A 72,089-nucleotide genomic window follows, 5' to 3' on the forward strand; every position below is an offset into this window, starting at 1 on the left:
CCTGGGTGTTCATTGGAAGGACTGATGCTGAAGCTGAAACTCCAGTACTTTGGCCACCTCATGAGAAGAGTTGACTCATTGGAAAAGACCCTGATGCTGGGAGGGACTGGGGGCAGGAGGAGAAGGGGATGACAGAGGATGAGATGGCTGGATGGCATCACTGACTCGATGGGCATGAGTTTGAGTAAGCTCCGGGAGTTGGTGATGGACAGGGAGGCCTGGCGTGCTGCGATTCATGGGGTCGCAAAGAGTCGGACATGACTGAGCCACTGAACTGAGGAAAGTAATGTGATAGATACACCTATTAAGATAGACAAGAAAAAAAGTTCATCACTAACTTAAAAATTTATATATGTGAAACACATATCACAGAACCTGAACCATGTAACCTAAATAATTGAACATACAACATTAATTTAACAAAGTGATGAATTGAAATTTGGTGAAATGAGACAAAGCCAGCCCATTTAGGGTCTAAATTAGCATGATGTTTCAACCTTAACCTATGGTTACTGTGACCTTCCTTTCATTAGGATTGTGTGACTCTAAAAAAAAAAAAAAAAAAAGCTTGTGTGACTCTGATCTGAAGAAGGATAACAACCTAGGTTGAAGATGGTGTTTGCCGTCTCTGACCTGTGATTTTTTCCAGCTCATCCATCTACTCAGTCAGACTTTGAAAGCTTTTTAAAAAAATTACAATTATTTTAATTTTTTTGTTACAGGATAATTGCTTCACAATGTTGTGTTAGTTCTGCTGTACAATAAAGTAAATCAGCTATCAGTTCATTTCAGTTCAGTTGCTCAGTTGTGTCTGACTCTTTGCAACCCCATGGACTGCAGCACTCCAGGCTTCCCTGTCCATCACCAACTCCCAGAGCTTGCTCAAACTCATGTCCATTGAGTCAGTGATGCCATCCAACCATCTCATCCTCTGTCGTCCCCTTCTCCTCCTGCCTTCAATCTTTTCCAGCATCAGGGTCTTTTCCAATGAGTCAGTTCTTCACATCAGGTGGCCAAAGTATTGGAGTTTCAGCTTCAGCATCAGTCCTTCCAATGAATATTCAAGACTGATTTCCTTTCGAATTGACTGGTTGGCTCTCCTTGCAGTCCAAGGGACTCTCAAGTGTCTTCTCCAACACCACAGTTCAAAAGGATCAATTCTTTGGCTATATGCACACACATATGCCCTCCCTCTTGGATTTCCCTCCCACTGCACCCCCCATCCTCCACTTTTCTTGGGCAGTCACTTAATTATTACTAAATTGTTCTAGAAGGTCAGGAATTCTGCAAGTCTTGACTGGGAAGCCTGATGTTCACCAAAGTTTTTCCTGTTACCTTATGCTGGTTTTTGTTGTGGCTAGGTACTTAACTGATTTATTAATAGTTTAATAAGAAAGACCCCAAAGACCTAAAGATATTTCTTTAGTATCGGGAGATTAGATACTGAATCCTGGGCCAGTGGCTGAGCATGGGGAAAAGACTGGTAACAGGGCTTCCCTGTTGGTCTATTAGTTAAGAATCCATCTGTCAATTCAGGGGACATGGGTTCGATCCCTTGTCTGGGATGACCCCACATACATGGGAGAAACTAAGCCCATTGGCCACAACTACTGAGCCTGCACTCTAGAGCCCACGAGCCACAGCTAGTAAAGCCTGGTTGCCCTAGAGCCTGTGCTCAGCAACGAGATGCCACCGCAATAAGAGGCCTGGGCACCACAAACAAGAGTAGCCCCCACTCACCACAACTAGAGAAAGCCTGTGTGCAGCAACAAAGATCCACTGCAGCCTAAAATAAAGAAGTAAATAAAATTTTAAAAAAAGAACTAATAGCCTAAAAAAGGCTTGTCTCACTTCAGAGAGATAAGCATACAGGAAGGATTTTTTTATGTAATTTACCCTAGCCATTTTGTAGCTTTCTGGTTAAATTTAGCTTTGTAAACAGGCATGCACATATTACATGTGTGTTGATTATTTAATCATTACTTGCTGTATATGGCACTTGACCGCATACTATCTACCCATCTTCATTGAGCCAAAACATAACTTTTGGGGTATATTGTCAATTTTGTCATAAGCAGAGGAGTTTGGGGAATTTTGGCATGCTTCCATGACGTGCCTTATTTCCTAGTGTTTTTCTTTCCCCGTGTTCTGTCCATTAAGGAACACGGTGGTGGTGGTGGAATAGTCCCTAGGTCGTGTCCGACTCTATGTGAGCCCGTGGGCTATAGCCTGCCAGGCTCCTCTGTCCATGGGATTCTTCAGGCAAGAATCCTAGAGCATATATTGACTTAAAAAATAGCTCACTCTCCCTTTGTTTAGTTTAGGATTTTGTGATACTTTTTGATATAATAAACTTCATTTTATTATCATAGTGTCATTGAGAGCGCCAATATTGTGATTACCTTGAGATTTATTTAAAGATCATTTTCTCCCCTAACTTACACATTGTTCCTACCTTTTAAAATTTCTCTGTATGTGTGAATGTGTGAAGAGAAATCTCTGATAGGAAAGATGTCAGTACAAAGTCGTCTATGTAGCCTGAATGAAGAAATTGCAAGGAATTTCTTTATCCACTATAGATGAATTTTATGTCTACTATGGTTTCATAAACATAAAATTACCTAGAGGTAAAATTATCAAAATATATGGTATTTCTCAGGACTTCAGTCCAGTGGAATGACTGATACACAAACATCAATTATAATGCAGTGTAGTAGATAATATAGAGGAGCAATGTTTTCTTTTCAGTTCACAAAAACTATTATTTAGTATGGCTGAGAATAAAGTGCATGTAATATTTTCTTGTAACTTTGGCTTAAGTTACAAGAAATAAGATTGTCTCACCCATATTGTGGGTGCTAAGGACAAATGCAGAAAAAAAAGAATAAAGCTTCCTGTTGGTTATTATGAAACTTTGCACAACAAGTAGTTTTTCTACGGAGGCACAGTTTCTGATTCTGTGCCAACTTACCAGGTCCTGCTTCCTCAGACTTACACAAACTAATTCATAGCACAAGGAATTCCCTCCTCATTTCAGGTATGTTTTACTGTTTCTGGCTCTTTTGTAATCCCTCCTCCACTAATTCCTGAAAGATGTCACCACTAGACAGTTCTTCTTTGTGCAGTTTCTAGTTTTAAACATTTTAAATAAATTTAAACTTTAAGTATAATATTTTTTTTGCTTCAACATATTGCATTTTGCTTTATTTGATTATGTTCTTTTCAAGTCTTTGATGTATGTCCAGTAATCTTTTTTAAATAAAGTTTCTCTGAGAAGTTTAAACTGAAGGTATTTAGAACCCTGATAAATAAGGGACTTCATCCTGTTTAGTGTTTTGCCCACACTGAATCTGATAGCCCATGTTTACAACAAAATTCTTCACACTTTTGAAGTTTAGCTTTTTGGATACTTAACCTATTTTGTTTATTTTTTAACAATAAAGAGAATTTATATAAAACATAGAAACAAGCTATTAAGTCCACTTATGGGGTGTCTTATTTCAGTTACAAAATAATACAGAAGATATTGTTCATAAGTCATGTTGTTAATCATAGAGTCACTTAGGAAAAGTGAAATGGTTAACTCTGTGCTTTAATCGTAAACTGTGCACTGCCTCCGAGAATCACAGATAATAAACATATTTCAATTTCTAATAATAGCAGAACACCAACTCTGTCTTTTACTATTCAGTTTCATGAGGTAAACTGCAACTATATTAGAAATAGGCTTGGAATTTTTGGGTGACTTCATTGCAGACCTAGAATTTTTAAATTCTGTACTAAAAGCAATGATTGCTTTCTATGTAAGAATTGGTTAAAGAGAGCTTAACTTTTGTAGGGTTCTATTTCCTTTACTTCTCTGTTCTTGGTGACATTTTTTTCCTGTACTCAGGGCTTCAAACTGTTGAGAACATGCTTATGGGAAGTGTAATAGATGTATCTATTTATCAACTCAGATTTTATTTCATTTTATTTTATTTTGGCCATGTCATGTGGCTTGCAGGATCTTAGTTCCCTCACCAGGGATTGAACCCGTGAACTCAGCAGTGCAAGTAAAGAGTCCTAACCACTGGACTGTTGGGGAATTCCCCACAACTCAGAGTTTATATTATTGTTTCATTTTTCTATATTATAATATGCCTTCCCAAATTATAGAAGGATATACTGATATTTGAGCACTTTATCCCTTACAGTTTTTTCCTATATAAAGATGGATGAAGAACCCATAATTTATAGTATTACTACTCTAAACCAGGATTTTCAGCAGAGGCATACACCAAAAAATATTAAGCATAAATTGGATCCAAATGAATTGCCATTAACCAAGAAGAAGCTGAAACACCAGAAGCCTTGTAAAAGACAGCTCAAAAATATAGCAGAAGATGTCAATGATGAAGGTAAGCTACATTAAAACAGTATTCATAAACATGTAGAGAATGCCTAAAGTTATATACTGACATGCTCTGCACTAGGGGGATTCAAAAATACAATAGTTTCTATAGTTAAAAAATGAAAATGTACAAGCAAAAATGTAAATGTTACTTTAGCGCAGATAATGCTAAAGGCCAAATGTTAAATACTGCAAATAATTTAAAAGATACCTTGGATAGTTTAGAAATCTCACTGCTAAAGTGGGAGTTTATTTAGACTTTAGAGGAAGAATATAATTTGAATAGAAAAGCGTTGGAAAGTAATTCCCTTGAGACAACAATGGTAAACAAAGGACAATGACTAGCTGTGGGTGTTTGAGAGGATTGAGTTAGATACCTTGATTGGAAGCCAGAAGTTGTATAGTGTGAGAAATAAATATTTTCGACATTGATTTATGGACTAGAGTGTGGTATACTTTGCCCCATAATCTTTGATGTAACTATTTACATAAGCAGAACATAAAGGTTATTTCTTTTAAATTTGGAGCACGAAATAGATGGGGTAAATCATTGTCAAGTGTCACTGAGAATCCAGGTGAAGTTTGGGATCCTGATGTGAATTAGTAGCAAGCTGTTTGACTTCCTTCATCAGATATCTGTAACAGTACACAAGGTGTATAAAATGGAAAATGAGCAGTTGGCATCAGTGCAATCACTCAGTTGACCCATCACTAGGTCTAAGTTGGGTGATTAACGCATGGTGGTGATAACGAATGAAGAGACTGTAAGAGATGTGTGACAATAATATTGGGGAAGAAATTCAGTGGGGGCAAAGAAGTTGATAGGAAAGATAAAGGTGATACTCAGAAATTATTTTCTTGCTTATTAAATGTCCCCCAGTTGAACGACAAAAATAAGTCTGCATTTTATTGCTTCTGATCCTCCAACTGGTGAAGTACAGGTCCGTTGCGGATGCTGGCAGCTTTTTTTTTTTTTTTTTAAAGATTTTTTTTTTTTTGATGTGGACCATTTTTAAGTCTTTATTGAATTTGTTATAATATTATGTCTGTTTTATGTTTTGGCTTTTTGGACCTGAGGTATGTGGGATCTCAACTCCCCAACCAGGGCTCAAACCCACAGCCCCTGTATTAGGAGGCAAAGTCTTAACCACTGGGACATCAGAGAAGTCCCTAGCTTCTTATTCTCTCCATAACACCATCACTGGTTCTATACTTGCATGAAACACTACAAACCTTAATATGTGAGAGAAGAATAAACAAATGGTATTTGTTGACTTCCTGCTCTAGTAGCCTGTTTTATCTTTTCATGTTGGAAAACTGCTCAGTACCTAAATGAATCAGTTGGCATTCTGCAGTTTTCTTGCTCAGCTTATCTTTCTTTTCTTTTTTGGGGGGGAGAAGAATTATGGTAAGCTTTGGAGGCAGCATTAGTGAATTAGGGGCTCTGTTTTGCTGTGAATTGATTGTGTTATCTTAGACAAAAAGCTTATGTAAAAAATGAGATTGTTTTCAAACTTCTATTTCAGTATTATCTAAAATTGTTTGAAAATATTTTGCAGGCCTATTGTGAGAATCAAGAATTGACATGTATTTGATGTGTTCTTTTTTTTTTTTTTGTGGTAAGAGATGATTTCACTTTATTTATTTTTTAAATTTATTTATTTTTTTTCACTTATTTTTATTAGTTGGAGGCTTAATTACTTTACAATATTGTAGTGGGTTTTGTCATACATTGACATGAATCAGCCATGGATTTACATGTATTCCCCATCCCGATCCCCCCTCCCACCTCCCTCTCTACCCAATCCCTCTGGGTCTTCCCAGTGCAGCAGGCCTGAAAACTTGTAAACTACTCCTTAAACATTGTGTTTATTTGTCCAGTCATCTTGCTTCATCTCATTTTGATTCTGCTTGTGTTTTCAATCCTCTCAGGAGATGTCTTGCCTCTTCCATGGAGACTCATTTCTAGCATGCTGGGTGTCTTGTGCCTTCTCCTAATGGCCACGGCCATTGTGGTAGCTGTTGTTACTGCAAACTGTAAGTGAATACAGAAACTTCCAAATTGTCTTCCCCTCAGGAACACTGTCTAATTTCATAGAATATGATAAGCCAAAACAGGCTGAGAATAATTAGCTTACCAAAATTCTTCCTTTTTTATTTTCTTGAAAATTGCTGTTTATTTTTCTGAAATATAGTCTTTGAGTATCTCATTTTTGATGTTTCAATTTAAAATAAGATCTACTCATGATATTTGACTGTTTTTGCAGCCTCTTCCAAAAAACCTCCTCTCAAAATCCAGCAGAAAGGTAGGTTTTACAGACTGATTTCTTAAACTGATTTAAAAGCATTATTGTGCTGGTCAGAGACCCAGGTTCTATCACTGGGTAGGGAAGATCCTCTGGAGAAGTCAATGCTACCCACTCCAGTATTCTTGCCTTGAAGAATTCCATGGACAAAGGAGTCTGGGGGGCTTCATGGGGTCATGGGGTTCATGGGGTCGCAAAGAGTCAGACATAATTAAGTAACTAACATTATCACTATCTATCCACACACATGGAGATTTCTCTGGGCAAGTTACTCTAGTGTGTAGAATAGAAAATATAAGGCATAATTCCAGCCATCAAATAACTTACAGTCTTGTGAAACTGAGGTTTATGTATAATTAACTGAAATATAGGAAGGCAGGGGTAAGGTTTTCAGAGGGTTTCCTGGGGATTTTTAAGAAATTGTTGTAAAACTTCATATGTTTGTAGGGGAATAGAAATACCTGTAACGAGAACAAATTTTGGAGAAGTAGAGTTTATATTACAGGGGCAAAATATTAACAAACATTAATCTAATGGAGATGTAATGTGAAGACATTCTAGCCCTGAAATGCTGTAGTATCAAAGTATGGAGATAAGAACATGAATAGACTGTAGGTCACCAGTGTCATATGATATATGAAGTGTCCAACATGTCTCAGAAGTGAGAGAAAAAGAAAATTTTTCATTCTAATTAATAATTTTATTATGAGTAATTTTTGTGTTTATGAAATGTTACTTTAATGACAAAAGTGTACTTCTGTTTACAAGGTGTATTTAAAAAATAATAAAGTCAGACTTTGTGATTATTTTTTCACAATGCAATCATAGAGAACCTGTGTCTTGGACCTCAGTGTCATTCTTGTCCAGAGAATTGGATTTGGTTCAGGTGTAGCTGTTACTACTTTTCCAAGGAAGAGCTAACTTGGAGAGAGAGTCAAAGTGCCTGTTCATCTCTAAATTCCAGTCTCATCAAGATAAACAAGGAGGAGATGGTACGTTGTGAAACAGAGCCTCAAAATGGTATGTGAAATATGTGAAGTTGATTGAGTGGATTAAGCTGAGAGTCATTGCATTTACCTGACCTCAGCACTAGACAAATGGCTTCAGCCATTTCAGACATACTCTTCAGGGTATGACTAGTTTATCTTTTGTTTACATTTTCATGTGCAAAATGTGCCACCGAATCTAGCTTTTATGTAAAGGGGAGAGATGTTTTGAAATAATAGGTATAAAGACCTTCATGTACAGACAGGTATTGTTAGATTCCCCTTATACAAGGTACCTAGAATAGTCAAATTCACAGTCAGAAAGCACACTGGTAGATGCTAGTGGCAGGGGAGTGCATTGCTGGGGAGGGGCGATGGGGAGTTAGTGTGTGGTGGGGACAAAGTTTTGGTTTAGGAAGGTGAAAAAGTCTGGAGACAGGTGATGGTTGAGAGTTTCATAACAATGTGAATGTACTTACTGCCATCATGGACTGTACAGTTAAATATAGTTCAAATAGTATATTTTATAGATGTACAGAACAGAATTTTGGACTCTGTGGGAGAAGGCGAGGGTGGGATGTTTCGAGAGAACAGCATCAAAACATGTATATTATCTAGGGTGAAACAGATCACCAGCCCAGGCTGGATGCATGAGACAAGTGCTCGGGCCTGGTGCACTGGGAAGACCCAGAGGGATCAGGTAGAGAGGGAGGTGGGAGGGGGATCGGGATGGGGAATACTTGTAAATCCATGGCTGATTCATGTCAACGTATGACAAAAACCACTACAATGTTGTAAAGTAATTAGCCTCCAGCTAATAAAAATAAATGAAAAAAATAAAAAGAAGTATATTTTATATTATGTGAACATGGTAGTTGCTCAGTCGTGTCCGACTCTTTGTGACTCCATGGACTGTAACCCACCAGGCTCCTCTGTCCATGGGATTCTCCAGGCAAGAATATTGGAGTGGGTTGCCATGCCCTTCTCCAGGGGATCTTCCTAGCCCAGGTGAATTCTGCTGCTGCTAAGTCACTTCATTTGTGTCTGACTCTGCGCGACTCCATAGACGGCAGCCCACCAGGCTCCCCCGTCCCTGGGATTCTCCAGGCAGGAACACAGGAGTAGGTTGCCATTTCCTTCTCCAGTGCATGAAAGTGAAAAGTGAAAGTGAAGTCTCTCAGTTGTGTCCGACTCTTAGCGACCTCATGGACTGCAGCCTACCAGGCTCCTCCGTCCATGGGATTTTCCAGGCAAGAGTACTGGAGTGGGGTGCCATTGCCTTCTCCGCAGGTGAATTCTACCCCCCTCAAAAAAAGACGTTTAGAAAATATGCATATTGAATGAATTTTGAAGGAGACAGTTATTACAACAACTATCCCAATTAGAGAAAAGAGAACCTGGTATGTAGTCCAACAACCAGAAAGTATAGCCTTTGTGGTCCAAAAGTTAATGGCATTGTGTGAGCAATGCCTCATAATCTAGAACAGGATGCGAGGAGATTGGAAGAGCTTTCCCTCACTCTGCCAATGGACATCAGCATCGAGTTAAAGCATCCACTGTAAGAATTCTTCTGATAGAGGATGTTCTCTCCATTCTTCACCTGAAGAGACAGGAATTAGACATTGGGGGTAAAATTAATCTTCAAGACATCTATAAAGGTCTTGCTTATAGACCTTGATGCCTTTTTAAAAAATCTTACTCCCTTATTCACCAAACCCACACTATATTTTTGCTCATATTTATTTATTTTCCGTGTCTCCCATGAGAACTGGGAATTTGTGTTGTTTCTTGCTGTATCATTAGCTAAATCTCAAACTGGTCTTTGAATATAGCATATAATAATGAGGTTGTGGATGGGATGAAATGAATAAAGGTAAACACGGTGTTGAATTTTTTTTGAGGACTCTCATGCAGTTGATGAAAAGATAATAATGAGAACTTTGTATTTGCATGTATTTGTTTATCACCAGCATTTCTTCTCCTTAAAATCTTTCTTTTGGATTGGAGTCTACTATAATGAAACTGGCAGGCACTGGATGTGGGAAAATGATTCACTTCTGCCTTCTGATATGTAAGTTTCTGTCTGACATAGTACAGCCTTCTTTGCCCTTGGTTTAATTGCTGCATTTGCCCAAAATAATAGAAATAAAGGGTGCCCGAGACACAATTTCAAGGACATTTAGGGAATTGGGAAAAGAGACAGTAATTTAAATCCAATCCCATGTCCAGAATTATAGCCTCCAGAAGCAGATAATATAGCTCAGTTCCTTAATAAGTTCTCTCCTGAGAATTTTTCTTACACATCATCTCAGTTTGCTGGGGCTCTCATAACAAGGCACTACAGATGGAGTAGCCTAAATAGTGGAAATTTATTTTCTTGACTGCAGTGGATAGAAGTCCCAGGCCAAGGTGCTGGCACTTTGGTTTCTTCGGAGGCCTCTCTCCTTGACTGTCGACTCTTTGGGTCTATAGGTGGTCTTCCCCCTATGCCTGTTGATGAGCAAATTTCCTCTTGTAAGGACAGCAGCAATATTGGGTTAGGGCCCACCCTAATGACCTCTTTTAACTGAATTAATTCTTGAAAGAATTAATTACACTTGAAAGAATTAATTAACTACACTCATATTCTAGGGTAACGGAGGGTAGGATCCCAATGTATGCATTTTAATGGGACACAATTCAGCTCATAACACAAACCATGGATTAAAATCTTCTTACTTCCTCACTAACCACAGTGCTCTATAAGACCCAACTTCCAGGTCATTAATATATCTTTAAAATCTCCCTGGATTTTTACATTCTACCCACCATCTGCCTAAACGCTATGGACACTAAAAATATTTATTGTCCTCACCAGAAAAATGTGATGGTACCTGTTATTCATAGGCTTTTCACGCTTTTGTTTTTAAATTGTCTGTCTACTTCTATAAGCAATGATAATCAGCCTGCTCTCCATCCTCTCAGACGCTTACATCCTTATGTGAGTTTTTATGAAATATTTAAAGTTCTGTAATCTATCAATAAATTTTCAATTTGTAAAAATCTTAGTTATCTGTGCTACTGATAGAAATTCAATTTGATTCAATTATATGTACATTGTGTTTTAAGTATTTATACATAAAATGAAAGTTTTATATTTCTTCTCTCTGGTATTTACTTGTTATAGAATTTCACAAAAACTATGCCATTTCTTCTGTTTTAGGTTTTCTCTTTCTACACCTACATTAAGACAAAACTGTCTATCTTACAAATCGAGAGAAGTTTATTTAAGTGAAAGCTGTGGAATTAAACAGACTTACATTTGTAAGAATCACATTATTTTTTGATACATATATGTGGAATCTAGAAAAATGGTCCAGATGAACCTACTTGCAAAACCTATTATCAAACCTAGAGACACAGATGTAGAGAACAAACCTGTGGACCCCAAGATGGGTGTAAAGGGGGAGTGGGATGGACTGGGAGATTGGGATTGACCTATATACACTACCATGTATAATATAGATAACTAATGAGAACCTACTATCTAGCACAGGGAACTCAATGCTCTCTGGTGACCTATAGTTGTAAAGCAGTTATACTCCAATAAGAATTAAAAAATAGAATCACCTTATTTATTCTGTAAATTCACAGAAAAGATGAGCATTACTCTTATCTAACTCTACACCTTGATAGAATCGCCAATGGTCACTTTCTTGGTCTATAGAGAAAATATGTAAATAAACACCTCTAGTAAAAATGGAATGGTCTCAAAATATACTGCAATGCTATTTTATAAATGTACTATAATTTTGTTGAGTGGGTATACTTTGATTTAGATGACTTTCCATGAAATAACACTGTGATAATACTTAGAATATATATGCCAATGCACTTTAGGAGACATTGCCTTAAATATTTTCTGAATTACACCATGAGATAAGTTAACGAGACAAGGTTAGACTGTGTTGGACATTAAACAGTTGTCTTATGTAAACTTACACTATTGTCACTGATATATGTATTGCTTTTTTTGTCTATAAAATTGTCAAAGTATATTGTTAAGTGATAGAACACAGAACCAGATGTAGAGATTAGTATAACTACACAAGAAATAGAATTGTTCCATAATTTTTTCAAAATTAGTTTTCAGCTTGATTACTACCCAAAAGTCCAATTTATTTTGTAACATGGTGACTCTGAGATAGCTAATTAGACCCATAGGTGACAATGTGGTTTAAAAGGATTTTGCTTTAAAGTCTCAATTGTGAAATGTTCATTCCTTTAAGTTGTTCTGTTGCATAGTATTTTTAAAAAATCAAAAATAAACAATTAGTATTTATTTCCTTTTAATTGTATCAAAGCCTTTAGAATTATTAAAACAATAGTGATGACAAGCTTTGGTTCATCTTCTCTAGGTCTTAAAACCTTCTATACCTTTTACACATACAGATACAATAAGCTCCTTTTTATGTTTATTTAATAAGATTTGGTCTAAAATTATATGCAAAGAGCAAAAGTTATGCTTTACCAAAGTTCTTATTTCACTAGAGCAGAAGCTACATGATAATGACAGAAGAATTAGATATAATCGTCCCTTGATATTTACAGGAGATTACTTCCAGGATCCTTGGTGGGTGCCAAACTGTGTAGATGTGTCAAAGTCCTTATATAAAATATTTGCATATATTTTACAATATTTGTATAAATGTATGGCTTATGTACAAAAAATAACCTTGGTGTATTATTTACATATAACAGATGTACATATAAGTCATCTCTAGGTTATTTATACCAAATACAATGTAAATACTATGTAAGTTGTTGTCAGAACAATGTAAGTGCTATGTAGATAGTCGCCTGGGTGTGGCAAATTCAAGATTTGCTTTTCAGAAATTTCTAGATTTTTAAAAATATTTTCAATTCATGATTAGTTGAATTGGAAGATGCAAAACCCACGGGTGCAGAGGTCCAACTGTGCTGTATTTGTTCTTAGTTCAAGCATTTCCATTGATGAAAATAATCAATAAACAATCTCTAGTAGGAGCAGAAAAAGAGCTTTATTTGAGGCAAACTGAGGACTATAATCTGGAAGACAGACTCTCCAATAACTTCTCTGGAGAAGCAGGATTTTCAGCATTGTTTCATATCTTGTTAGAACAAAGAACAACAAGCAAGTCAGGTATACATTCCTTCAAAGTGAAGTGAAGTTGCTTAGTCGTGTCCGACTCTTTGCGACCCCATGGACTGTAGCCTACCAGGCTTCTCCGTCCATGGGATTTTCCAGGCAAGAGTACCAGAGTGGGTTGCCATTTCCTTCTCCAGGGGATCTTCCCAACCCAGGGATCAAACCTGGGTCTCCCGCATTGCAGGCAGATGCTTTACCCTCTGAGCCACCAGGGAAGCCCAACATTCTTTCAAGGATTCACAAAAAAAGAAAAAAGATCAGCATGTATGCAGAGGGTCAGTGTGGCTGTGGCACCTAGGAAGAGAGTCTTACCATCAAAGGAGGATCAGCATTGGCATCCCCAGAAGGGAGCATTTAATCTTTATTTTTAACATGGACATTCTTCAGTTCTGATCAATGTGTCCTTTTCTTTAATAATTAAAGCAGATGTACAGTGTATATTTTAGAGGCCACAAATAAGGTGTTAGTTTCCCTGATGGCTCAGATGGCAAAGAATCTGCCTGCAATGTGGGAGACTTGGGTTCAATCCCTGGGTCTGGAAGATCTCCTGGATGAGGGAATGGCAACCCATTTCAGTATTCTTGCTTGGAAAATTCCATGGACAGAGGAGCCTGGAAGGCTGCAGTTCATGGGGTCACAAAGAGTCAGACATGTCTGAACAACTAACACTTTCACTTTAGTATAAAATTCAAGTTAACTTATGCATAAGCCACAATGACTTCCGCATACCTCAATAAGTCAAAACTCCTTTTGTCGGTTTCTTCCACTCCTCCATACTTACTTTACTATGCTTTTATTCTTTAAATATTTCCCTTCCTAGATGGTCATTCTAAGCCAAAAAGCAGATCAGAGCAGCTTTTCACAGTTTAGTTTCTTACTCTGGTATGTAGTTTCATGAAGATTTTTAAAAAGAGTTTCCTTTTTGAATCATGGTTTTCTCTGATATATGGCAAAGAGTGAGGTTGTAGGAGCAGATGGTAGTTCTATATTTAGTTTTTAAAGGAACCTCCAGACTATTCTCTGTAGTGGCTGTACCAATTTACCTTCCCACCAACAGTGTAGGAGGGTTCCCTTTCCTCCACACTCTCTCCAAGATTTATTGTTTGTAAAATTTTTAGTGATGGTTATTCTGATTGGTGTGAAGTAATGTCTCATTGGTGTTTTGATTTGCATTTCTCTAATAATTAGTGCTGGGAAAGATTGAGGGCAGGAGGAGAAGGGGCTACAGAGGATGAGATGGTTGGATGGCATCATGACTCAATGGACATAAGTTTGAGCAAATTCCAGGAGATAGTGAAGGACAGAGAAGCCTGATGCACTACAGTCCATGGGTTTACTCAATGGACATAAGTTTGAGCAAACTCCAGGAGATAGTGAAGGACAGAGAAGCCTGATGCACTACAGTCCATGGGTTTACTCAATGGACATGAGTTTGAGCAAACTCCAGGAGATAGTGAAAGACAGAGAAGCCTGATGCACTACAGTCCATGGGTTTGAAAAGAGTTGGACACAATTGAATGGCTGAATAACAGTGATAATTAATCATATTAAGCATCTTTTCATGTGTTTTTGGCTATTTGGAAGTCTTCTTTGGAGAAAGATCTGTTTAAATCTTCCACTGATTTTTTTGATTGGGTTGATTGTTCTTTTGATATTGAGCTGCATGAGTTGTTTGTATATTTTGGAGACAAATCCCTTGTGGGTCACTTCATTGCAAATATTTTCACCCATTCTGTGGATTGCCTTTCATCTTCTTTTTGGCTTCTTTGCTTTGTAAAAGCTTTTAAGTTTAATTAGGTCCCATTTGTTTATTTTTGCTTTTATTTTTATTATTCTAGGAGGTAGATCAAAAATATCTTGCTGTGATTTATGTCAGAGTGTGTTCTGCCTATGTTTTCAACTTGATTCCCTTAAAGTTATATAATTGCTTACAACAACACAGCCCATGTGCTACAATACATGGTTTTATTACCTACTGTTGAAGGGCAACATCTGAAGCATTGACATGCCATGTTACAACTCACCTTGTTTAGAAGACAGTGAATAATATAACTGAATTATTAGTATAAACATGCAAATATCATACATAACTTATAGACATTTCCCCCAAATATCCCTGAAGTATATATCAGCATTATCCTTTGAAGAAGAAGAACCTGAAAAGCTGTTGAACCCCAGAATAAAGTTAAGCACTGCCATCCATATCATTGTTATAATGTGAAAACTTAAAAACAGAACTGGTGATAGAATTTTATAGCAAGCATAGGTATGTTTGTCACCCAGATTGTACCATTAACATTTGAGTATATTTTCTCCATTACATATCTGTCTTTTATGCTTTTATCCACCCTTGATACACCTTATTTTTTATACATTTCAAAATAATTTCCAGATATCAGTACACTTCCCTCCTGAGTACTATAGCATGTATGTCACTAACTAGAGTTCAATATTTGTTTACAATTCTCTTGTTCTTTTGAAGTACAATTTGCATACAATAAATACACAAATTTTAGTATTACTATTCAGTGAGTTTATCATACAGTCTGCTGCAAACTGTGATCAAGATGAAGAGTATTGGTCTTCACTGGTGGTTCAGGGGTTAAGAATCCTACCAATGTAGGCGACACAGGTTTGATCGCTGGTCGGGGAAGATTCCACATGCCATAGAGCAACTAAGCCCATGTACCACAACTACTGAGCCCGCTTGCCCTAGAGCCTGTGCTCCACAACAAGAGAAGCCACCACAATGAGAAGCCCGCGCACCACAACTAGAGAGTAACCCCTGCTTGCTGCAACTAGAGAAAGTCTGCTCACAGCAACAAAGACCCAGTGTAGCCAAAAATAAACAAATAAATAGATACAATTATTTTCTAAAAAGATGAAAAATATTACTCTTTCCCAGAAGGTTCCCTCAAGTTCATTCCAATAGATCCCTACCCACTCTTTAAAGTCAACCACTACTCTGACATTTCTCTAGTATATTTTGTATATTCTTTTTCAAGAATTATTTCAAATTCTGTTTTGTTATATTTTATATAAAACAGTTTTTCTTCCAGTGTAATGTTTTTGTGATTCATATATGTTATTATATGTGATGTTCAGATTTTACACAAAAATTGATACTAATTTCCACGATTTTTTTTTTCCTAAGGTGGGCAAGGTTTTATATTTGGCATCTGAGAGTTCCTTTGGCAGCCTTACTTTGACAGTCATATTTCCAGAAATGATGACTTCATTTTCACCATCTTCATGAATTTCAGTTGGGTTTTGGTGCAGTGTTATCACAGATTAGCACAAAGTATAGGCCTCTGCATCTGATCGCATAGGCTTCTACTACACACGACATTTGATTCTTAAAGTTGACCCCATTGTTTCCTAGTGGAGGAGACCACAGAACACTGGGCATTTCTCCCTACCTACTCCTGGTAGATTAATTACATCAGATGCTTGACCCCTTCTTCGAGTTACCCATGATGCATCACTGCTCTCAGCACTTTTCCAAACAATAGTGTTACTATTTCACTTTGCTCAACCAATTCCAGCAACAAGACTTTAATCTGTACCAGGCCCTCAGTTTTTGAGATTATTTATAACCTGACAGTTGTGTTTGTTTTCGTATAAAGCCACTCAAAATGGCTAAGAGTTAAGGTGTTTAATGGAGCACCATGACCCATATCATTCTTGGGAATCTAGTTGTTTTTGAATTTTAGTATGGCTTCCTCAAAAATTTATGAAAGAAACGAAAGAAAGACTCTACTTTCCTTTTTCTTAGTAAGTCAATTTGGTCACTGAATGAGGCTGTCCCCAGAAAGATGCATGCGTGTGGGTGTGTGTGTGTGTATTTTCAACCAAAAATAAAACATATATATAGTAGGGATTTGGCATCTATATATAGTTCTATTACTGGAAAAAAAAATGTAGTTAGAATCAACTAGGTCCAAGATAGTGGAAGATTTAACTTTCAGTAGACCTTGAGCCTCTTATATATGCTCATTATAATTCATTAGCATAAGCTAAAGGGCATACCTATAGGCATCATGACAGTTCTGAAGCTAACCATAAAAGGAAACAAAGTGGGCACTGGACCAATTCCTGGAAATCCCTGCCCCTTCCCCAAAATGTTGGAAAAATTCCCCTATTCATTGTGTGTGTTGTGTCTGACTCTTTATGACCATTTGGACTGTAGCCCACCAGGCTCCCCTGTCCATGGGATTTTTTTGAGGCAAGAAAACTGGAATGGGTTGCTATTTCCTCCTCCAGGGGGTCTTCCTGACATAGGGATCAAACCCAGGTCTCTTCTTTGCAGGCAGATTCTTTGCAGCAGATTCTTTATCTGCTGAGCCATCAGGAAGCCCTGAAATTACCCAGTCCATAAAAATGAATCACCCCATATTTGGGGGCCTCTTGCCTTCTGAGATGGCTGCACACTCTGTGGAATGTGTTTCTCTCTAAATAAATCTACTTCTTACCTTAAAAAAGAGAGAGAGAGAGAGAAAACAAGTAGTGTGACTGTATCTTGTACTTATAATCCCTGAACTGGTGCTATCTTTAACCCTTTTTATTGTCTGTTGGTTTTCTTACTCATCTCTTAAGGCTTTGTCTCATGACAAACATGGATTTTAAAATCTTATTGCTTTAAATTCTTAGCTTTCTATAATCTTCCTAAAACTTCCATTTGAATACAGAGGTTTTATAGCTGGTTGCTAGGAATGGATTGCTTCCTTCCACATGTTCTGTAAATCATGCCTGTTTCATTCACTTATTATTTTAGGAATTATTTGTATCATGTTGGCATAATCTAGTTTTTTGTTTTGTTTAGCATGAGTATCTATATGTGTGTTCTTATAACTTTCTTGTCCAATTGCAATTTAGTTCCCTAAGGGGGAATAATTCAAGTTTTCAAAAAATTTTATTTTATTTTTTATGGAAGTGGAAAGTATGCCAGGTATTTGAGAGCTTTTCCTGATAATGCATTTTCTTTCCCATTATTTTCTTCTAAAAAATATGCTACCCAATGCACTCACTTGAAAAGAAATCTCTGGGGAATAAATATATCATTTAGAATATGATTGTAATATTTGCATCATCACATGTATGACTTGTGTTAATGATTTCTCCATCCTCATGTAATTCTAACTTTCATTAAAGTCTTTTCCAGCCTCATATTATTTCACATTTTTTTTCTGTCTCTTCTTCCTCCTTCTTTCCTCTTCCAAATAAAAGAGCAATCATGATTTTGAAGCTAATTCTGTTACTTGTGATAATGTATGCCCAACTGATAACACTAATGTCCATGTTCCCACACGTCTAAGCTTGCAAATTAAGAATCCTGAGATAGGAGGATTATTTTCAATTATCCAGGTGTGTCCTAAACGTAATCACAAGTGTCCTTTCAGCATAGAAGCAGAGTGTGCCTTGACAGGTGATCAGTGAGAGGGGGTAAAGTGATATGGCTGCAGAAACAGAGACTAGAGTGATGTGGCCACAGTTCAAGAAATGCTGGCAGCCACAAAAGCTGGGTGAGACAAGGATGAGACTTGAAGCTTGCAGATGAAACCAGTCCTGATGAAATCTTAACACTGGCCCTCATTTAGGTTTCTAGCCTCCAAAACTATAGGAGAATAAATTTCTGTTGTTTTCATTTACTTACTAAGATTGTAGTGATTCATTGCTGTAGCAATAGCAAACAAATATAGATACTATATAAGAATGTGCTCAGTCGCTCAGCTGTGTCAGACTCTTCGTGATCCCATGGACTGTAGCCTGTTAGGGCTCCTCTGTCCATGGGATTTTCCAGGCAAGAATACAGGACTGGGTTGCCATTCTCTTCTCCAACTATATGAGGATATTGTCTTATCAAATATAGAGCTCAACCAGACTTCCCTGAGGGTCTTGCAATGCAGGCGGCTGGGATCAGTCTCTGGTCAGGGAGCAAAGGGCCTACATACCATGGCGTTCCTGAGTCTGCACACTCTGGAGTGTGTGTGCCACAGCTAGAGAGCTGGTGCACCATGATCAAAGACCCTGCATGATATAACAAAGATGACTTATGCTGCAAATAAGACCTGATACAGGCAAATAAACACATAAATATATATATATTTAAATATAGAGCTCAAACAGAAGGTGTGGGATGCAGGATGTCTGATCTGAAAGGATGATCATGATTGGAAAATAAATCAGTGCAAGTTCACTGCCCAAGTAAGGACAACTATAGGTACAGGGCTCCATGAGGATTTTCTAGGAATAAAACCTGCACTAAATATAAATGAAATGAAGGAGCAAGCCTCCAAAACACTTTGGGGAGGAGCCACGCAAACAGTGCAAAGGCTTTCAGATACAAGATGGCATGGTTTATTTGAGGAACAGCAAGAAGGTGTTGTGACCAGAGGTGAGTGAATGAAGAGAAGAGGGTTAGGAAATGAGACTGGAGGACTAGTCAGGCAAGCAAGAATGTGTCAATTAGTTTGGATCTTATTTGAAGAAGAGAACAGCACTAGTGAGGGTCCAGTCAGGTACACTAAGCCCAGGCCAGATCATTAAATGCAGGGAATTTAATACAGGAAAATATTTCCAAAGCAGTTATAGATCTGAAAAGACAAACAGGGAGAAAGAAGACAGCCCAGAGATGAGCAAACCAGAAAGTGGGGACCATTCCCAGGGTTGGAGGAGATGAAGGAGCAGGTGGGTCTCCAAAGCCACTTAGAGGGAACCGGGACCACAGTTCCAGTCGGTGGGAAGGTGTCTGGTGGAGGCTGGGAAGCGGAGGCAGTTGCTGTATGGTAGGAATTAAGTCCATTTGGTGTAACCATGGTGGGAGATGTAGCCTGAAGCAGAGACAGAGATGCGAGAAGACCAGGCTTCTCCCCACTTCCTACCTTTCAAATGTCAAGCCAGTTGCTCCCATTGACTGAATCGGACTGGAAGCTGGTGGGCATGAAAACTGTGACATATATTTTGTGGGAACCAGCACCTGAATTAGGAGCAGAGCAGGGGAAAGTGGAGGCGGACAAAAAGGGTAGTGACTGATACAGGCTGGAAGAAAGCAGGTCTCCCAAGGACAAAGGACCACAGTGTTTTGGGGGAGATATTTCTTGTACCAAATCAGAAGTATGACTTGTTAACACAGTTATTTTGTGGAGATTCATTGAACCTATCTTATCTAATCTGTATGTCAGCTTCTTTATTGTGACACATGGCTAAGATCACTAAGATAAATTATCAATATGGAACCATGTGTAGAAGGGTTCAGGAATGGTGGGGTGGGGGTGGTGGTAATGGAAACATGTTTTGCAAAGAAAGAATTGAGAATACTTTATTTGATATACTGACACGAGAGATACAAATGTCTTATCCCTTATCCACAATACCAAAATCCATATCTCTGAAAAGTAAAACATTTTCACCTGTTTGGCTCCAGGGCCTGAACTATGCTAATTATAGATTTCCCATTTTACATTTTGCTGAACAAATATTATTATGCTTGATTTTTAAATGACCTCACTGGGAACTAATTCATATATATATATATTCATATATAATGCTTGTTAATAAAAAGTTTTAATCTTAAAATTCCTTGCTCTTCACAGGCTTTACATATGATCATGGACTTTACACATTATACTTTCTTTAGAGAAATGATGAGAAAGCACTGTCTATAAAAGAACAATCACTATTTGTCATTTGATTTGTCTTTATTTTCTAACTCTGTTGGATGTTATATGTGGTTCATGTTGGCTATGTCTCATGTCACTCTGGATTAAAATAACATATTTTTAATTTAGAAATTTGACTTCTATTTGTAAAATAAGCTTTAAATTTTAGGTTGTATTCTTGCTAAAATTGACATTTAACTACACAGTCTTACTTCTAAGAATAGGTTGATTCTTTTAATATATCCTGTAAAACCATGGTTGTGTGATTCACTTTTTTTCTCAGGAATAATTTTTGTCATATGATAGCTTTCTTTTCTCCCAGTGTGAGTTGCCTGTTCTGAAAACTTTCCATTGAGTTCAATCACTTTTCAGTGGTGCTGAGGAAATTGAGATAGACAATAAAGTTTTTCACTAAGGTAAATATTTATAAAAATCTTATTTAATAGCAACCAGAATAACTTTTGTTTGGTATTATTGAGACCCTTCCCCATGGCAATTTAGGTGTTCCTGATGTGTCTTTATTTTCCAGTATTTCCATCTACAGAATATGCTACCTCTATGCATTCTATTATATTAAAATGAATTTTCAGGTTAAAATAGATCTCATGTAAAATGTGGCTAGAGTATCCACAGGCCAGTCAATGCTTTATGATCACAATCTTTACTTATTTATTTTTTTCCTTTGTTTGGATATTTATTCTTCCATCCTCCTCTTTTAGTGGGTAAAGGCTGTCATGATTCTGAAGCTAGTGTGATTTCCTGTGATCACACTTGCCTGACTGAGAACAACACAAACAATAATGTTAAAGTGACAGTGATCACGCACATCCAGGGTTGTATACCTCACTTTTGGTCTCTTTCTTTCCTTAAACTTCATCTTCTATTCCTTGGCCAGGTACACTGCTTTGACTCTTAATATATTTTGCAGCAGCTGCTTGTTCTTTTAATTAACCATGCTGCTTTCACATTTTCCACGCCCTTCCAACTCTTCCCCAGAACTGTATGGTCACATCAAGACTAGTGTAAGTGTTAACTGCTGTTTCGAGCAGCAACAAGTCTGTGGTTGGAAATATTCTGTACTGTACAGTGTGATGTTTCAGCCACACATGTATGAACTATTGAACTGATAGAGCATGTTCAACTGATGCATAAAGGTGTGAACAAAGAAGACAGGTTGATTGATACGTGATGACCATGTTTGTAGCATTTATGAAAATTTCGGCACTGTGCCACATCAGGGTCCAGATTCTTTAGTTAAAATTTAATTTCCAAACTTATTCTAAATATCACCCTCTGTCCTGTGAGCCCCAACATACATTTTTTTTTCTAATTATTATTATTATTAATAGTTGCTAGGTATATGTTAATACTTTTATATGTTTATACATTGAACTCTTCTCAGGACATATTTCTATTCAGTTTAGTTTTGCATTTTTTCAGATGATGAGAATGAATCTTTTAGGGATTGTGAATCTTATTCAAGTTTATAGATCTAACACTTAACAGAATCAGGTACTCGAAACAACTGACATTTGACATCTCTTGTTCAGCAGGTTGAAGAAAGAAAGGAAGAGAATGTCCACCCAATTTGGATCAATTAAAATTAGATTTGTCCATCTCAAACTCCAGCAGATAACCAACAGGGACCTACTGTATAGCACAGGAAATTCTGCTTAATGTTTTGTGGTAGCCTGGATGGGAGGGAATTTGGGGGGAGAACGTGTATGTGTATGACTGAGTCCCTTCACTGTTTACCTGAAACTATCACAACATTGTTAATTGGTTATACTCCAATACAAAATAAAAAGTTAAAAAAATTAGATTTGAATGCTAAATAGCTTGCCATTCTGTTGTCATATCATTTAGCTTTGTGGTGCTACTTTTCTAGATACTCTGTACTTTTTCTCATTAGATTACCCCACTCAGTGGATAAGTTGGAAAGGTTATAATCATCTTTAAATAAATCTATTCAACTCAGTTTTCCTTCCCTACATAGTAGTCAATCCTATGAGAAATCAATCCTGACTATTCATTGGAAGGACTGATGCTGAAGCCGAAGCTCCAGCACTTTGGCCACCTGATGGCGAAGAGCCAACTCATTGGAAAAGATACTGGGAAAGATTGAAGGCAAGAGGAGAACAGGGCGACAGAGGATGAAATGATTGGATGGCATCACCAACTCAATGGACGTGAGTGTGAGCAAATTCTGGGAGATGGTGAAGGATAGGGAAGCCTGGCGTGCTGCATTTCACGAGTTTGTAAAGAGTTGGACATGACAGCGATTTAACAGTAACAATAACTCATATTGGTGTTGAACCTGTTCATAGTTGATTCTTTTCTTCCTCTTTTATAAAAATACATTTTATGCATTTATTTTTTCATTGAGGTATAGTTGATTTAAAATGTTATATAGGTTTCAGGGTGGTTGCTGACCTCCAACAGGCATAGTGAGTCACAATTTTAAAGGTTATATTTCATTTATAGTTATTATAAAATATCAGCTATATTCCCTGTGCTGTACAATATATCCTTGTAGCCTATTTATTTTATATATAGTAATTTGTATCATTTAATCCCCTCTCCCTCTCTTCTTCCCACTCCCCAAGATCTTAGTTGGGTCTTAAAAGTTATTCAATTTTAGAGTGCTATTCCTCTTCAGGTTCCATTTGTACATTCATGCATGCATTCATTCATTGAAGAGATAATACAAAAAAAAAAAATCTGCAATGGTTTAGATATGGTTAAGGGTGTGTCACTTAACAGAAGTAAAAAGAACGGATAAAATCTGTTTTCTGAAGTCACTTTTTCTGAAGGGGTGACAGAAATAGATAGTGACAAAGTGGACACTATTTTGGAGTCAGAATTTCGGTAGTATGCATGTGATTTTTCCTCTCTTCTCCATACATTCTAAGCATACAGAACTATAGTAATAGAAATTCAGTTCATCACAATATAGGGTGTAGTAACTTTTCTTTTTTTAACCACTCTGAACATTTTTATTTTATTTGTTTTTACTGTGATAAGAACACAACATGATATCTACCCTCTTAAAAAATTTTAAAGTATAGTGACAATGCTCTACAATAGATTTCTAGAACATATTTGTATCGCAAAACTAAAATTTTATACTGATTGAACAGCAGCTCCCCATTTCCTCCACTCTCAGTCCCTGGTAATCATTATTCTGTTCTCTGTTTCTATGAATCTGACTCTTTTCATTACCTCATATAAGTGGAATCATGTGTATTTGTTCTTCTGTCTGGCTTCTTTCTCTTATCATGTCTTCCAAGCTTATCTGTGTTGTTGCATATGCCAGTATCATATTATTTTGACTACTATAGCCTTGTAATATGTTTTGAAATCAGAGTGTGATACCCTCAGCTTGGTTCTTGCTCAAAATTGCTTAGATTATTCGGGATCTCTTGCAGTTCTATGCATATTTTAGTATTGGTTTTATTTATTTTCTTGTTAAAAAAAAGGCCATTTGGGTTTTGATAGAAATTGCATTGTATCTGCAGATCACTTTGGATAATATGAACATCTGTGTGTGCATGCTAAGTTGCTTCAGTAGTGTCCGACTCTTTCGTGACCCTATATGGCCTAAAGCCTGCCAGGCTCCTCTGTCCATGTAGATTCTTCAGGTAAGAATTCCAGAGTGGGTTGCCATTCCCTTCTCTCCAGGGCATCTTCCCGACCCAGATATTGAACCCATGTCTACCTTGACAGGTGGGTTTTTTACCATTAGTGCCACCTGGGGAGCCCAATATTTGGACATTTCCATAATATTAAATCTTCCAATCCATAAACATAGATTGTCTTTCCATTCATTTGTGTCTTCTTTAATTTCTTCCATCAGTGATTTGTTGTCAGTGTACAAGGTTTTCACCTCCTTGGTTAAATTTATCACTAAGTGTTTTATTATTTTTTGATGCTGTTATAAATGGGATTGTTTAATTTTTTCATAATTCACTAGCTAATTTTTAGTGTATAGAAATGCAGTTGATTTTTGGGTGTTGATTTGTATCCTATAACTTTGCTGATTTAGTTTATTAGTTTCAACAGGTCTTGTTTACACTGAGATACAATTGGCATATGATATACTAGTTTTAAGTGTATAACACAAAGATTTGACAAACAGTCCATGCTGAGTGAGCGTGAATGCTGGGCCTGCCTTGGTTTAATATAGAGGAAGGAATTCAATGACTTTAGGGGATAAGGACATTAAATTGGATTTGTCATTCAAGACCCTCTCACCCACATACGGGAAGTGATCTAGAAGACATACCTTTCACCAATGCTGTGAAAAATAAATTTCTAAGGCGATGCCAGGTATCCTTAAAGAGCTGTATGTTGCAGCTTAAGTCCAGGATCTGTAGAGGAGAGCAGCCATCTTTTAAAGATCACTGATTTCTGAACAAGTTCCTAACATGCTTTTCTCAAACAGGGTTCTTAGGCCTTGTTGAACTTGCATCTCACCTGAGTCTCTGTGCAGATTTTTATTCCCTTTTCTATATGGCTGCTTTTAAATGTCCTAACTTCCCAGCTTGTCCTCAGAGCCTTTAGATGATCTGTTGTATGTCTCTCCCTCTAACCTCTTGCTCCAGGTGTATATAGGTCTGTAGAGTCCTGCAGCTTTTACCTGCAGTGTCTGCCATATTTATTACTATTATCAACATGCAACATAAACTACTGTTTCCCATGATAATGGCCTTTTGGAAGTGGAGCATACTCTTTTCAACAAACAGGGTGAGATACACACATTTTCTCTTGAGAGAACAATGATGAGGCATTCTATCTAGAGTAGTCAGTAATAAGACAATCATGGGAATTATATCTGGGGACTGTAAAATCCTAGTGAAGAAAACTCACTGAAAGTAGAAATTAAGATAATAAGTATATTTGGTGCCTCAGCTATTAAATTGATTTGAAGAATCAGTTACCATCAGTTCCTCATGAAGATAATAAACTAGTTCTTACAGAAACACATGTTAAGGGGGAGAGATAGAGCAAAAGGACTTTGCAAATTTATTTTAGGCCATTACTTGAAACTGAAATAAATGGGGAGTTAGATTACACAAAGATGAAGTTCTTAGTGTGGCTTCCTCACACAAAACCACATGGTTCTTTTTCGAGAAAAAGAGGCTGAGAAAATTACATTATGGGCTACTAAACTATATATATTCATCTGAGATACATGAATCTGTTAAGAACTGTGAAGAAGTCAAGGGAGCTGAAGTAGTTTTTAAATAAAGAAACAACTGACAGAAGTAAATAAAATTAGTTTGCAAGTGAAAGTAGTTGATAGGAAAAGGAGAATACAAGAAAACTCTGACTTGGAGGCATTTGAGCTTGCTTCCGTTCCTGAGATTAGAATTATTCATTCTCATACTCCAATATCCACCCTCAATACTTTATGGGCCCCTGGATACCCAGAAAGGATAAGGCTGAAATTCTTGCTTTAACTCCTGCAACCGTCAGATTGATTGTCTAAGAATGATTCTGATATGAAATCTTCTGCTTCATTGATTTCGTGGAGTATTATCTGTTAATTAAGAATTAGCTGTTTGGACTTCCCTGGCAGTCCAATGGTTAAGAATCTGCCTGCCAATGTGGGGGACGCTGATTTAGTCACTGGCCTGGGAAGATTCCACATGCAGGACAGCTCGACCTGTGTGCCATTAACTAATGAGCCTCTGCTTCAGAGCCTGCACTCAGCAAGGAAGACCTAGCACAGCCAAACATGAATAAACAAATAAATAAATTAAGGGAAAAGAATTATCCAGTAAACTATTATCATTCCAATAATTAATTCCTTCATTAGCTTCATAACTGCATAATATTTTATTATTTTAGCAGTTACTCTAAGTAACTAAAAATTCAACATGCATTCTTGACCTAGTAATGCCCAAGATAAATACTTCCTTTACTCCTTCTTAGACATTTTAATAACCTTGTTGTTGTTTTTGCTAAGTCACGTCCAGCTCTTTTGTGATCACGTGGACTGTAGTTCCCCAGTCTCCTCTGTCCATAGGATTACCTGAGCAATATTTCCAGGGGATCTTCCTGACCTAGAGATTTAACCTGCATGTCGCAGGCAGATTCTCTACTCTCTGGGCCATAGTCTTAGGTCCTTTTAACTCCATATCCTCCTTTTAATTTAAATGCAACATTTACAGTGTAGTTCAAGCTTATGCCATTTTAAACTATAGACACTAATATTATGGTTTTGTATAATCACTATTCATTTAGATTTACACCTACATTTACCTATTTCATTGCCCTTTATCCTGAATCTTAGAAGTTCCATTTGGGATTATTTTCTAACATCTAAAGGACATTATAGTGTATCCTTAGCATAGACCTAAGGTAATGACAATTTTTCTCTATCTATCTTAAATTATCTTTGTTTCACCTATGTAATATAAGTATATCTTCATATGATTCTCATATAATTATCTTTTCTCTGGGGATAGAGTTTTGTATAACAATTGTCTTTTAATACTTCCATGCATTCTTTTTCCTTTTTATAGATTAGCTACTAATTACTTCTTTAAAAGTAAATTCTGGACTTCCCTGGTTGTCCTGTGGTTAAGACTTGACTTTACAATGCAGAGGATGTGGGTTTAATCCCTGGTCAGGAGCTAAGATCCTGTGTGCCTCGTGGGCAATAAAACCACAACAGAAAACAGAAGCAATGTTGTGACAAACTCAATAAAGACAAAAAAAAGCATTAACAAATAAATATACAAATATATAAATTCTGTATTTTACTACCTGGCTTTCAGCTTCCATTTATCTTTGGTTTTCAGCAATTAAACATGATATACATAACATTGTTTTTATTTTGTTCACCCGACAGGAATTCAGAATGCTTTGGCATTATGTAGTTTGATGTCTTCTATCAATTTTGGAATATTCACAGACATTAGCTATTCCACTGTAAGTTATGGGTAGCCTGTATTTACAAAATCACATTTTGAGGTAAGAGATCATTAGGAGACATTCTGCTTTAACAAACGTGTTACTTTGTATATACAGTTTAAAAATTGTTTTCCTGAAAGAGGAACGAGTTCACTATTGATATGTATGCATGTTCAGTCACTCAGTGGTGTCTGACTCTTTGCAACTCTTTAGACTGTAGCCCATCAGACTCTGTCCATAGAATTTTTCAGGCAAGCGTACTGGAGTGGGTTGTCTTTTCTTCTGCAGGGCATCTTCCCAACCCAGGGATCAAACTTATGTCTCCTTATGTCTCCTGCATTGGCAGGTAGATTCTTTATCATTGAGCCTCGGGAAGCCCAATGATCTGTATATACAAGTTTAATTTAGACCATTTTATGTGATTGAGATGGAAGCAATGCAACTGGGAAAGATTGTCAGGAACTATTTAGAGCAGAGGCCAGCCTTGGCAGGGAGGAATGCTGTAATTATGAAGTGTGTCTCCCAAGGGCATCATATGGAAATTGTCAGCATATATGCCATCAACTTATCATCATGCTATAGACTGAAGTCTTTATTAAAGGCAATAACAGAACTTGAATGCAATAAAAAAAGAAATAATATACAGTCACATAGTAGATGAGAACTAAAATTAAAGCAGATCTATATTCTTTAAGCTCGTTGGAGTCTACTAAGGTAAAAAATATCACTTCTATTAGTCTCTTTTTTCCATATTCCAGAGAATGATTAGTATAAAACATTCATAAAATACTCTTTATAAAGAGCCAGTATAATATTTCATTCTTGAAAGTTATTTTTCTCATTTGTTTCTCTCTGAAAGATATAGGTGGGTGGGGAAAATGTCAATCTGCAGCCCTCACTATTTCTGAAGAAGCAATATTTTTACAACTTGATCTGACATGACTTCTTGTTCTGAGGTCAGCATAGCATAATGGTTCCATGTGTAATCTCTAGAGTAAACCTATTTTGGCTTAAATTATGTTTCTATTTTTTACTATCTATACAACTTTGGAAAATTCCTCATTCTTTCTTGGTCTCAGTTTCTTTGTTAATATGACAGCCATAAAAATAGTACAGTTTAAAAAAATAGTACAGTTTCGTAGGAATTATTGGGGCAGTACATGATCTAATATGTGATACATTGAAGTAGTATTGGGAACATTAGAAGTAATCAATACATATAAGGTATTTTTTAAGTGCTGATTGTGACTAAATGCTCTTTAGTGTATATGTGCTATGTGGCTTCCTCTCATTTATTTAGCAGGGTCTGAAATTTTAGTATATTAGCTTCTATGTACAAATATATTTAAAATATATTTGCTTCTATGTACAAATATATTTAAAATTTAAAAATCACATAACCATTTAAGCCCATATTTTGATATTTGGGTTTGATTAAGAGATCTCCAATTATTACAATATGTTGAGTTTAGCATACTTGAATGAACACAAAATGTTAAAATGTCTCTATAATTATCTTCTGCGTAAGAAAATGTAAAAAACAAAAAACAAAAAAAAAAAAAAGAAAATGTAAGAAGGATTATTGTGCCATACATTTCCAATTCTTCTTTGTTATATGTCTTGAGAAGACTGGAGCTCATTGCTTCAGGACAATTTCCTTGCTGCCAAGATCTTATTTTCAGCAGAAATAAGATATCAATTTTCTTCAGAGAAGAACCAGTTACCTTGACAACAAAAAATGCATCCATGAGGATAACTTTGTCACCCATACTAACTCTGTGTATCATAATTTTTGTATTATTGTTTTTAATTATCCTCCCTAACTTCAAGAGAAGCCCATGATACTTAAGAATTTTTCTGAAAAGTGAGCCATAGTTACTAACTTTGATTTTGTATTTATTAATTGCATATATGCATCTAAATTTAAACAACTTACATTGTTAACAAGATTCTCATTGCAATTCAATACTTACCTCTGTTTTGCTATATTGTGTTGCAATATCCAGTCACAATTGATGTATTGTTTTGCTGTGTATTCAGAATGTCTTCTAGGCAATTAACTGGAATTTGTAAAATTTACAAATGAAAATACATTTTAAGATTTATCACTTTTAAACTTTTGAGAATGCAAATAAAATAGAAATTCAGAAAAGTTTGAATACAATTTATTCATTGATTTTTTAAATGATTAGCTACAGAATAAATTGGAATTATCACTTGCAAATAATTGACATTAAATATAAAACATTTTTCTTAGCAGACATTCATGAGGTAATGACCGATGCTTTAATCATTGCAGATTTCGACATCTGATTGATGCTATTCTAAGCAGTTAGTAAACCCAATTATGACTTAATGACCAAAGTTGCCTCTGAAGCAAATGCCTTTGGCATAGCACACATCAAGTCAGTCACAAAGTACTGTTTATTCTATTACTACAGTGCTTCACATATCTATTTACTTTTTCACAGCACCATAACCTTTTCCCCATTCAAATTTTCGTTATGTGGAACTTTTATAATATTCTACAAACTCTCTATCACTATCCACTATTTTTCTCAAGATGCTTCTAGAATTAACACCCCCATTACACAGCTTTACTAATGCTACCCTTTCAAAGATCTTCAAGCTATCAATTATTTATATTTTAAATTTCAAGCTCATTAAAATAAACAATTTCTAATTGTGCCATTTTTCTTAACATCTATATTTCTATTTTCAAATATGAAACCTTTAACCCACATCATTTCACATGATGTATTTTGTTTTGTTTTGGAGAATCTGTCCCTCTCGTTGGCTAAACTTGATTTCAAAAAAATAGAGTGACTGGAACGCTCCTAGCTTGAATTTATTTTATTTAGTCTGAATGGCCTATGGTTACTTCTAAGATATTTTGGAGACTTCACACTAATTGTAAAGAAAATCTTTCTGCTTGACTACTTTTTAAAGATCTGATCCTAGTCCAACTACAAGATCGTGTAACTTGTTGGACAAAAAGTTTCAATCAGCCAAGTTCAGGCTGATATGAGGAAGACGTTGAATTCTCTTGACCATATTACTGCAGCTTGAATCTCAAATGCATTGCTGGACTCATAAGAATAAATGTACTAGAAGAGGCTCAGAAAGGCAGAGTAAGAAGACATGGAATTCACCACCTCCTACACACACACCAAAAATGCAACTACCTGTGGAGTAATTGTCATGGAAAATGAACTGGAAACTGGCAGAAGTGCTCCTATACAACCAAGATTGTAAGAATGATACACATGTAATTGGGTAAGACTGGAAACAAAGCAGAACCTGTATCCTTGGGAGGAGACTAGGAGCAAATGGGAGGTTGTATACGTGAACACTCGCCCTGGGACGTGAGAGGGTTGTGCCACAGTCCAGCGTCCCAGTCCAGGGGTCCTACATGGAGGATGTAAGCCCCTAGGCTTGTTGGAGAAGATTTGGGATGGAGAGAGGGGCTGAAGAAGCTTCAACTCCACTCGTAAGGCAGATGCTGGTTTGCCTGCCAAGTGCCTTCAAACAAAGCAGAAAGAGGTCTCATGTAGCAGCTGCTGCCTCACTGTACTCCTAGATTCCTCACTCACTGCATGCTACAGCTTGACGCTAGATCGAGTAGCCAGGACCTAGGAAAAGGCTTGATCAGGGGACACAGAGGCAACACAGGGTCCAGGGTGTGGTCCAGGTGGGGCAGTGGTGGTCACTGTTGGTGACTCAAACAGCACCCCTAAAGCAGCCCAGACTTCTGATAGCAACACAACTGCTTGATTTCCCACAATCACCACACCACACTCCACAGTGCCAGGTAAGCAAACACTCCAACCCCTGCTATCCCATGCCATAAACTAGCACTAGATCTGGGATGACCACGGCAAGGGAAAAGGTATGACCTTAGGCTATGTTTGAGTGAAGCCATAGATGCCTACACCGTCAGCACATCAGACATCTGTAAGTACGCCAGCCTCATTTCCTTCAGTACTCCCTGCCTTTGGGGCAAAGTCCCCAGTGTGGGGAAAAGGAAAAACACCCAAAGGAAACAGAACCAGCTGGAGCGCGACCCTCAAGACTTGCTCTAGCAACTTGGAAGCAAACTCTGTTCCAACATGGCGACTATGAACACTGAGCAGAGAGGAAGTCCCATCTCTCACCCTAATCAGCCTCTAGCTACTCCATCACCACCACACCTCCTACCAAGGTGATGGCGGCCAGCACACCTTGAGGAAAGATGTGACTTGAGGAAAGATGCATCCACATCAAATCCACTTCTCCCACCAAATGGGAGGGCACTCGGTCTGCATGAGGATGCTCCCACACAGCTCACTGCCTAAGAACACAATAGGTAACAGTTTCGCCTAAACTCATATGGAGACAGAGAAAGTTAAGTAAAATGAAAAGGCAAAGGAACTACTGCCAATTGAAAGAGCAGAGAAAATCCCTGAAAATTGAATAATGAAACAGAAGTAATCAGCCTACTAGATAATGAATTTAAAATATTACTAATAAAAATTCTAACTGAATTAGGGAAGAGAATTGATCATAGGTCATTTTAACAAGAAACTAGAAAGTATAAAGAAGACCCAATCAAAGATAGATAATTCAATTTCTGAGATTAAAAAGCACTCTAGAAGCAATGACTAGCAGACTAAATGACTCAGAAGAATGCCTAAGTGATCTGAAATTTAAAATTCCAGTCAGAATAGCAGACAGAAAGACAAACAAACAATAAATAAAAACAACATGCAAGATCTATGGGATAATATAAAACATGCCAACTATACATAATAGGGGTTCCAGAAGGAGAAGAGAGAGAAGGAGATCAAAAATGTATTTAAAGAGAAGGGAACCCTCCTCAACTGTTGGTAGGAATGTAAATTTGTATAGCCACTATGGAGAACAGTATGGAGTTTCCTTAAAAAAATTAAGAATACAGCTTCCATATGACCCCTCAATCCCACTCTTGGGCATATATCTGGAGAGAACCATAATTTGAAAGGATGTATGCACCCCTATGGGGCTTCCCTGGTGGCTCAGTTGGTAAAGAATCTACCTGCAATGCCAGAGACCTGGATTCAATCCCTGGGTCAGGAAGATCCCCTAGAGAAGGGAATGGCTACTCGCTCCAGTATTATTGCCTGGAAAATTCCATGGGCAGAGGAAACTGGTGGGCTACAACCCATGGTGTGGCAAAGAGTTGGACACAACTAAGCAACGTTCACTCATGCACCCCTACGTTCATTGAGGCACTATTTCAATAAGCAAGACATAGAAGCAACATAAATGTCCATCTGCAGAGGAATGAATAAAGAAAATATCACACATATATGCGATGGAATAATACTCTGCCATAAAAAGGCACAAAATAGTTCCTTTTGCAGAAATGTGGATGGACTATCATACAAAGTGAAATCAGTTGGAAAGAGAGAAACAAATACTGTAAATTAATGCATATGTGTGATATATAGAAAAATGGTACAGAGGAACTTATTGGCAAAGCAGAAACAGAGTCACAGATGCAGACACTAAACTTACGGTTACCCAGGGGAAAGGGGTGGAGGAGTAGAACGAAGGTGGGAGTTAGGATTGACATATATACACTACTATGTATAAAATAGATAACAAATGGGAACCTACTGTTTAGCACAATGTTCTGTGGTGACCTAAATGGGAAGGAAATCTAAAAATGAGTGGATATGTGTGTACATATAACCAATTTACTGTAGAACAGAAACTGACATCACAATGTAAAGCAACTATGCTCCAATAAAAAAAGATTTTTTAATGTATTTGGAGAAAATATGACTGAACATTTCCTGAACTTGAAGGAAACAGATATCCAGGTACACAAAGCACAGAGGGTCTCAAATAAGATGAAACCAAACAGACCTATACTAAGACATGTCACAATTAAAACGGTGAAATTTAAAGATAGAGGAGTCTAAAGGCAGGAAAAAACAAAGAGTCACTCACAAGGGGACAGCCATGAGGCTATGAGCTTATTTCTTTGCATAATTATCCAGAAGGGAATGGGGTGATATAGTCAAAGTTCTGAATGGGAAAACCCTGCAACCTAGAATACCATATTCAGCAGGATTATCATTGAGTGAAGCAGGAGAGATAAAGACATTTTAGGCAAACAAAAACTAAAAGAATTCAGCAGCACTAAACTTACCCTAAAAGAATGTTAAAGGGTTTTCTGTAAATGGAAAAAAAAGTGTCTACAGAGAAGAGAAAATTGCAACAGAAAAGGCAAACGTATAGTAAGGATTGAATATCACTTAAGCCAGGATGTAGATTAAAAAACAAGCAACTAAAATGCTAAATATATCTATACCATAGGTACACATATTCATATGATTTTATGATTAGGCTGTTTCTTTTTTCTTATTTTGAATATATTTATTTTATACCAATACTATAATGTTAAATTATCTTTAGCTTTATAGACTGGTACTTGGAAAGACTAGATTGCTATTGTTCTTATTAATATATTTCAGTATGTATTTTGCTAATCATTTTTTTACTTCTTTGGGACTTAAACCAGTCAATCCTAAAGGAAATCAACCTTGAATATTCATTGGAAGGACTGATGCTAAAGCTGAAGCTCCAATACTTGGCCATCTGATGTGAAGAGCAGACTCATTGGAAACTACCTTGCCTCTGGGAAAGATCGAAGGCAAAAGGAGAAGAGGGCTGCAGAAGGTGAGATGGTTAGATAGCATCACCAACTCAATGGACATGCTGCTGCTGCTAAGTCGCTTCAGTCGTGTCCAACTCTGTGCAACCCCATAGATGGCAGCTCACCAGGCTCCCCCGTCCCTGAGATTCTCCATGCAAGAATACTGGAGTGGGTTGCCATTTCCTTCTCCAATGCATGAAAGTGAAAAGTGAAAGTGAAGTCGCTCAGTCCTATCCGACTCTTGGCGGCCACATAGACCGCAGCCTACCAGGCTCCTCCTGCCTTGGGATTTTCCAGGCAAGAGTACTAGAGTGGGGAAGTGGACATGAATTTGAGCAAATTCCAGGAGACAGTGAAAGACAGGGAAGCCTAGTGTGCTCCAGGTCACAAAGAGTCGGACACGACTTAGTGATTGAACAACAACAACATAATTTATAATTAACATACTTGTCATGAAGATACAAGTATATTGGGATCACATAAATCTTAAATAAATCTAGATTGTATCATTATCTACACAATATTAGTCTTCCCACCAAGGTACCCTTAATATATACTGAGCTCGTTAGATGTCTTTATGTCTTTTAATATTAAAAGTATTACAATCTCTTTCACATAAGCCATATGCATTATTAGGTGTATTAATTTATTTAATAAAAAATTCACCAAGTACCTCTGGTGTGACAACATAGTTTTCAAAAGCAAAGGTTAAAATGTAGAGCAAATGTATATGTGGGTTCTTTCTAAAGAAGCAAACCAACTAGTGGGAGAAAGAGATCTTAAGGAAATAATCACACAAATAATCACACAGGTGAGGCTGTGAAAGGTGCAACAAATGAATCACTATTAAGATATTGTAACAGAGAAATCTGGCCTAATTATAAGTGGATAGTGTTAATTGATTACTAAAGGATTAGCTACTTCGAAGAAAAGTAGAACAAAGGCTGTTTCAGGTAAAAAGCAAAACAGTCTATGCATACCCTTTGTAGCAAGAAGGATTACAGATAAAGTTATAGTTAACATCAGTCTACCCAGAGAAGTCCTGATTTATGCTTGTTGTCACAGAGTAATTATTAGCATCACCTACTTTCATTATTAAAATGATCCTTGTTTTTATAATGCTACATGGTAATACTAACTATGAGTCATTTAGGGAACTAAAAGATACCGGTGACTGGAACCCATACAGTGAGAAAGTATGTGATACTAGCAGGGATAGAAACCATGGACCAAGTAAGGAAGGCCCTCATATGCCATGTTAAAGATTTTAAAATTTATGTTGAATTTAGAGTATTAATAGGCTAAGTCTGGTGAGTTTATAAAATTTATATTTTGAAGAGGTTACTCTGGAAATTTAATGGAGGAGAACAAGGGTGAATTATAGTTAGACCTTTAGGAGGTTTATAGCCTAGACTAAGGGAGAGAGAGAGAGAGACAGAATTGCTTAGATTAGATGGGTAATAACGCAACTGTAGAGAAGTGTACTTATTCACTGAATTGGGATAATCAGTGGCAGTTAAACAACGCAGATGATTCTTAGGCTTGTCTCATTAGACAACTGCCAAGAGAGACAACAGTATTAAAGTATTTGATTCTTTCCCCCTGATGCCAGTAAGGATAACAGCTGGGAAGAAAGTCTATTTAAATATATTGTAGGCTAACTATTTTTCAAGATATCAAAGAAGAAATATCAAGTGAGAGGCTTAATATGTGGACCTGAATATTGGATGTTAGCTCTAGATGGTATATAATGAAACTCTGTTATCTTTGTTTCAAGCCTTGTTATTGAAGTGTCTTTATTATGAATTTTTTTTCAGTAGGTTTTCTTGGTATTCTAGGTAAGAAAACACATCATCTACATATACTGTCAGTGTGTGTGTTTGTTCAGACGTGTCCAACTCTGCAACCCCTTGGACTGTAGCCCACCAGGCTCCTCTGTCCATGGAATTTTCCAGGCAAGTATACTGGAGTGGGTTGCCATTTCCCTTCTCCGATAGTTTCAGTATTTAATTTCAAGTATTTGTATCTAAAAAGGTTTTCCCACATCACTGATTTCTTTGCCCATCACATCCAAAAGAATAATAGCAATTAGAAACCTGCATGCATGTCAAGAAACAACAGTTATAACTGAACATAGAACAATAGACTGGTCCAAAATTGGGAAAGGAGTATGTCAAGGTTGTATATTGTCATCCTGCTTATTTAACTCCTATGCAGAGTACATCTTGTGAAATGCAGGACTCAATAAATTACAAGCTGGAATCAAGATTGCTGAGAGAAATATCAGAAACCTCAGATACGCAGATAACACCATCCTTATGGCAGAAAAAGAGGAAAGTGAAAAATCTGGCTTAAAACAACATTAAAAAACTAAGATCATGGCATCTGTTCTCATCACTTCATGGCATATAGACGGGGAAACAATTGCTTGGGCTCCAAGGTCACTGTGGAAGGTGACTACAGCCATAAAATTAAAAGACGCTTGCTCCTTGGAAGCATATTAAAAAGCAGAGGCATTGCTTTGCCAACAAAGGTTTGTCTAGTCAAAGCTATGGTTTTTCCAGTAGTCATGTATGGATGTGAGAGTTGGACCATAAAGAAGGCTGAGCACCAAAGAATTGATGCTTTCAAACTGTGGTGCTGGAGAAGACTCTTGAGAGTCCCTTGGACTGCAAGGAGATCCAACCAGTCCATCCTAAAGGAAATCAACCCTGAACATTCATTGGAAGGACTGATGCTGAAGCTGAAACTCCAATACTTTGGCTGCCTGATGTGAAGAGCTGACTCATTGGAAAAGACCCTGATGCTGGGAAAGACTGAAGGCAGGAGGAGAAGGGGATGACAGAGGACAAGATGGTTGGATGGCATCATTGACCAATGGATATGAATTTGAGCAGACCCTGGAAGATAGTGAAGGACAGGAAAGCCTGGTGTGCTTGTAGTCCACGGGGTTGCAAAGAGTCAGACATGCCTGGGCAACTAAGCATAGCATAGCACATGCTTGCCTTATGAATTTGAATGGGACTCTTTGATCTTTTGCTAGCTACTAAACAGTTTGTCTAGGAGTCATGTTTTGTTATTAAGATCTTTTCAAGTTCATTTTTAAAAATTACCATCTTTGTGCATGCAAATAGATATTTATTTATCTATAGAATATAGCTATATTTATTCAATTTCTCTACATTGTCATTTATCATGTGTCTTTGTTAGAAACTATACACAAAATGTTTATGTTTATTTCTGAAAATTATATATTATACTATATGCTACTGATTTAGATTTACTTATAACTTTTGAATAAATTTATCCTTCATATGTTTTGTGCTGTTGTTTTCTCTGCTTTGTAAGCATAAATTACCTTACTTTCTATATTTGAAGGAATTTTCATATTTCTGGTTTGCCGCTAGTACCATTTATGAATCTATTTTTTAAAAGCTAATATATTTTCTAATATTAAGACACTGAGTTCAAGCAATATATAGACTTGGTCCAATATCCTGATAAGATTTTTTTTTCATTTTTTGATGAATCTCTTCCCATTATCATTTTATTTCTTCTATTAGTTTCTTTCTTTCAAATTCCTGACTTGATGTCTTTACAGTTACTTTTTAACTGCCCAAATAATAAATTCTATAAATATCTTCAAGTTTTCTTGTATCTCACAGTTGCTAAGTCTAATGTCAATAAAAATACAATAACATAAAGAACATTGCTATTATTTTTCACTTTTTCCAAAATACACAGCTATCCACTAACACTTTTGATAAGCTCACCTGGGACAAAGCAATTGTTGATAATTCAAAAACTGAACTGATAAAATTACTTTTATGTAACTAAAATAACAAATGAGAAAAATAACTTTAGGAAATCCTTAGAATTAATTTCAAATGCTTCAGAATTCTATTCTAGTAACTTTTAACAAGTTAATGAAAAACTGAAAAATACTTACCCTTAGCTGTCATAAATGCAGCTAGCGCAAGAGCGATTAAATAAAGCAAGGCAAATGTCACTGTAGCAATGCACCATGGAGATTCTGCCCAAAGAGAAAGAAGTGGGTCACCATGATGATCAATGGAAACAGGATTGAGGAGTTGGGATTAGAAGGCATTTTGGCTAGGAATGTTCATCCTATTAGAATTTGAATGAAATCTAAGGCCAGGGGAGTGCTGCATCATTGGTATTCCCACTCTGCGAGGAAAACTTTAAAAATTATTTTGAAGATTTGGATATAGCCAGGGAAATATGAATATTTTTACATAGGAATGTTGAACTAACAAGTTGTTCTACAAGGACATTTTATGATCAGAAAGAGAACTTCAGAAATCCTGCAAGGGATTTAGTTCATCACCTTCCTTTAATTAAACAATTTTTTCCCCATCTTTGTAGCAGAACTAAGAATAAAACTTCTGCATTAGCTGTTGACCTTGACAGATACTCTGTGATAGTTTTGATAAAATCTAGTTACTGGGATATACCTCCATTTTGTTTTTAGAAATATTGTAGCAAGGAGCACTTACTTTTGCAAAGCTAAAATATCAAGCCACAAAATATCTAGAAGCATTCTTTATTCTATGGCTTTGGTACATCATTTTAAGCCATGGTTGACTATTTAGAGAAAAAGGATCAGCAGTTCATTGCTCATTTCCATTTGCTCTTAACACTAGACTTTGCGTCCTTATGACCAGCTTAAAAGTGTATGAGGGGTGATTTCCATTTGAAAGATTAGTCAGTATTTATTCTCTCGACTTCTCATTAAAATATGAAGGCAAAAAAAAAAGTCTAGAGTTTTACATTTTTTACCTTTTGTTTTCCAAATCCTAGTTAGTTTTCTCTTCTGAATATTTGAAGAATCACGAATTTTGACTTCTGTGTATGTTACACTTTCGTCACAAAACTCTAGAAAGTATGTTAGAAAAATGCATGCAATAAATAATTATAATTTTATATATACACATATGTATATATACATATATTTATAATGACAGAATTAAAAACATGTTAGAAACATAAATTGTCCCTATTTTAGACTTATAACAAAGTTTTAAAAATTGTCTCAGTTAGGCAGTTGCTTTGTGAATTGTGGCAAGCTTTTTTTATCCTTAGTTTCTTATATAAAATAAGAATAACTAATATTTTTCCATATATATATTGTGGAGATTAAGCTAATGTATATAAAGTCAATAGCATGGTGCTTGAACTAATAAACATGCAATAAGTTTTATTATTATAAAAATAGTCATAGTAGTAGTTAGAATAGTAATTATAAGAATGTAATGGACAATAGCATCTGAAGTAATACCAGTTGCAGAAAGAACAGAAATTTAAGAATTAGTTTAACTACCTATAATTTAAATGTCTACAAATGCTCCTTCTTACAGTTGAATTTAATGTTAATGAAAGGAGTGTGAGAAACAAATTTTCTTAGCAACATGTACTCTTTCAGTGCAAGCAAAGCAGAGAATTCACAGCCACCAAGTCAATAACACTTTTCCAAATAATATTAAACCTAACTCCATTGTAAATATTTACTTACCAAAGAGTGATTGTATTTTAAATTCCCTTCCATTGGAAAATCTAAAATTCATTCACAAGGACAAAAGGTTTTTAACTCTTCTTCTAGAAGTAGTTAGCTATGGATTTAGTTATTTATAATATTATTTTCTCAGTAAATAAAGGGATTACTTAGCCATAGCAGCATTACCTGTATTTAGTTCATGCAATTCCTCTGGCAAACGTTGACCAGGACCGGGGCTGGATAGCGCTGATGCCTTGGGTTCCATCGTTGAATTCAGATTGCTTGGATCAGATGATTAGCAGGTGGTCAAAATGAAACAGGATCAAGGAAACAGTACTCTTCATATGCAACATCAGACAGGATGTTTACTCTAAATTTAATATGTAAAGTACTTTTTACACTTAAGAAAATAAAAGGCAATGTAATTCAGCCCCAATAGATTAATTTTGTCATTCTTCCATGTATAATGAAGCTCTTCTTTATTTCCAAAGATAAACTTTAAAATTATATTAACCATAATGATCTTTTCTCTGCCTTGTTATTTTTCAAAAATAATAAATGAGCAATGAATGTGGAAACATTGTTATGTAAACAAGTGATATATTGTGTTTAAATCAAGTGTAACAAATGCTCATTTTTAAAAATATCTTTTTTGAGATTATAAATATTCATAATCATTGTTAAAAGTTACCTTAGAGGAAATGAAAATGACATAACAACTCTGTTCCCGCAACATAACTTATTTCAACTTCTGTTGAAATAATTATTCTAACTTTTCTTAGTTATTCAAGTGACCAATAGATGTTTTGTTTAAAGAAGTAAAAGGAACAATGTAACTATCAAATTAAATAATGAGATAAATTATAAGGTATTCCTACAATAAAACTTTCACAGTCACTAGTATAAATGAGACAGTTCTACAAACATTGATATGAATGTTCTGTTAAGTAGAAAAAAGGTTCAAATTATTGCAAACTATATTATATTTGGTACAAAAATATCTGTTGCTATCCATGTGCTCACAGTTTAATAATATGTGTCTAACCTGGTAATTTAAAATTGTAATATAATAATACTTAAGTGGCTAACTTGGTAAGTCTTTTTGAATTTTTCCATATGTAGTTTTCCATTTTTGTGTTGCTATTTTTAATGAACATATTTTTTATCATTGAAAAGATTAAAGTATGTACATGTGAAATTTCATTCTCAGCCCAATGTGTGCTCTGAGATATACACACCACAGTGACCACAGAGGCCCCTGTCCTCACCTTTGATCAATAGAAATGAACTTCATAGCACAATTTGACAGGGAGATTATGAATGTTCTTGGATCTTGTATTGTTTTGGAAGTGAGTAAAGGTAATGATCATTTATAGACATTAATGATTTAAGTACACATACTTTAAATCTGAGTAAAGACTAAAAAGAAGAAAAGAATAATTTCAAAAATTATAGAAAGAAACACAAATTGAGAAAAATAAATCCAAAAGAAAGGAGAGGGGGAAAATAAAACAAGAATAGACAGGACAAACAGAAAGCATAAAATTATGATATTGATTCAAAAGATAAAATGCATGAAAAGTAAAAGTGGATGCTCTAAATGTCCTGATTAAAAGATAAAAACTATTGTGTAAATAAAAAAAATTTAAGTGTTATGTGTTATTAGTAGATAAGGATGCAAGATGGTTGAAAATAAAAATAAATAATGCAAACACCAATCAAATTAAAGCTCTTGATACCTGACAAAATACACTTTAATGCAAAATATAGTATTTGAAGTGGGTTTTTATTATTAAACAATTAAAATTTTCAATTCAACAGTAATCATAATTTTAATATAATTTTTATGTAGCTTCAAAATGTAGCCAGGGAAAATGACAGGCACATTCACAAGGGACCATGAACAACACATTCAAAGACTTTTTCCTAGTGCTGCTTTTGGAAATGTATCATTGCTCTTAATTCTCTTCAATTTTTATTATAATGTGATTTTTGTGAACTATTTTTCTCTCTTTTGTTTGATTAAAGTTAATTAGACTTCATAAATCTGTGGGTTGGTCTCTCATTATTATTGTGCTGAAAAACTCTTTGTTATTAATTTTACAGAAGGCACACCTGCCTCTTTCTTCACTCTAAAATGTTGTTTTCTAAATATAATTAAGTTGTTACATGTTTAATTTATTTTTAATAATTTCTATCTTTTTGTCTTATGTACTGTATTTTAAACAGTGGCTTCAGAAACATTTTCCAGTTCATTAATTTTCCCCTCATCTGTGTCAAATTAGAGGTAAATTTATCCAATATTCTATTTTACTAGTAATTCTATTTAGTGTTTTTTCAAATCTACTTGATCATTTTAAAAGTTTCTTGTTCTCTAGACACATTTCCCAATTTGTCTTATATTCCTTTGAACACAGTAGATACAATTAATTTACATGTTCCTGATTATTACAGTAATAATTCTGTAAATATTTTATGCTCTTATTTTTATTCCTGCTGCTTCCTTCTAAGGTCTTTTGCTTACTTGTGTGCATAGTTTTTAGTTTGTTTGCTTTTGACTCTGAGATTTTCATCTTTTTCATGAATTTATTTATGAGAGCTTATTAAACCTGATATGAAAGAGTTGTGCTAGAGAATCTTTGCATTTTCTTTTGCTAGGTGACATATTAATAGAAACATCATTAATTTTGAACATCTTTAAAAGAAAAATCTTGGAGAAGTGATACCACCAAAATGGAAACATAGATCTTTTCTGCTTCCAGTCACCCTCAAAGAAGACAACTAGCAACTATCCATAGATAAGACATGTTGTGAAAATCCTAGAATATGCACGTGAGGGTGAAATTCTCCCTTGGACTACAGAGACCAAGAAGGACTACATTTGAAGGGTTAAAGGAATGGCTACATTCTGACCACAGTAGACATGATAAACCCCATTAATACAATGAACAAAAAATTATGATAACCTCAAAAAACACAAGAAAAGATTTGACAAAATTCAGTATCAATTTATGATAAAACCTTAAACAATTTATATATAGAAAGAACATGTGTATGTGTGCTTAGTCACTCAGTCGTGTCCAACTTTTTGGGACCCCATGGGCTGTAGCCCATGAGGCTCCTCTGTTCATGGGATTTTCCAGGCTAGAATACTGAAGCAGGTAGCCATTCCCTTCTGCAGGGTATCTTCCAGACCCAGGGATCAAACATGGGTCTCCTGCGTTGCAGGCAAATTCTTTACCATCTGATCCACCAGGGAAGCCCTACCTCAGTATAATAAAGGCTTTATATGACAAGCTCACATCATACTCAATGGTGAAAGGCTGAAAATTTTTCTTCTAACCCGAGTAACAAAACGACGATACTCACTCTTACTACTTCTTTCAACATAGTACTGAAAGTCCTAGTTAGGGTGATAAGGCCAGAAAAGGATATAAAAGGCATTGAACAGCTCAAGCAGCTCAACACTAAAAAAATAAACGACAATAAAAAAATGGGCCGAAGAACTAAACAGACATTTCTCCAGAGAAGACATACTGATGGCTAACAAACACATGACAAAATGCTCAACATCTCTTATTATCAGAGAAATGCAAATCAAAACCACAATGAAGTACCATCTCACGCCAGTCAGAATGGCTGCCATCAAAAAGTCTACAAACAATAAGTGTTGGAGAGGGTGTGGAGAAAAGGGAACCCTCTTATGCTGTTGGTGGGAATGCAAACTAGTACAGCCACTGTGGAGAACAGTGTGGAGATTCCTTAAAAAACTGGAAATAGAACTGCCACATGACCCAGCAATCCCACTGCTGGGCATACACAGTGAGGAAACCAGAAGTGAAAGAGACACATGTACCCCAATCTTAATTGCAGCACTATTTACAACAGCCAGGACATGGAAGCAAACTAGATGTCCATCGGCAGATGAATGGATAAGGAAAGAGTGGTACATATACACAATGGAATGGTACATATACACTCAGCTATAAAGAAAGAACATATTTGAGTCAGTTCTAGTGAGGTGGATGAAACTGGAGCCTATTATACAGAGTGAAGTAAGCCAGAAAGAGAAACACCAATACAGCATATTAATGCATATATATGGAATTTAGAAAGATGGTAACGATGACCCTATATGCAAGACAGCAAAAGAGACACAGATGTAAAAACAGACTTTTGGACTATGTGGGAGAAGGAGAGGGTGGGATGATATGAGAGAATAGCACTGAAACATGTATATTACCATATGTAAAATAGATGACCAGTGCAAGTTTGATGCATGAAGCAGGGCACTCAAAGCTGGTGCTCTGGGACAACCCAGAGGGATGGGGTGGGGAGGGAGGTGGGAGGGGGTTCAGGATGGTGGGACACATGTACACCCATGGCTGATTCATGTTGATGTATGGCAAAACCCACCACAATATTGTAAAGTAATTAGCCTCCAATTAAAATAAATAAATGAAATTTAAATAAAAAAGACATCAGAATTGGAAAGCAGAAGTAAAATGACATAATTTTACAAAAAGAAAATTCTTAAGACTCAACCAAAAACTTATTAGGCCTAATTAATGGATTTAGTAAATCTGCAGAATACAAATTAGTATATAAAAATCAGTAGCATATAATAGTCCTATTTTTATTTTGAGGAATCTCCATAATGTTTTCCAAAGTGATTGCATGAATTTATTTTCCCACTTTTGATGGCCATTCTGACAGATGTGAGGTGATATCTCATTGTTGTTTTAATTTGCATTTCTCTAATAATTAGTGATATTGAGCATCTTTTCATGTACCTGTTAGCCATCTGTATGTCTTCTTTGGGAAAATGTCCATTTAGGTCTTCTGCTTATTTATTGATTGGATTTTTGAGGATATTGAGTTGTATAAAATAATGAAATTCTGCCATTTGCAGCAACATGGATGGATGTAGAGAGTATTATGCTTACTAAAGTAAGTCAGAGCACTGTACCGTATTATATTAATTATATGTAGAATCTAAAAAATAATACAACTGAAAGTATATGCAATACACAAACACTCACAGGTATAAAAAAGAAACTGTGGTTACCAAAGGGGAGAGGGAAGGGGGAAGGGTCAAATTCAGTGTATGGGATTTAGAGATACAAGCTACTCTGTATAAAATAGATAAGCAGTAAGGATATAGTGTATAAAATAGTGAATTGTAGCCATTATCTTGTAATAACTTTCAATGGAATATAATCTGCAAAAATACTGAGTCACTATACTGTACACCTGAAACTAATATTACATTGTAAATCAAGTATAATTTAAAAATACAAAGAATAAGTAATATAAATTTATTAAAGGCCACTAAGAATTGAAGTGAGATTAGAGATCCTGATGCAAATTAGCACCAGATAGTTTGACTCCCTACCTGAGATATATGCAACTCAATGCAGAAAGGAAGAAAATGAAATTTAATCAGTTGAATAGAATTGTTAATTAAGTATATGCTCTGGAAAAATAAGCAGTTAGTGGCAATGAAATCATTCACCATAAGGTGTGATTAAGTCATGGCAGAAGTGATGACTAAGGAAAAAATAAAAGCCCAGAGAAAAGTGCCTTAATGATATTCAAGAAGAAATTCAGTGGGATGAATAAAGTTAATAGAACAGATAATGTTATCCTCATAGATTTTGTTTTTGATATTTAATGTTCCAAAAATGGAGTTGCTTCTGATTTTCTGTCTCAAGTTTGTAGACTCCTTGAGACTGAGATCATGAAAATTCTGGACTGGATGAAGCACAAGCTGGAACCAAGATTGCTGGGAGAAATGTCGATAACCTCAGATATGCAGATGATACCACCCTTATGGCAGAAAGTGAAGAAGAAGTAAAGAGCCTCTTGATGAAAGTGAAAGAGGAGAGTGAAAAGGTTGGCTTAAAGCTCAACATTCAGAAAACTAAGATCATGGCATCTGGTCCCATCACTTCATGGCAAATAGATGGGGGAAACAATGGAAACAGTGACAGAGACTTTATTTTCTTGGGCTCCAAAATCACTGCAGATGGTGACTGCAGCCATGAAATTAAAAGATGCTTGCTCCTTGGAAAAAAGTTATGACCAACCTAGACAGCATATTAAAAAGCAGAGACATTACTTTGCCATTTTCTTGGGCTCCAAAATCACTGCAGATGGTGACTGCAGCCATGAAATTAAAAGATGCTTGCTCTTTGGAAAAAAGTTATGATGAACCTAGACAGCATGTTAAAAAGCAGAAACATTACTTTGCCAAAAAAAGATCTGTCTAGTCAAAGCTATGGCTTTTCCAGTAGTCATGTATAGATGTGAAAGTTGGACTATAAAGAAAGCTGAGCACCGAAGAATTGATGCTTTTGAACTGTGGTGTTGGAGAAGGCTCTTGAGAGTCCCTTGGACTGCAAGGAGATCCAACCAGTTCATCCTAAAGGAAATCAGTCTTGAATATTCATTGGAAGGACTGATGCTGAAGCTGAAACTCCAATACTTTGACCACCTGATTCGAGAACTGACTCATTTGAAAAGACCCTGACGTTGGAAAAGATTGAAGGTGGGAGGAGAAGGGGACGACAGAGGATGAGATGATTGGATGGTATCACCGACTCAATGGACATGAGTTTGAGTAAGCTCCAGGAGTTGGTGATGGACAGGGAGGCTTGGTGTGCTGCAGTCCATGGGGATGCAAAGAATCAGACACGACTGAGTGACTGAACTGAACTGAACTGAGACTGAGATACATTTTTTTGTATTTTCACTATTGATTCCCAACTTTGTATAGCACATGGAGAACTCTAAAATATGTTAATTGCATTAGGTTAGGGAAGGGAAGGAAGAAGGAAAGAAAAATAAGCAGAAGTCATTATATATCCTAATTAATATAGTCACTTTTATTTTTATTGCAGGGTAAAGATCAGTGCCCAAATTAATCAATTGCTACTTTGACTTAGTGCAGTTTAAAAATTAATTTTTAACTCATCTCATTATTATCTTTCAACTTTATGAAATAGAAAGACAGTAAGTAAAGACTGAAAGACAGGCAGATTTGGAAGCTGAATTTTAATTTGTAAATTATGAACACACTTATGCCATTAATTTATTATGTTGATATTTACCAACAATCTATATAGAAATAATATTTTCTTCACATTTAATTATTGTCTAAAATTAGATTAAAATATTTTATGGGCTGACTGTGAGAATTGAAAAGGATTTGAGGGACTTCCCTGGTAGTCCAGTGATTAAGAATTCACTTTGCAATGCAGGGGATGTGGGTTCGATCCCTGGTCAAGGGAACTAAGATCCCACATGTCACAGAGCAACTAAGCCCCTGCGCCACAACTACTGCGCCTGTGGGCTGCATCGGAAGATCTCTTGTGCCAAAACTAAGACTCAACACAGCCAAATAAATATTTTAAAATTATTTGAATATAACTTAACTGTAGACTGTTGTATAAACATTGTATTAATTACTTGTCCTATGATCTTGCTGTATTTCTTCTGCTTTTTTAAAAAAAAATTATATATTTTATTTTTTTTAGAGTAGCTTTAAGTGATAGAAAAATTGAACAGAAAGTGCAGACAGTGCCCATATATCTCATCTAGACTTCTGAGTTTCAGAAATTATGAATAAAGCTGCTATAAGCATTTATGAGTGGGTTTTATGAGGACATAAATTATCAAGTCACTTAGATGAGTGAATCAAGGAGTGTGATCATTGTATTATATGCCAAGAGGTTGCTTAAATTTTAAAAAGCTGTTTAACTGTCTTCTAAAATACCTTTTTGCATTCCTACCATCTATGAATGAGAGTGCCTGTATTTCCACACCCTCATCAGCACTGGATGCTGTCAGTGATTTGGATTTTAGTCATTCTAATAAGCAAGTAATGATTGCTCATTGTTGCTGTCATTTGGAATTTCCAACCCTGAATATTCATTGGAAGGACTGAGGCTAAGGCTGAATCTGCAGTACTTTGGCCACCTGATGTGAAGAGCTGACTCATTGGAAAAGACCCTGATGCTGGAAAAGATTGAGGGCAGGAGGAGAAGGGGACGACAGAGGATGAGATGGTTGGATGGTATCACCGACTCAATGGACATGAATTTGAGCAAGCTCCAGGAGATAGTGAAGGACAGGGAAGCCTAGTGTGCTGTAGTCCATGGAATCAAAAGAGTTGGACACGACTGAGGGGCTAAACAACAACAAAGACTTCTGATGTTGAGCACTTTTTATATGCATATTTGCCATCTGTATATCTTTACTCAAGAGTCAGTTCAGAGACTTTGCTCATTTTAAAATTGGATTATATATTTTCTTATCTTGCATTTTAAGAGTTCTTTGTATATTTTGAACACAGCTCCTTTACTAAATATGTGCTTTGAAAAAATTTTCTTTCAGTCTGTACTTTATTTTTTCATTCTCTTACATGTCTTTCACAGACTAGTTTCTAATGGAGTCCAGCTTATTGATTATTATTATTATTATTTTTGTGGATTGTGCTTTTGGTGTTGTACCTAAAAATTATTGCCAAATCTGTTATACATTTAGGTCTAGGATTCATTTTGAGGCAATATTTTGGAAAGGCTTAACGTCTGTGTTTAGATTTATGTTTTTTTTTTTTCATTTGGATGTCCAGTTGTTTCAGTTCCATTTGTTGAAAAGCCTCTTTTCCCTTTGAATGGCCTTTGTTGTTTGGTCAAAGGACAGCTGTCTCCGTTTGTAGGGGTGCCTCTCTTATGATTTTACCTGTGCTTTTAGTTCCCTCTCAGGAGAGTTCTCACCTCTTCTGTGGAGGCTTATTTCTGGGGTACTGAGTATCCTCTGCCTTTTCCTGGTGTCCATAGCCATTTAGAGTGACACAAATTGTCCTCCCTTTCAGACCATTATTTAATTCACAGAATGTGGTAACTAGATACCTTATCAAAAATGTCTTTTGGATAAAGAAGATGTAGTACATATATACAATGGAATATTATTCAGCCAAGAAAGGAACAGAAATTGGGTAATTTATAGTGATGTGGATGAACCTAGAGTCTGTCATACAGGGTGAAGTAAGTCAGAAAGAGAAAAGCAAACATTGTATTTTAATGCCCATATACGGAAAGAATTTGCATGCAATGCAGGAGACACAGTCAATGCAAGATCTATCCCTGGGTGGGGAAGATTCCTTGGAAAAGGAAATGGCAACCCTCTCCAGTAATCTTGCCTGAGAAACTCATGGACAGAGGAGTTAAGTGGGCTAAAGTTCATGGGGTCTCAAAGAGTTGGACAGGAGTGAGTGACTAAGTGTGCGTGCATGGAATCTAGAAAAATGGTGCTGATGAACCTATTGACGGGCAAGAATAGAGGCAAAAAAGTAGAGAATAAGCTTGTGGCCTTGGGGGTGGGGGAAGGAGAGAGCTCTATGTCAGTGCTCTGTGATGACAAAGAGGAGTGATGTGGGGAGGGGTGGGGACAGGGGCTCAGGAGGGAGGAGCTGTACTTATACATATAGCTGATTCATGTTGCTGTACAGCAGAAACTAACAACATTATAAAGATATTATACTCCAATTAAAATTTTTTTTAAAAATTTCTGTTTACTCTTTCAGATCTGGTTTCCTTGGTGTGTATGCCCAGAAGTGGGATTGCTGGGTCATATGGCAGTTCTATTTCCAGCTTTTTAAGAAATCTCCACACTGTTTTCCATAGTGGCTGTACTAATTTGCATTCCCACCAACAGTGTAAGAGGGTTCCCTTTTCTCCACACCCTCTCCAGCATTTATTGCTTGTAGACTTTTGGATAGCAGCCATCCTGACTGGCGTGTAATGGTACCTCATTGTGGTTTTGATTTGCATTTCTCTGATAATGAGTGATGTTGAGCATCTTTTCATTTGTTTGTTAGCCATCTGTATGTCTTCCTTTTATAAGAGCCAGGACATGGAAGCAACCCAGATGCCCATCAGCAGACGAATGGATGAGGAAGCTGTGGTACATATACACCATGGAATACTACTCAGCCATTAAAAAGAATTCATTTGAATCAGTTCTAATGAGATGGATGAAACTGGAGCCCATTATACAGAGCGAAGTAAGCCAGAAAGATAAAGACCATTACAGTATACTAACACATATATATGGACTTTAGAAAGATGGTAACGATAACCCTATATGCAAAACAGAAAAAGAGACTCAGATGTATGGAACAGACTTGTGGACTCTGGGAGAAGGAGAGGGTGGGATGTTTCAGGAGAACAGCATTGAAACATGTATATTATCTAGGGTGAAACGGATAACCAGCTCAGGTTGGGGACATGAGACAAGTGCTCGGGCCTGGTGCACTGGGAAGACCCAGAGGGATCGGGTGGAGAGGGAGGTGGGAGGGGGGACTGGGATGGGGAATACATGTAAATCCATGGCTAATTCATATCAATGTATAACAAAAACTACTGTAATGATGTAAAGTAATTAGCCTCCAACTAATAAAAATTAAAAAAAAAAAAAATTTCTGTTTACTTTTTTTATTATTTACTCCCATACAACATAGTATTTTATTCTGCTATTTAGCTTAAAGTACCCTGAGTCAGGGCTTCCCAGGTGACACTAGTGGTAAAGAACCCACCTGCCAATGCAGGAGACATAAGAGACACAGGTTTGATCCCTGGGTCAGGAAGATCCCCTGGAGGAGGGCATGGCAACCCACTCCAGTATTCTTGCCTGGAGAATCCCATGGACAGAGAAGCCTGGGGGCTACAGTCCATAGGGTCACACAGAGTTGGATGAGGTTGTAGGCAAGCATGCACCCTGGGTCAGGAAGATCCCCTGGAGAAGGGAATGGCAACCCACTCCAGAGTTCTTGCCTGGAGAATCCCATGGACAGAGGAGCCTGGTGGGTCCATGGGATCACAAAGAGTAAGACACGATTGAGTGACTAACGCTTTCACACTTTCGCATGATCTAATGATGATATCTATTTTTGGAGCATAGTCTAAATAAACTTCTCTCACAATTCTGCAAAAAGCAAGCAATGGTTTTACATCCTGATACCTAAAATACAAAGACCTTCATTATTTATATCAACTCTACAAATATAAAAGTTTTCCATGCGAAAGGTACTCTAGCATATGCTGTTGTTGTTTAGTTGCTAAGTTGTGTCCAACTCTGTGACTCTATGGGCTGTAGATATCAGGCTTCTCTGTCTTCCACTATCTTCTGAGTTTGCTCAAATTCATGTCCACTGAATCAGTGATGCCATCCAACCATCTCGTCCTCTGTCGTCCCCTTCTCTTCCTGCCTTTAATCTTTCCAGCATCATGGTCTTTTCTGAGTCAGTTCTTTGCATCAGGTGGCCGAAGTATTGGAGCTTCAGATTCTTCAATAGAGCTTCCAATGAATATTAAGGATTGACTTCCTTTAGGATTGATTGGTTTGATCTCCATGCAGTCCAAGGATCTCTCAGGAGTCTTCTCCAAGCACCACAATTCAAAAGCATCTATTCTTCAGCAGTTGGCCTTATTTGTTGTCCAACTCTCACATCTGTACATGACTACTAGAAAAACCATAGCTTTGACTCTATAGACCTTTGTCAGCAAAGTGATGTCTCTGCTTTTTAATATGCTGTCTAGGTTTGTCATAGCTTTCCCTCTGAGGAGCAAGTTTGGAGCCCAAGAAAATAAAATCTTTACTGCTTTCACTTTTGCCCTCTATTTGCCATGAAATGATAGGACTGTATTCCATGATCTTAGTTCTTTTAGTGTTGAGTTTTAAGCTAGCTTTTACACTCTCATAAAGTGGCTCTTTAGGTCCTCTTTACTTCCTGCCATTAGGTTGCTCCGTGGTAAAGAATCTGCCTGCCAATGCAGGAGATGCAGGAGACAGGGTTTGATCCCTGGGTCAGGAAGATCCCCTGGAGAAGGAAATGGCAACCTATTCCAGTATTCTTGCCTAGGAAATTATATGGACAGAGGAGCCAGAGGGCTACAGTCTATGGGGTTGCAAAAGAGGCAGACACGACTTCGTGACTAAACAACAACAAAAACAGCAACTACCCTATAAAGTCCTCATTTCTCCTTCTGGATCACAGACTTATTGTGGTGAAGGGGTTTGCATCACTCAATGAAGCTATGATCCAGGCCATTCAGGGCCATCCAAGATGGACGGGTTATAGTGAGATTTTTGACAAAATGTGATCCATGGGAGAAGTAAATGGCAACCCACTCCAGTATTCTTGCCCCATGGACAGTATGAAAAGGCAAAAAATTTATGTTATTGAAGATATAAACATGAAGAAGACATGGTCCTTCCATGAAGTATCTTATGTTCTAATTTAATAGACATTTTAGTTTAACTAACTTAACTACAAATTAACAACATAGAAGTAGATTCTTATTAAAGATGCATAAATAATTCCAAAGTTTTAAAGAGACTATAATAAATTATCCTTGCAGAAATCTGTGATTTAAAAGGAAAATATAAATAAATGTTTTAATTTATAATTTATAATGTAATCATAACTTGATTTTTTAAATGTAGTGTTACTAAAATGATTTTTAAAATGTATTTCTATTTCCAGAATTGGGCTTCCCTGCTGGCTCAGTTGCTTGGGAATCTATTTAAGGCAGTGATGGAAAATTTTGTCCAGAACCTCACTGTCATTCTTGTGAAAGATATTGATTTTGGTCAGTGTTTTGTCTCTGGTTACTTAGGACCTCCTCTAGCAGCTCTGTTTCCAAGGCCATATTTCTACCTGTGATGACTTCATCTCTGCCATTTTTATGGATTTCAATCAATTTTTTTTTTTCACTGTAGTGGCATTTGCCCTGGTTTGGTACAAGATGAAATCTTAACATTCTGGATATCTTTATAATTTAAACATTCATAGAAAGCCAGATCTTATGAGCAGACTTCGACAGTGAGACTCTGGAGATAGAGCAGAAAGGTGGAAGAAGGTAAGAGAATTAAAACAATAAACTGAATATAGGACTATATGAATGGTCCTCAGTCAATAGGGGATCATAGAAAGAGAACTAGAGAATAAAAACATAGTGGCAAAGGCAAGATGTTGACAGCTATTTTGTTGATTCTTTTGCAACTGACTTTGTACTTCTCTGGTAAACCTGAATGGGCTTATGTTAGAAACTTTAAACTTAAAGGAGCTCAGGTAGAAGTTTATGGAGGCAGAGAATGCTTTTCAGTCTTAATCATTCTTAAGAATTTCCAAAATTCAGATTCCCATGTTCTACTAGAGAAACTGTTGATCAATATCTGGGATGAAACTGAAGAATCTAGAGCAGAAGCAAGTATAGTAGGTGATATTGAGGTGGATGTTTTACTGATTACTCTTTAAGAAAGACTTTAATGAAGATAAAGTGGTGGTCCAAAGTTTAATATAGAATTGCTAACTTGCTCTGTTGGTGACTCTGTGATACACAGTTCTTTGGTTTACATATATTGAGAAAATGTATAATTTTAGTCTAATTACATAGTTCACACTAATTGAGATATTTTTGTACTCAAGACCATATTTCTCTAATCACCTCCTTTGCTCTGTCAATGGTAATTTGAATCCAGATCACAAGAAATCTTGCCAAGCACTTTGTAGCCACCACACTGGTCTTTTAGCTTTAATAGAAATGTAATTCGGCTATCAAAATATGCTTTACAAAACTATTCAATCCTATGCCTTTAGGCTCCCATTTCTATGCCTATTGTTGTTTGTTGTTGCGTTTAGTCTCTAAGTTGTGCCTGCTCTTTTGCAACACCATGGACCATAGCCTGCCAGGCTCCTCTGTCTCTGGGATTCTCCAAGCAAGCATAGTGGAGTGGATTGCCATGCTTTTTCAGGAGATCTTCCTGACCCAGGGATCAAACTGGCATCTCCTGCATTGGCAGTCAGATTCTTTATTACTGAGTCACCTGGGAAGGCCAGGCCTACTCTTACACGACTTCTTTTTTTACATAATTAATGCAAATCTAAACATTTTCTGCCCAATTTATAATACTAATTAAGTAAATTTGTATTCATGCTAAAGTCAAAATCAAATAAAAATAAAAATTAGAAAAAAATAAGTAAATGAAATATTACAAAACTCACATGTCAATGTATAGCAAATGCCGTAGCAAATACCTACTCACTGTGGATTCCTGCATGTATTAAAAATCTTAACATTCAAATATTTGTAGTCCCTTTAAAATCATTGGCTTTAGTTTGGTAGATACAATAGCAAGTATCTCTAAGTATACCAATTTGTTCCCACAAGAATAACCTGTCAAATTTTCAGCTTTCCAGACCATTTGCAATCTGATGCTGGTGCACATTATATTGAATGAAAAACCATTCAAAATGGCTAATATCTAAAGTATATGATGGATCTCCACATGTCCAACCACACAGAGGTGTGTATTGTTGGGCTTTGGTATATCTCCTCAAAAATACACAAAAGAAATGTTTGACCCTACCTTTCTCACTTCCTCTTGTTCCATTCAACATGTATTTAAGAATAATTCCTGAACTGGTGCTGTCTTGATTCCTTTGTATTTTCTTGTAGTTACTCTCTTGTGTATCCCATATTGACTATTCCATGAATTTAAACCCCACCTAATAATATTTGCAAAATAATTCCTTAGCTTTAAACTATATTCTTCCTGAAACTGCCACTTAAATATAGAGTTTCTGCCACTGATGGCCAAAAGTAAATTGCTTTTCTCAATATGTTCTGCAAATCACGGCTGTTTAATTTACTTATAATTTCAGGAATTATTTTATCATGGTTTAGCTTTCTGTTTCTATAATATGAATGCCTGAATATGTTTTCTGAAAATGTTCTTTCACCTCATCCCATTTTATTTTTTTCAGAAGTTCAAGAATGTAAAATATTTTGTTTTGTATAAACAGTATGACAAGTTTTTATATATGCATTTAGTTGCCCCTTATTTCTCTTTACAAAATACGTTACCTTAATATATTCAGTTGAGAAGAAACCTCCAAGAAGTACACATTTAGAACATGACTAACATTTACAGTCATATTCGTGTTACTTGCATTTGTGTTACTTCATTCCTCTCTGCTGCCTCTTCCAAAAGAAAATTTAGTCTTAATTCTAAAACTAATGTTGCTAACTGTGATGATGCTTGTCCAATGAATAACAGTCTAATATGACAGTTAAAGTGACAGTTATCCCCATGTCCAAGTTTGTAAATCTCCATTCTGATTTGCTTCTTTACCTTTAAGCTAAATCCACTGCTTCTTGGCCAATTTCATAGTTCCTTACAACTTTTCCTTTCAATATCTTCTGCAGTAAACTCTTAATTTTTCCCAGAAATTTCATTCTCCTTTCCCTAAAGCCCTTTTAGACTCCCCAAGAACCAATACAATAACATCAAGAGTGGTCTAGGTGCTAAATGCCCTGGCAAGTGCTGATCACTCTGTGGTTGGAAAATTCTGTTCGGAGGAGAGTACAGTGAGTGAATATGTTAGCAACACCTTTATGTATTTAGAGTGTGTTGACCAGATGTATGACACTTAAACTAAAAATAACCACAGAAGAAAATCCTGTTTAAAAAAAAACAGAAAAAAAAACCAAAACAAAAAGAACATGTGTCATATCAGAATGCAGATGGTTTATTTATTTAACAATTACATAGCAATTTTTTTTAGCAGTCAATACAAAAAAAGAATGCCAGAGAGCAGTTTATCAGAACTCAGTTTTTATGTATTAAAAAATATTTTTAAAAGTTTTATTGATTTATTTTTGGGTGCTGGGTGTTTGTTTCTGGGCGGGCTTTTCTCTAATGGCGGCGAGCAGGGACTGCTTTTTGTTGCAGCGTGCAGGCTTCTCAATGCAGTGGCTTCTCTTGTTGCGGAGCACAGGCTCTAGGGCACGCGGGCTTCAGAAGCTGTGGCTCGGGGTCCTAGAGCACAGGCTCAGCAGCTGTGGCCCATGGGCTTTGTTCTTTCTAGGCATGTAGGATCTTCGTGGATTAGGATCAAACCTGTGTCTCCTGCATTGCCAGGCAGATTCTTTCCCACTGAGTCACCAGGGAAGTCCCTTTATGTTTTAATGAATAAAGAAAATACATTTTTTAAGCTATGTATATCCTAGGTAACACTGTGTAGGGCAGCAATATATGATCACATTGTGTTCCCCTGTTGACGGTCAGAAAATACCAAGCGTTTACAGGGACAGCTTCTAGGCATTGCTGGGACTTGATCCATCAAGAAGGAAACCAGAGTATTAAATAATTCATATTTAATAATTTAATAATTAATATTTAATAGTTCCCCCTCTTACCTTCTGATCTCCTGGCAATATCTTCCAAGGGCTTAAACCAGCCAGAAACCAGAAGGCAAGAAAGCCTGAATGATGTAATTTTTAGATTTTAGCTTCTAGGGGCACAGAGTGCAGCAAAGATGCTTGGAAATGGATGTGGAAGAGGTGTTATGAAAAAAGATGTTAGAACCATAGCTTCTGGTGGCAGAGTACTAGAAGTTTCATGGGGAAGACTTTGTGTGCCTTGCAATACTGGTGAAGGTCTAGGCAGGTAAACAAAGCCCAGGCCAGATCATTCAATAGAGTGAACTTAATGCAGAGAAATAGTTACAAAGCAGTTGCAGGGTTGAAAGACAAACAGGAGAAAGACAGTCCAGAGATGAGTAAAACAGAAAGATGGGACCATTCCCAGGGCCGAAGGAGCCCAGGGAGCAGGTGGGCCCTCAGAGCTACCTGATGAGACCTGGGACCACAGTGGACACTGTCTGGTGGGAAGCTGTTGCTGTTTGCAGGAGTTAAAGCCACATGACAGCTGTAGTCACTGCAGGAGATGTAGCCTGAAGCAAAGAGAGAAAAGCAAAAACACCAGGCTTCTCACCTTCCAGATGTCAAGCCGACTCCTCCCATTGGCTGAACTGGAAGCTGGTTCACACGGAAACCGTGAAATGTATGTTGCAAGAATTGGCACCTGAGTTAGGAGCAGAGCAGGAGAAGGCTAAGGAGCATGAAAGGGACAGTGACTGATGCAGGATAAAAGAAACCAGGTCTCTCAAGGACATAGGACCAGAGTGTTTTGCAAGAGTTGCTTCTCATACCCAAATGGAAGTATGACTTAACACAGAGATTCATTGAACCCGTCTTGTCTAATCTATACGTCAGCTTCTTTACTGTAAATATGGGTAAGATCGCTCAGATAAGTTATCAATATGGAACCACATGTAGAAGGATTCAGTAATTGGGAGGTGGGTTTGCAAACATGTTTTGTAAAGAAAGAATTGGGAATAATTTATTCAGTATACTGACAGGAGAGATAGAAGTCTCTAATCACTTATCTACAATGTGTGCATGTTAAGTCGCTTCAATCATGTCTGACTCTGTGTGACCCTATGGACTGTAACCCGCCAGGCTCCTCTGTCCATGGGATCTCCAGGCAAGAATACTGGAGTGGGTTGCCATGCCCTCCTCCAGGGGGTCTTCCTGACCCAGGGATCAAACCTGCGTCTCCTGCTTTGCAGGCAGATTCTTTACCACTGAGCCACCAGGGAAGCCCTCTGCAATGCTGAAAACCAAAATATGTATAGAGCAAAATATTTTTATAAGCTTGGTGCCAAAACATGAACTAAGTATGGTTTTTGTTTGATGCATTTTTCTGGGGAAATATTGATGTGCTTGGTCATAAGGTGAACTGCCAAATTCCGTTGGCACTGTTTATTTATTTATGTATATGTATGTACTATATTTTAAAGTGCAAAACTGTGAATCCTGAATTACACTTCTCCCCAAGGATTTTGGATACAAAATTAGGGACTGTATTTATATCTTAAACAGCATTTAAATTTTCAATCTAACTCTTTAAAGAAATGGCAAGAAAACACCATATAAAAGAACAATCTCTCATGTAATTTGCTTGATTTCCCTGTCTCTGTCTGTCTCTTTCTCTCTTTGGTTTCTATTGGTGTCACCTGCTTAACCATACTGGTGATATCTAATGCTAACCTGGATTAGAATAACTCTAGATAATAACTCTATCAGAAGAAAATTCAGGTTAAAAAATTTTATGTAAAACACTCTAATCAACTGATGCTTTTTGATCCTCGTGTTTGTGTGTGTTTGCGTCTGGCTCTTACCTCCTCCTCTCTTGGTGGGTAAGTGCCGTTATGACTCTGAATTCAGTGTTATTTCCTGTGGTCATGTTTGTCCGAATGACAGTGACGCAGTTCAAGTGATAACGATCACCACATCTAGGCTTGTAAACCTCACTTTTGTTCTCTTCTCCTCCTTATGCTTTATAGTCTGTTCCTTGACCAGATGAACTGCTTCAATTCCCACTATTTTTATAGTAGCTTCTTATATTTTTCTTAACAGACAAGCTCCACATCCACTCATCTCATCCCCAGGACTGAATGATCATATCGTGCCTACTGCAGGTGTTAAGGGTCATGCCGAGCATCAGCAAGTCTGAGCTTGGAAATATTCTGTACGGTAACAGGACAGCTCTATACACAGGGAGCACCCTGAGCTGATGACTGAGGTCTGACCAAGAGGGCAGGGTCACGTCAGAATCCAGACAGAATTTCTACAAAACTGCTTATAATTATGTTTCACCTTTTCAGATGATGGAAATGAATATTCAAGTTTTGTAACGTACTTAAGTTTACAAATCTAACAAGAAACAGAATCAGACACTTGAGGCTACTGACTTTAATAAAAACATTTCAATTCTTCTAAAAAAATTACATTTTAATGAGATTACTTTGATTCATTGGTTTACTATGGCTGTCCTGGGCTTTCAGTGCTGTGTGCAGGCTTTCTCTAGTTGCAGCAAGTGGGGGCTTCTCTCCAGTTGCAGTGCAGACTTCTCACTGGTGGCTTCTGATGTTGCAGGGTATGGGCTCTGGGATGGGCAGGCTTAGTAGCTGTGGCTCACAGGCTTAGATGTCCTGAGGTATGTGGAATCTTCCCGACCCAGGGATCAAACACTTATCCCCTGTATTGGCAGGTGGGATCCACCATTGAACTACCAGAGAAGTCCAAAGCTACTGACTTTTGACATCTCATATTTAGTACATTGAAGAAGGGCAGAGAAGAATCGTCTGATGAATATCAGTTAGAAATTAGTTTTGAAGGCAAAACAGTCTACATTTGTATTATCCTCTAATTTAGCTCTGTGCTGCTGTTTTTCAATATTCTTTGTTTATCTTGTGCTCATTAGATATTCTCACTGATCCAGTTCCCATGCTACTAAGACAGGTGTGTCGATTCTGACCTCAGTTAGTTAAGAGGCATTCAATGTTTTATAAATCTAATGATTGCCTGATTCTATGTATATATTCAGACAACATATAAATGTAAAAACTGAAGATGAACATCTGCTGTTGCTCTTCAATGAAGCAGGTGCAGAGCCCAACCCTGATGTCCATAATGTTATGAATTCTGATTCTCTGTAATATTTAATTCAACTGAAAATGATTTTTTTTTTCACTAGATTGGTTTGATTCAGGAAAAAAAGCAAAATCTTGGAATGAGAAGATAGTTCAAATATATCTACTAAATTGTAAATATTGAAAGCCATAGATTTTGAGTGTTAGAACAGTCTTGGTTGCTGAAGGTTGGAGTGACTGTGGCTATTTCTTAAAATAAGACAGTGGTGAAGTTTGCCACATCAATTGACTCTTCCTTTCACAAACAATTTCTCTGTAGCATACAGTGCTATTTGATAGCATCTTACCCATAGTGGAACTTCTTTCAAAATTGGAGTCAATCTCCCCTAAACCTTCACCTGCTTTATAAACTAAGCTTATATAGCATTCTAAATCCTTTGTTTCCATCTCAACAATCTTCACTTACCTTCACCAGGAGTAGATTTAATCTCAAGAAAACACTTTCTTTACTTTTCTTTTCTTTCCATTAGAAGCAACTTATCATCCACTCAAGTTTTATTCTGAGACTGCAGTCATTCAGTTACATCCCCTGATTCTACTTCTAATTCTAGGTCTCTTGATATTTTCACCACATTTGCCATTACTTCCTCCACTGAAGTCTTGAACCAAAGTCATCTATGAATATTGAAACCAGTTTCTTTTAAGTTCCTATTAATGTTGATATTTTTATCTCTTTTGGCTAATCATGAATGTTCTTAATGGCATCTAAAATAGTGAATCCTTTCCAGAAGGTTTTTAATTTACCTTGCTCAGCTCTATCAAGAGGAGTCACTATGGCAGCCATAGCCTCATGAAATATATTTCTCAAATACTGACTTGAAAGTCAAAATTATTTCTTGAACTATGGGCTGTAGAGTGGATGTTGTGTATGTTTTCAGGCATGAAAATGACATTAATCTCATTGTACATTTTCATCAGACTCTTTCATGACTCCGCTGACTTGACAGTGAGCAGTAATATTTTGAAAGGATTCTTGTTTTTTTCAGCAGTAGTCTCAAAAGTGGGCTTAAAATAAACCATGTTGTAAGCAGATATGTCATTATCCAGGCTTTGTTGCCCCACTTATAGAGCACAGGCAGAGGAGAATCAGCATACTTCTAAAGGGCCCTAGAAATTTCAGAATGATAGATTAGCACTGGCTTTAACTTCAAGTCATCAACTGCATTAGCCTCTAACAAGAGAGTTAGCCTGTCCTTTGAAACTTTGAAGCCAGGCATTGACTTCTCTCTAGCTATAAATGGCACCTTTTCCAATATAAGGTTGCTTCATCTACATTGAAAATCTGTTGTTTAGTGTAGTCACCTTCATTAATCATCTTTGCTAGATCTTCTGGAAAACTTGCTTCAGCTTCTACATCAGCACTTGCTGCTTCACCTGGCTGTGAAGAAAGGGAAAGTTAAAGTTGCTCAGTCAGTGTCCGATTCTTTGCAACCCCATGGACTGTAGCCCACCAGTCTCTTCTGTCCATGGAAATCTCCAGGCAAGAATACTGGAGTGGGTTGCCATTCCTTCTCCAGGGGATCTTCCCAACCCAGGGGTTGAACCAGGTCTCCCGCATTGCAGATGGATTCTTTACTGTCTGAGCCACGAGAGAAGCCCTGCTTCATTTGGCACTCATGTGTTAGAGAGAGAGCTTCTTTCCTTAAATCGCATAAATTAATCTCTACTAGTTTAAAATTTTTTTTCTGCAACTTCCTCATCCCTCTCAGCTTTCTTGGAATTGAAGAGATTTAGAGCCTTGCTCTGGACTAGGCTTTGACTTAAGGGAATATTGTGGTTGGTTACAAACCTTCAATCTGTAACAAAAAAAACAAAGCAAAAAACCAAAAATCCCACAATACCTGTGAAGTGCAATGAAGAAAAATGAAACCATAGGAGGTACATGTGTAAAGAGAACTTAGGCCATTTCTGTTCCTTTTTTTTTGTTTGTTTTCAACTCTCTGAAGGAATCTATAACTAAGAAAAAATCATATTAAATAAGTACATTGTAGAACTTTATATATTTGATATAAATTTTTGACTATCCTAAGGGAACAGGATACAAATTCCTGAATATAACAAAGTTTTTCTCAATAAAGTCGTAAGTCATATTTTCTACTTTATGTCATGAAGCAGACTTATAGTACCTAATTCTTATATTGGCCTCTCTGGTATTGTTGATAAAATGTGCTATAAATCTCTAACCTTTTCTTAAAATATATATTCACATCATTCTACCCCTAGTGCCTGTTGAAATGCTCTGAACATGACAACACATGTGGTGAACAGGAAATATTCTGTAACTGCTACAGTCAAATTATAAAGCTTACTTCTATCTTTGCATTTACACCATTTTGGTCAAAGATTTTTCACTTCTCTTACCACATATACACCCACACCCATGCGCACATATAAACGCACATACACACCAATAGTAGAAGGAGGGAACAAAGTAAAATCTCTTTCACCCCCATGAAATCTAACTTCAAAGAGATACAAATAGATTCTAAAAAGGACTATCCATCTTGGTGCCAATATCCTCTTCAAGTGAATTTATTTTATGTATGCAATTATCATGAAATTCACACATATAGACAGGTATTTCTAAAAATTGAATTATGCTTCTTAGAAGGCAGACGGCATGAAAATAGGGAAACCAGGAGACAAAGCATATAACTAAAAGCTTCCTGAGACTTTAAAAACTACTTAGGTTGTTCAAAAATTATGGTAATAGCCTTGTTTAATTATTTGTCCAAATCTGGGTTTTACCTCCATGAGAACAATCAGATATTTCATAGTCAAGGATGCATGTAGTGTGTATACTATATAAGTATGCAAATGTAGAATTACAATGTAATTACTATGTAATATTAATTACTATGTAAATATTTACATACTTGCATATGTAGTAATATCCAAAATATCTGTGGTTATTTATGTATCTAAAATCAAATAAAGACTCAAAATTACCAGGGTAACTGAAGCAAAATAGCATATATTCTCCTACTAGTATGCAAAGTGACTCCAGACGTTTTTATCTATTACAGATTGACAGAATTTAATGAGACTCAACTCAGCCATTGCTAGTTAGTTGACTTGGAGCTTATTTCTTTGATAATACTGTGTCTTCAGCTATGAAATTTAAGAAATAATGCTAACAATAACAGGGTAAATGAAGATTATAAAGGTAAATTATGCAAAATATCTCACATGAAGCTCGCATAAACACCAAAATAGCTTACTATTTTACAGATAATTATTAACTATGTTAACTATAATAAATTATAGGCCACCTGCAAACTAAAGAATTAAAGAATAAATTATAAAATTCTAATGATAATCCTTTATGTGAATCCTTTTTTCCCAAGATTCATTTCAGGCTAGTGGAGCTTGGTAATGTGTAAATTGACACTCTCTGCTTTGCATAAAAGTTAAAATTTGAGTTCTTGAAACTGACATATTTTTATTGATGAATCATCTCCTGCTTGGGTACTGATACATCTTATCATTCTTAGAGAATCCTTTTATTTCCCCTTTCTTTTTCCTTATGCCCATTTCATCAACAGATTCTGACTGTAGAGCTCTTCAGTGTAGAAAAGCTTGGCCTAAAGGCCAAGAAAGAGGCTCAGTGCCATTTTAATGATACTTAGTAAAAAATACTTGAGTTTTCAATCTCAAAAGTGACCAGTTTGCTTAAGTGAGAACCCAAAGGCTTTCCAACAGCTCACCACAGAGACACTTTTTCCAGCTGCGTGGGGACAACAAGCTACAGCTGCAGCCAAAAAGCAAGCTCTCTGCAGCTCTTTTGTGAAGCGTTTACACTTTGCTTGTCTCAGGTGATGGAATTTACCAGTTAGAAGAAATGAACATCAAGACAGAGGTCCTCAATATTTTTGGTACCAGTTACTGATTTCATGGAAGACAATTTTTCCATGGACTGAGTTGGGGGAGATGGTTTGAGGATAATTCAAGTGCATTAAATTTATTGTGCACTTTATCTCAGTTCAGTTCAGTTCAGTTCAGTCACTCAGTCGTGTCCGACTCTTTGCAACCCCATGAATCACAGCATGCCAGGCCTCCCTGTCCATCACCAACTCCCAGAGTTTACTCAAACTCATGCCCATTGAGTCGGTGATGCCATCCAGCCATCTCATCCTCTGTTGTCCCCTTCTCCTCCTGCCCCCAATCCCTCCCAGCATCAGGGTCTTTTCCAGTGAGTCAACTCTTCGCATGAGGTGGGCAAAGATTAAATCAGCTCCATCAGCCATTAGATCCCAGAAGCTGGGTATTCCTGCCTTAAGGGCTGATGTTAAGAAATTTTGAAACAAATCGTGTGTTCTCATCACTCTGGTTTTATAAGCCTCTCCTAACTCCACACACTCAGAGAGTGCCAATGTTTTATCCAAAATATACATTAGCTGTTAGATCATTATTATTTGAATGCTTCTTTTTTTCTTTGTTGACATCTCACTTTATAAAATAGCTACCAAGCAGAGTCAAGTGCCGAGGAAGATCTAGATATGTCCAAAACTTTCACATTGTTTTATTTCTTTTTTGAGCTTAAGTTATATCTGAACCAGATGTAGAATTGGTTGCTGCTGTGGTTTTCTTGCTCATTTGTCCTTTTATTTCTTTTAATGGGAAGCAGTACTCTTGGTTGGAGAAGGCAATGGCACCTCACTCCAGTACTCTTGCCTGGAAAATCCCATGGACAGAGGAGCCTGGTGGGCTGCAGTCCATGGGGTTGCTAAGAGTTGGACATGACTGAGCGACTTCACTTTCACTTTTCACTTTCATGCAATGGAGAAGGAAATGGGAACCCACTCCAGTGTTCTTGCCTGGAGAATCCCAGGGATGGGGGAGCCTGGTGGGCCGCCGTCTATGGGGTCGCACAGAGTCGGACACGACTGAAGCGACTTAGCAGCAGTAGCAGTCTTGGTAGGGCTTCCCTGGTGGTGCAGTGGTGAAGAAGCCACCGGTCAATGCAGAAGATGCAGGAGACATGGGATCAACCCCTGGGTTGAAAAGATCACCTGGAGGAGGAAATGGCAACCCACTCCAGTATTCTTCCTGGAAAATTCCATGGGCAGAGGACTATGGTGGGATACAGTCTATGGAGTCTCAAAGAACTGAACATAACTGAGTACCACCAGTATCCCTGGTACTTTTAACTTCATGCAAAAAGGGACATTTGCTTGTGTAATGTGTCTGGTTAATATCTATGACTGTATTTGTAACTGTCAGGTAAAATTGCAAATGTAAAATGATACCATACTTGTAAAAACAACTATGCAGTATCCAAAACCAATAATACAAAGATAGTGGGTAACATGTCAGAGGTCAAATTAAAATAATATGTTGAATAAAATCTGAAAATCGTGTTCTCACCAATAGCAAATATTTCTCACTTGATTGAAGCCCCAAGGTGATCATCTTTACTTCTTAGAGAAAGCCAGAGTAAGACCTGTTAAAGAACAACCCCAATTAATTCTTAGAAAACTTTCTTCAGTGGAACTGAATGACCAATAAGAGGTCAGCTACTCAACTTTAAATGATGTCAGGATCTTTAACTGTAAGACAAAATTATTCAGAGGTGGGAGAAGTTTAAATGATTTCCTATTGCTAGGTATACTTGTGTTATCTTCACCTTAAAGAAGGTATTGCATAGAGAATTTCTAGTGTATTAATAAATTTTTGCATCAGTAAACTTGTGAAATACCAAAATACTTCCCTAGGATTAAATATAATCATCTACTTAAGGTATATAAAACATACATACTCAACACTACAGTAAGTATGTGTGCTCAGTAAATGTTAGCATTCTCCCTGACTAAACCAGTTCATTAAAATGAAAATTGATAAACAAGGTTTCAGTTATTTATCTTGCCTTTAATAATATCACTTCAGAGTAATAAAATAATTGGTGATAATTATTTTATAGAATATGAAAACAAATTATGTGATGGTGCTTACATGAATTTACATATGTGATAAAATTGTATAAAACTATATACACATATGGGGCTTTGCAGGTGGCTCAGTGGTAAAGAATCTGCTTACTGGAGATGCAGGAAATGTATGTTTGATCCCTGGTTGGGAAAATCCTCTGGAGAAGGAAATGGTAACCCACTCCAGTATTCTTGCCAGAAAAATCCTGTGGACAGAGGAGCCTGGTGGGCTACAATCCATAGGGTTACAAAGAGTTGGACATGACTTAGTGACTGAGCACACACATACATTTGTATATATATGGATATATATATACACACACACATATGCATGTGAAATCTGAATAAGAGCTATCGATTCAACTAATGTTAGTATCTTGGTTTTGATGTTGTGCTCTAGTTATGTAAGTTATTACAAGGGAAATCCTGGTACTGTGTATTTTTCCTGTCAATTTATGTTAATTTCAAAATAAAAAGTGGAAAGAAAAAAGAGAGTTAACAGAAGTCAGTATGCTTATTTCCTTGGTGTTAACACTAACTATCTCCACTTTCCTGTCCTCCTGATACCTCAGCTACACTACTATTAATAACTCTTTCACTAAAGCAAATTCTGCTATATTCTTAACAAGAGGTTCCTTCCACATCAGAAGCAGTAAATTCAGAGATAGTGGATATGCTCAATATTTACAGATCAAAGTTCAGGGAACTCATTGTGCCTCTATTATAAACATTCTTTCTTGCTGAATTTAGACTTGAAGATTTCTAACACAGCCCTCCTAAATACGTACTTTAGTTGATTACAATAGGTACACAAAAAGATCATTCTCATCCTTTCACTGTGCTTCAAAATAAACTTGTAAATGTAGATCAGTGGAAGATTCATTCAGAAAGAATAAACTTGAGAAAATAGCAAAACAAAGCAAAGACAAACATGAAACATTATTGATAGTTATCACTACTTTCCTAAAGTTCATTCTAGAAGTTCAGCACTTTAAAGTTTCCTATAGATCATCATTGCTAGCCATTTTGTGTTGGGTAGAGTTGACTCCACCTCAGTATCCAAGTGGATTCTGTATCACAACTGGGCCTCCATGGATTTCAGTCAATCCATACATCTTATCTGTGGGTCACAGTAGTAATGTGCATCTAACTTGTGAGCATGAATGCTTAGTAACTTCAGCTGTGTCTGACTCTTTGCAACCTTATGGGCTGTAGCCCACCAGGCTCCTCTGTCCATGGGGATTCTCTAGGCAAGCATACTGGAGTGGGTTGCCATGTCCTCCTCCAGGGGATCTTCCCAACCCAGGAATCAAAGCCAGGTCTCCCACATGCAGGCAGATTCTTTACCATCTGAGCCACCAGGGGAGTCTGAGAATCCTGGAGTTGGTAGCCTATCCCTTCTACAGAGAATCTTCCCGACCCAGGAATCAAACTGGGGTCTCCTGCATTGCAGGCAGATTCTTTACCAGCATAGCTACCAGAGAAGCCCAAGCATCTAGTTTAGTTAGTGTCAATAAGATGGGGAGGAATTCTTGGATCACTCTCACAAGGACATGACCAAAATAAACTAGACACCAAAAATTTTATATTATTCTGGTTATACACATTTTAAAAACAAGAAAAACTAAACTGCAGTGTTAGAGGTCAAGGTGGTGGAGATATTTGGAAGGAGAAAGGGGGTAGAAATTAGAAAGTTAAATGAGCAAAAACCTTGAACATCCTGGAAATGTTCTATTTCTTGACTGATGTGGTAGTTACAAGGGTGTTACCTCTAATAAGTAATAAACTTTATGATTTTATTACTTTTCAGTATGAATATCATCTTTTATTTAAAAAAAGATAAGAATAGACAATATGTTGAAATCTTTTCTGTCTTATTTAGGTTTTGATATGAGGCAGCTCTATTAACTATTTCTCACTTTATAGTAACCACACTTCCACATTTCCAAGTCTATTTATCCTAAAAGACTATACTCAAATTTTAATCTTATTATGATTTCTTTCTTCATTTCAATTTTGTTAATTCCTCCTCTGTGAAATATTTGTGTTCCAGCGTGGATTGGGAAGATTCAGGTGTTATCTCATCTGCAGATCATCAGAATTCCCATGTATTTCAGTTAGAAAGTAGATATGAATCAATATTTTCTCAAGGCAGGTATTGCATCACTTTCTTTGATAGACATTGAAATATTCTACACAATTAAGTTGAACACTTAATCTGATTGTTAGACATTGAATGGAATTTTAAGTAAATTATCTGGTTATTGCTTATAATCTAAAATACTCATTATAGGGACTTCCCTGGTGGTCAAGTGAGTAAGACTCCAAGTTCCAATTCAGGGTGCCTGGGTTCAATACTTGATCAGGGAATTAGATCACATATGCATCAATGAAGATGGAAGACCCCACATACTACAATCCCACAAACTACAACTAAAATCAGTTGCAGCCAAATTAATAGATAAATATTTAAATAAATAAAATGCTCATCATAAAACTGAAATAAGGTGACTTAAAAAACTATACAAATAACATAAAAGCTAAGTTTTCAGAAAAAGTATATAAAACTCTTAGGACAACATTATAAAGCAATTGTCCTGCAAATAAAAATTAAAGAAAAAAGCTCTTAGGAAAATTTGCAATGAATAAAACTAGATCACTATGAAACATTAAAATAAAGACACCCATATATCTGTGAAAATGAAATGATCATAATCATGACTAAAATGTATGTATTTAATATTTTTACCTGGTGATACATCAAAAACAGATTAGGTTCATGTTTTGCACTTTAGGTGATTAAAGATAAAAGAGGCAATCATACAGATAAAAAGGCAATCATAATTCTAATGTCTATACAGTCCATGGAATTCTCTAGGCCAGAATACTGGAGTGGGTAGCCTTTCCCTTCTCCAGGGGATCTTCCCAACCCAGGGATCGAACCCAGGTCTCCCACATTGCAGGCAGATTCTTTACCAGTTGAGCCACAAGGGAAGCCCATATCTAGCTTTAATATAGGGTAAAATTTCAATCTCGTCCATTGCTGATTCAACAACTTAAGCTGAATTGTAACAATTTTAACTCTTTTCTATTGTCCATTTTAAAATGATATAATTTTCCCATCTCTGAAATAACATATAGAATTATCTTAGAGTCAATAATTTTAAGAGAAAAGATCTTTCTATGGGTACATTCAAAACCTGTACTGACTCTACACTATTGGACTTAGTGCTTTCTCCACAAAGTTTCATTGAATTCAGACATCTTGAGATGAAACTGCTAGTAATTTGAGAAGGAAGTGTTGCCTTAAGCATTTATGTTCTGACAGCTCCTATGATGAATGCAGTTTGATGGTAATTTATACTCTGTAAATGAATAGGCAAAAAAAACAGAAAGAGGAGTCATGTGATTATTCTCTTACCATAATAGAAAATTGTTTCAGAGCATGAGGTTGAATGTTGACTCCGACATCACATATTCAAAATGCAAGGTGCCCAAAGTTGCATTAACAAAAGTAAATATATGAATTTTAGTGTCATGGGGCTGCAGGGACTGGGATTCATTTTATGTAATATTGTAATATTATAATGCTTAAAAATAAACAACATAAATAACAAAAGAACTTGAGAATTTATTTTGTATGTGGATGAACGGTCGATTACATTTCCAGACGCTTAACCGTAGATCAAGGTCTCTGTTATTGGCTCTTAATCTGCCTATCTGCCCCCATCTGAAATTCCTACCATTAAGGTTATGCTTCTGAGGACAAAAATATGTGATTTGAATTATCAGTTTCTTATCTGAATTAGATACACAATAAATGATTATAATAATTAATATATTAGTAAAAATAAAGAGTCCAGTATTAAAAGAAACTTTCAATGCTAGTATCAATGAAGCACTAAGTGTGTAGGTTTAGACCAGCTGAAGCAGTCGTAGGGTATATTTGTGTGTGTATGTGTGTGTGTGTGTGTATGTGTTATAGGGCAATCATGGGAAGTCTTCTGATTCTACCTTTTATATCTTTGCCTTCCATACCTGGGTTAAAGTGGCAGAGATCAGAAGCACAGAATGAGAGATGAAAAAGTCCAACCACTCTGTACTAAAAATAATAAATGAAAATCAACACAACTTATAGACCCAGAGAGATAGGGTTGATTTGAAATACAGGTCATGCGTGCTCTAGAGAAAAACTACCAGGGTTTCAAACGTAAGTAAACTTGGTTTAGTACTTTAGCTTTACTGTACCTTACTTTTCTCATTGGTAAAACAAACATATTTGTTTATCTTTATTATTGAGTCATATCCAGGGATAAAAATAAGCTAATATATCCCTCGTGACTTAATCTATATTTGACACAAAGCAAATAATAAATATTTCTCCTTATTAAAAAAGGAAAATTCAGTGTCAATTTTTTTACACTAAGTAAATTTACCTTTGGTTTGCCCATATATTCCATTTTCCAAGTAATTTTTTTAGATGACTTTGATGTTCAAACATTAGAAAAAGTTTTTTCCTCTCACTTTATTTTGTGATAGTCAAAGGGTCTACATTATGCAAGTTCCGTGAGAATTTCCTGTATTGTGGTTCCTGAAGCATTTTAGAAGACAATGATTTTACTGTCTCTTTTCATACTACACATCCATGTCTCATCGGCAGAAGAACTGAACACACTTTGATACACAGTTTTTCTTATTTTAAAGGATTTCTTCACAACTTTCCGGTTCCTTAACCTCCAGCTTAGCTTCTAGATCTAATCTCATTTCTTTGAACCAGCATCCATCGTCTCTTACCTTCACTGATATTGGACAACATCTCACATGGCAGGTATGTGCATCCCAAGTCATAACATGAAAAAAATGAAAATAGCTGGGAAAGATATCTCATGAGCATGGCTGATTTCAGGGAATGCTTTAATAAGAAGGATGCAGTTTTAGGCTTCCTATGTTTCAGCACTTTTTACTTCAATTTCACTTTTCTGATTCTTCATTCTGTAACTTAGCAATGACTTTGTGAAGCTTTGTCAACAGATTTAAAGAGTCGATTCTGACAAGGATAGCTCTAAATTCTGATTGGGATCTGAATTTATGAGGAAAAAATGTAAACAATATAATTCTAGCTTGGGCATAAATAGAAAATGTTAAATGTTAACAACTCGATGCTTGAAAGTGCTTTTTTAAATTCACCATTTGTGTTATGACATCCCCGAATCATCCAGATTAACATTTTGACATATTGCACTGTTATTCATGACACCACACTTTGGGGTGCACTCATGTTAATGCAGAATCTCCTGATGCTAGATTATTTTAGGGAAAAGGTCTGTAAGTAAGCAATTTTTGGCATGAGAAAATGTAGTATATGTGAAAAATGGTTTCCGTAAAAATGAATGTTTATGTCATAAGTTAATGTACTGTGGAAATAAAGCCAAGCTCTCAAGGTACTACCTGTAGGTTGATCGTGGAGCCTCTCACCACAGCAGGTCCAGAGTACTCCCATGTCTTCTCTTTCTGGTACAGCCTCTACAAAGCTATCAGCAGCTTGACATTTCTTAGAGCAGTGAATATGTTGAGATTAGCAGAAGGGCATGCTCCCAAGGGAAGCCTGGCATGCTGCAATCCATGGGGTCTCAAAGAGTCCAGACACAACCGAGCGACTGAACTGAACTGAACACACCCAAGTATTGAAATAGTTTCATGATAATGATAGAATATGTTAAATGAAAGGTTCTCGGTCTAGAAAAGCTTTCATTCGAATTCTGACTTGGATACTTCATAGCTTTGAACCTTGAGAAAAACAGCCTTGTTAATGGACAGTAAGTTTTCTCATCTACCTAATGGGAGTCACACATTCTATCTTATGATTTTGTTGCTGTTGTTTTTGTGAAAATAAATTCATTATATCAGCCCATTAAACAGAACTTGGGGCCTGTTGACCTCTTTTTACTACAGATCTCTAAGCTTCTTTGCCAAATTAAAAAATTAAAGGTAAATACTGAGATAGACAGGATGAAGAGGAAAATGTATGGATAATCTCACTGAAGAATAAAGTACATTATATAAAAATGTTGGTAACAAGTGGAGTTCTGAATGGAATATCTTCGTTTTCCAGCATTTTTCTGGCAAAATGATTGGGTTATCAAGCCAAAGAACTTTTTGGATCCTTTCACTGGTTTCTGTTTTTAAGAATTCCCATGTTTTTTTCTTTAAATCATTACCCTATCTTTCTTTCTTTACAGGTTTTCAGACCACTCCATGGAGGTTGATTTCTGGAGTTTTAGGAGTAATATGCCTTTTGTTGATGGCAGCTTTGGGAGTTTTGTTGAAAAATTGTAAGTTTTTATAGTCAAGGCTTTATAAAAAAAAATCAAAATTGTGATGAAGCTATCTTACAAGAAAAGTTTCATTTTGCTAACATGTAAAAGATCCTGATGCTGGAAAAGATTGAAGGCAAAAGGAGAAGGGGGTGGCAGAGGATGAGAGGGTTAGATAGCATCACTGACTCAATGTACATGAATTTGAGCAAACTCCAGGAGATAGTGGAGGACAGAGGAGCCTGGTATGCTGTAGTCCATGGGGTCAAAAAGAGTCAGACACGGACTTAGTGACTGAACAGCAACAATATTTTGTTATTTCGTAAGTGTTTAGCTGACAAAGTAAATTTCTTATCATTTCTTACAGCACTTACTAAACAAAGTGTTCAGCTTGGACCCTCCACAGAACTCGGTGAAGGTTGGTTTCACACTTTGGAAAATTTTTGTGTTGGTAGAGAAGGAAATTAACAGTTTCTTGGTTTTCTCACACAGAAGTTTAATGGAATATTACAGTCATACCAATTGATGTGGCAATTGTAGGATAGTTCATTTCATTGTTCATTTAAGAATGTATTAAACACTTGTATTAAATGTATTAATAAGAAATGTATTAAATACATTATATACTATTTATATAATTAAATAATAATAAAATTATTATATTGAAATGATATATTTTCCAATGTGAGTGATCATGTAAAAATAAACACAAAAATTACAGTAAGTATTATAATTAACAAAAATAAATTGCAAAGAAAAATGGCAAAAAATAAGTTGCAGTAAATAGTCTAGCTAATTCTAATTACCTGCTTATG

The 72,089-nt window shown here is 36.5% G+C and overlaps 3 protein-coding genes across 3 annotated transcripts in view; 2 read left to right on the forward strand and 1 right to left on the reverse strand.

Moving 5' to 3' along the window:
• The first annotated feature begins 1,250 nt into the window (after positions 1-1,250).
• LOC110134631 (killer cell lectin-like receptor subfamily E member 1) lies at positions 1,251-12,014 on the forward strand. The gene is made up of 7 exons (XM_020889251.2): positions 1,251-3,037; positions 4,194-4,397; positions 6,323-6,427; positions 6,658-6,696; positions 7,525-7,688; positions 9,653-9,753; positions 10,885-12,014. Exons 2-7 carry the CDS (start codon positions 4,211-4,213, stop codon positions 11,006-11,008), a joined length of 720 nt encoding a protein of 239 aa, XP_020744910.2. The 5' UTR covers positions 1,251-3,037; positions 4,194-4,210; the 3' UTR covers positions 11,009-12,014.
• A 16,774-nt stretch (positions 12,015-28,788) lies between these two features.
• LOC139033948 (uncharacterized) lies at positions 28,789-39,947 on the reverse strand. Its single transcript, XM_070464009.1, has 5 exons — positions 39,812-39,947; positions 38,911-39,006; positions 38,060-38,143; positions 29,402-29,488; positions 28,789-29,152 (listed from the first exon to the last, which is right to left on the reverse strand). The coding sequence occupies exons 1-4, from the start codon at positions 39,888-39,890 to the stop codon at positions 29,412-29,414; spliced, it is 336 nt and encodes a 111-aa protein (XP_070320110.1). The 5' UTR covers positions 39,891-39,947; the 3' UTR covers positions 28,789-29,152; positions 29,402-29,411.
• A 29,599-nt stretch (positions 39,948-69,546) lies between these two features.
• Positions 69,547-72,089, forward strand: part of LOC110134639 (natural killer cells antigen CD94-like) — a 9,663-nt gene continuing 7,120 nt past the window's right edge. Inside the window, exons 1-3 of the mRNA XM_070464008.1 lie at positions 69,547-69,788; positions 71,200-71,292; positions 71,642-71,692. Of these exons, the coding sequence (XP_070320109.1) occupies positions 69,782-69,788; positions 71,200-71,292; positions 71,642-71,692 (151 nt within the window). The 5' untranslated portion in view covers positions 69,547-69,781. The remainder of the gene's footprint in view (positions 69,789-71,199; positions 71,293-71,641; positions 71,693-72,089) is intronic.

Source organism: Odocoileus virginianus, unplaced genomic scaffold (assembly GCF_023699985.2).
Source record: "Odocoileus virginianus isolate 20LAN1187 ecotype Illinois unplaced genomic scaffold, Ovbor_1.2 Unplaced_Contig_11, whole genome shotgun sequence".
NCBI lineage: Eukaryota > Metazoa > Chordata > Mammalia > Artiodactyla > Cervidae > Odocoileus > Odocoileus virginianus.

Coding starts and splice junctions, on each gene's coding strand:
- LOC139033948 (XM_070464009.1), bottom strand. CDS start 39,890: ATGGAACCCAAGGCATCAGCGCTATCCAGCCCCGGTCCTGGTCAACGT. Junction 39,007..39,811: donor ATTGCATGAACTAAATACAG/GTAATGCTGCTA, acceptor CATACTTTCTAG/AGTTTTGTGACGAAAGTGTA. Junction 38,144..38,910: donor TAGGATTTGGAAAACAAAAG/GTAAAAAATGTA, acceptor CTCTTTGGGCAG/AATCTCCATGGTGCATTGCT.
- LOC110134631 (XM_020889251.2), top strand. CDS start 4,211: ATGGATGAAGAACCCATAATTTATAGTATTACTACTCTAAACCAGGAT. Junction 6,697..7,524: donor TCTCAAAATCCAGCAGAAAG/GTAGGTTTTACA, acceptor ATGCAATCATAG/AGAACCTGTGTCTTGGACCT. Junction 9,754..10,884: donor TCACTTCTGCCTTCTGATAT/GTAAGTTTCTGT, acceptor CTTCTGTTTTAG/GTTTTCTCTTTCTACACCTA.